This window comes from Arachis hypogaea, chromosome 17, assembly GCF_003086295.3.
Source record: "Arachis hypogaea cultivar Tifrunner chromosome 17, arahy.Tifrunner.gnm2.J5K5, whole genome shotgun sequence".
NCBI classification, from domain to species: domain Eukaryota; kingdom Viridiplantae; phylum Streptophyta; class Magnoliopsida; order Fabales; family Fabaceae; genus Arachis; species Arachis hypogaea.
The window spans coordinates 121648185-121720273 of record NC_092052.1 but is presented as its reverse complement, the minus strand read 5'-3'; the positions used below and the strand labels follow the sequence as shown (position 1 = coordinate 121720273).

Here is a 72089-nt window from a genome sequence, read left to right as displayed (position 1 = left end):
CTCTAATTCCAATTCAAATTCAAAAATCATGAGCTTTAAAGAGAAGATATCAGATGAAACAACACAAGGGGTAGCTTGAAAATGGAGCGAAAATTCATATTTGGAAAGCTGAAGTTGAGCAAGCTTTTAAGCAAGAAGAAAGATATTGGAGAGAAAAATCCCGAGTACAATGGCTGAAATTGGGGGGGGGGAGATAAAAATACGAAGTTCTTCCACTCCAAGTTTCAAGCTAGGAACAGAAGGAACAAAATTAAAGAGCTTAGAGATGAGAATGGGGGGACGGCATCGGATGCGATGGGCATTGCTGAAATCACTCAAAGGTATTTTGAAAAACTTTTCTCAACCAACATTTCTAAAGATCCTACTGAAGAGTTACAAGGAATGCCTAGGAAAATAACAGCAGTAATAAACCGAACTCTGGTGAGACCTATTCAAAAAAAGAAGTCAAACCAGCTATGTTTTTAATAACCCTTTTTCAGCCCCCAGTGAAGATGGTTTCACGGCTAAATTCTTTCAATACTTTTGGGAGGCTATCAAAGGAGATGTGTTCTGTGTAGTTAAGAGTTTTTTTTTGGTGGAGGTAAAGTACTAAAAGCTTTCAATCATACCAATATATGTCTAATTCCTAAGGTGCATGATACTAATTCTTTGAAACAGATTAGACCTATAAGTCTTAGCACTGTAGTTTATAAAATTATTTTAAAGATAATCGTCCACAGATTGCAACCAGTTATGCACAAGGTTATTAGCAACTCACAAAGTGCTTTTATAAAAGGAAGGCTCGTTAGTGACAATGTTTTGATAGTCCATGAATTTATGCACTCGGTGAAGAACAAAAGATATAGACATTATGAATTTGCTTTGAAACTTGATATGAGCAAAGCGTATGACCGGGTTGAATGGATTTTTGTCAGGGCCATGATGGAAAAACTGGAATTTTATAAAAAGTGGGTGGATTGGATTAAGGAATTGGTGACCACGGTTTCCTACTCTATTACTGTGGATGGTGCACCTCATGGTTATTTTAGACCATGTAGAGAATTGCGACAAGGCGATCCTCTTTCTCCCTATCTCTTTTTATTCTGTGCAGAGGGTCTATCCCATATGCTCCACAGAAGAGAACAGAGCCTAGAGTTTTCTGGGTTGAGACTTAATCGCAGATGTCCTAAAGTCAGCTACTTATTTTTTGCAGATGACTCAACTTTGTTCAGTAAGGCTACGGTTCAGGACTACCAGAGTTTACTCAGGGTCTTACGTAACTATGAAGAGATTAGCTGAGAAATAGTTAACATGGACAAGTCTTCAATCTTTTTTAGCAGGAACACGCCCACCCAAACCCAAGATATGTTATCTGAATTACTAGACGTTCCACACGTGGGTAACCAGAATAGATACTTGGACTTGTTGGCTATAGTGCAGAGATAAAAAAAATCTACCTTTAATTACATCAAGGATAAAGTGCTACAGAAACTGCAACATTTGAAACAGACTCTACTATCATTGAGTGGAAGAAAGGTCCTTATTAAGGCGGTGGCAACAGCAGTGCCTATTTACACTCTCAATTACTTTAAACTCCCAGAAACACTAATAGAAGATATACAAAGAGCCATCTTGCAGTTTTGGTGGGTCCAAAAAGGATCGGAAAGGAGGATGCAATGGATTGGATGGCGAATTACTTGTAGGCCCAAGAGTCAAGGGGGTCTCAATTTCAAAGATATTAAAGCTTTCAACCTTGCAATGCTAGCCAAGCAAGGCTGGAGACTACTTACAAGAACAAACTCTCTAATTTTTAGGGTATACCGAAGTAAATATTTCAAAGACTCCAATTTTCTCAGCGCAGGAGTTGGAAACAACCCTTTTGGGGGATGGAAGAGTGTAGTAGAGGGCAGAAAAGTTCTGGAAAAAGGTATCCTATGGAAGGTGGACAACAGTTCAGATATCAGAATAAGAGAAGATCCATGGGTTCGTGATTATCTGTCTATTACTCCTAATACAGAGACTAATTCAGAGCACAATCCTACAAGGGTTTCAGACCTAATTTTACCAAACAGAACATGGAACTAGATACTAATACAAGAACTATTCAGACCAGAAATTACACAGGCTATCATAAACACTGAAATCTAACAAGGTGATGATGAGGTTACCTGGCTGAAGGAGAAAAATGGATGCTATTCAGTAGCGTCTGGGTACCAACTAGCATTCCAATTCTTTCACCCCCCGGTAGAGTTCTTGCCAGAATAGTGTCGAAATAAGCAACTATGGTATGATATTTGGAGCATCAAGTGTCAACCCAAGATAAAAAATTTTCTCTGAAAAATTATGCACAAAGGCCTAACTGTCCAACAATGGTTAAGTGAAAGACTTCCATCAGTGAGTTCATTATGTCAGTGATGCAACTGGTCCCCTGAAACTGTTGCTCATTGCCTCTGGATGTGCACAGACGCTGCTGAGGCTTGGCGAATCACTAATCTACCTGTTCCAGCTTTAATTGAAGAACCATGGATTTGGTGGAGTGAGCTTGACAAAAATCTGAAGTTTGGCAGCAACTCAACGAAGAAGAAGGAGCTTGCAGCAAACGTAGTATGGCAGATTTGAAAGGTCCGGAACGAGACTCTATTCGAAAACCAGAGACACCATCCTCTTCAAATTGTTGATGCTGCTCGCCACACCATAGAAGAAGACCGACACCACCCTTGACCTCCCTTTTTCTGGAGATCCCCTTTACTTTTTAATTACTTTACCATTTGGTTTTTTTTCTTTCTATTAAATTATGGGAGTAAATAGCAATTTCTGACCATAAAAGATTTAAACGCGGACAAAACCAACTATGAAAAATTAAAACTAAAGTTATACCCATGTAAGATAAATTTTGTTAGACAAAAATGACCAATTATTAAATTTTTATTCATAATTCCATAAATACCCTAATCCTTTCTTCTTCCTTTCTCATATTCCTTCCAAAACCACCACCAAAATTTACCATCCCACCATATCTACTCCTTTACTCTCACTTCTAAAAAAAAAAATTATTCAGCTTCAGCTTCTGCAACTCCAACACATTATTCATCCTCTTCTATGCCATTTCACAACTTAACCTTTAATTTGTTCTTTTAGGATTTTATTCTATTATCCCTCAGCCCTGAGTATCAACAATGACAAAAATCACTTTTTGACAACCCCCCACCCAGATTCAAACCAAACACTACCCTATGCAGGTCACAACATTTATCTCCAAAAAATCACACCCCATTGTCTATCTTTTCCTCCTTCACCTATGCCTTCTAGAATTTCCGAAGACAAACATGGAGAAACAGAACCACCCTACCCTAAAACTTTTGTCGCCGTTGACCCTCCATTCCCAAATTTAGTGACCATGAAGAACGTCTTTGTCATCACCCTTACCTCATGCACCGTGTTTCGCCGCCCCTCCTCTCCATCGAGCGCGAGATGCGCGTCGTCTTGATCCACGCGCCCCTCTTCCTCCTTTGCAGCTCAACGCCACGCTGCTCCACCATGTCGCCATCGAGATCGGCGAGGACAAGGCCAAGTAGGAGATCCAGCAGCTCCTCGATGGTAACTTCGGCAGCGAGGCTCACCATTGAACCTTTATCTTGTGGCGGCGGATCATCCATCACCATGACGCTAGCGCCGGAGATAGATCTTCCTCCCGGACCACCATTTCAGTGACGCTCCGTTCCCTGAGGCTCCGTTTGGTTAATGTCCATGTCCATCAGAGACATGGACACGGTGGTACGTGTACACCGTTTGTTTGTTGAGACATAAAATTTTAAAAGACACGGTTACACACAGATGCACATAAAAGACATGTATTTAGTGTATCTCTTTCAAGCTGTGACACTAAGACACAATCCATGAGACACAGATTTTTCCAATTCTATCCCTAATTATTTTTTAAAATTCCAACCATTGTCCTTTATCTTTAACACTTGAGTTGTTTTAGTTTGGGGATAAAATAGACTTTTGAATTAAATACATGTGTCTTGTGTATTATCACCAAACATGTTATAAAATTTGTGTATCTTTGTGTTCATGTGTATTTGTGTCTTTGTGTCTGTGTCTCTATTTTTTTGAGACAACAACCAAACACTGCCTGATGTTCTATTGTTACTGGCTGGATCTCTGTAAGGTCCTGAACAATTGGGCGAGGAAGAATCGATTCGAACCAAATATCATGGATGAGCTGATTCGGTTGGTGAAAATTCCGATTGACAAGAAAAATGGTATCTTGGGTGAGAATTTATGAAAATACGATTCTTGTGTGATTGTGGGAACAGAGGAGTAGATCTAGTGAGATGGTGGGTTTTACGGTGGAGGTGGAGGTGGTGGTGGTGGTTACGGAAGGAAGATGAGAAAGGAAGAAGAAAGGATATGGGGTATTTATGGAATTATGAATAAAAATTTAATAATTGGTCATTTTTGTCTAACGAAATTTATCTTACATGGGTATAACTTTAGTTTTAATTTTTTATGGTTAGTTTTGTCCGCGTTTAAATCTTTTATGGTCAGAAATGGCTATTTACTCTAAATTATGGTATTATGATTTAAGTTAGATCATTCCATCTTTAATTCTTTACTCTTGCTTTGATGTTCGTTTTTTGACCACCCATTTCATTCAATGAAATTATTTTATTTTTTTAAGGAAAAAAAAACAAGTGTTCGATTGAAGTTATTAGTCATCATACATTGTTTCATAGAATACTAAGGCCCAGTTTGGGTAAATGACTTAAATAAGTTCTTTTGGAAAAAGAGCTTAAAGCATAAGGACTTTTATTAATAGTAGCTTATAAATAAGTTATTTTGTATTTGAATTTTTAGTTATAAAAGTACTTATTTTAAAGTTGTAGCGTTTGAATAAATAACTCAAAAAATACATTTTTTTTACACAAGAGAATGAATATTAAAATAAGGGATAACGATGATAAAAAATACTTTCCAATATTAAATGTTGATTTTACATAACCTAATCACTAATATTGTATATGATATGGTAGGTGAAAATAAAAAATAAATATAAAATGTGTGTCAATGTATATTTTGTTGCTGTTTTTTTATTTTTTTATACTCCTATTAGAACTCCTTTCTCCTTTATTGAGGTCAAGAACTTGCTATAATTAACTATGAAAATAATAGCAAGTTATAAAATCACATGTAAAAAAAATAAAATTAAAACTGAAATTTCATACCATAATTAAATACAAATACAAATTTAATAATAAAAATAGAGTGATAAAATAATAAAAAATACAAAAAAAAATTATATACAATAGATTATTCAGATGGAATATTGTCTGAAAATGGTAGTGGAAGATCAATACTTTCAGCAGATGAATCATTAGGTGAAAATGGTGATGGATGATCCTTACTTGGAGCTGATGGAACATTGCGTAAGAATGATGGTGGAAGGCCAATGCTTCTAGCAGACCTTACGTGAAAATGGTGGTGGAGGGAAAGTAGATTTTTTTGTTTTGAAGTTAAATTTTTTTTAAGGAAGTGGTAGAATGACTTATCGAAAAGTAAAAAAGTTATATATTTCTACTTCTTCAAAAAGTTATGAATTAACTTTTCGGGAAGTTAAAAAATTTTTTTAAAGTAGTGCCAAACATACATACTGTGACTTTTCATAATCCAAAAGTCAAAAAAAGTAGCTTCTGCTACTTCCCAAACGGGCTCTTATAAGTCCGAAACATTATTTAATGATTTTGTAGTCATTTTGTGGTATGTTAAAACAAGATAGGTTATTTTCCAACTAATTAACGTTGAAAAGAAAATATAATAGAAAATAAAAATTGATTTAACAAGAGAATATAAATAATTGAAAGAATATAAAAGAAAAGAATGAGACAAAAATAATTGTATTATTTACAATTTAAGGATAAAAAAATTAATTTATTCGAAGAAAGAATATGAAGAAATATATACGATACATATAAATAACATTATTATATTATTAAATATAAGAGAATAAATAAATAAACAGAGAACAAATACATTACTTAATATAAGTAAATAATGTGCTAGTAGATAAGAGAATGATATGTTACCATTATAAAAAGAGAACAAAATTTATTTTTAGTATATTATAGGGGTGAGAATATGGGTAGCGGGTATCCGATTACTCGTTCAAATTCGAACCAAATTAATTAAATTGGTTCTGAAATTAACGGGTAATCGGATTCAACTCGAATCAAATTAATGATTCTTTCTAGTAATTAGTTCGGATAACAGTTTTGGGGGTGCAGAATCCGAATCAATCCGTGAATCCGACCATATATTAACTAAATAAAAAACTAAAAATTTAACATATATATACCATTTAATGAAAGATTATGGAGTGAAGACTTTGAAAGATTATTCCTTCGAAGGATTATTTTTATTGCACTTTTGTATTTAGCTTTTAATGTGTTTGGTATTTAACATGTTTGGATTTTAATGTGTTTGGTGTTTAACATGTTCGGATTTTAATGTGTTTGGTATTTAACATGTTTGGATTTTAATGTTTAATATGTTTGAATTATTTCTATTAATTTTATATGTTTATTGTACTTACAGAATTTTTAAGAGAAATATTTTTTTTTATGAATGTCTATTTCATCGGGTACCCAATTATTTAAACCGAACCAATCCGTTCTTAATCGATTTGATTTGGTTCAAATACATATAAAAAAAAATAAATCCAAACCAAATCGATTCGCTTCTATTTTCATCCTAAATCCAAATTAATATGATCAGTGCTCACCCTTAGTATATTATATATAAGTAAGATTATTTGAAAAATTAAGAACAAGTTTTTTAAATCAATTTATTTTGTTACAGTAGTAAAGACCATGCAAAATACGGCCTCAAGGTTTAGTAGCACTGAGAAATTATGAAATTACCAACTAATGAGTCCAACAACAATAACTAAACTAGAATTTGATGGTGTCAGAACGTTTGGACCATTAAATAGTTTCATAACAAAACATATTTTTAAAATTTTTTAATAACTACTAAATAGTCTTTATCTAATTTTAATTACAAATTAGTCTTTTATATACTATTTAATTATAAAATTTATTTTTTATTTTATAAATTATTATTTTATCATTCATTTATCATGTTCATTAATAATTAAAAATAAAAACAATAACGAATTAGATCTTTCATTAATCGTAATAATCTTTTTGGCGATCCTAATTGATTAAAATTTTATCTTTGATCCGTTACATCCGTATAGGGTTGTGAAATGGTGTTTCTTAGAAAATCAATGGATTAGATTCACAAAACAATCAATTGAATTTTAGGTTTCCCATAATTCAATCGATTGGAATTGACACACAATCAATTGAATTTTGCAAGACATGTGAGCTTTTTCTTATACAATCGATTGTTTGTGTTACCCAATCGATTGAAGTCTTCAAAGCAATATGAGGTCTCACAATTCAATCGATTGGTTGTGTTACCCAACCAATTGACTTACGCTATTAGAATGATATATCAAAATTTAATCGATTGGTATGATAATATAATCGATTAAAGTTTTTACGTGATTAATGGTATTTTCGAATTCAATCAATTGAAATGTGTCGTGAATAAGATTTTTTCTGCATTCAATCGATTGGTATCCCTCTTTTTTTTAATATAATAACTTCATTTCTGCATAACCTCTCTTCTCTCTCTAAATCCAGAAAAATTCTCTCTTCATCTTCTCCAATCTCATCAATACCCACTCCAAACTACATACATATTATTAATCCTCATTCAAATCCCTACAAAATCTACCGAACTAATATCCCCAAAATGGCTAGAACTAAAAATTCAAAGAGAGCTAGGGTTGAGGGTGAAAGTTCTGTATCCGCCAGACTAGTTGCTTCATCCCATTACATGGCAAGATGGCTGTCATCTCCGAAGGCATTGAACAACTATGTGGAGAAGTTCAAGTCAAGGGCGATTGTTCCTCTCAGGTACATAACAGCCGATTTCATTCATGGTAGACATTATAATTTGGTCTGGAATACTTTGCAAACACAACACTTGACTGATTTTGTACAAACTAAGGATGAATATTATCCTCACTTGGTTAGGACTATTTATAGTACTTTAAATTATGTTGTTCCTGAAAGTGATGAAGAGGATGAGGAAGTAATGTCACAGCATTATAGAGTTACTTTGGAACAATTAGCTGAATAATGAAATTTAGTTTATCACGGGACAAAATTTACCAGAGGTATTGTAGCAGATGAGGAATGGGATGAATATGAAAGATTGATTGGTTTGCACAGTCTACAGTATGGGGGATCCACACATAGATGCTAGAGGTAATATAAGTTGCAGTGGTTTGGGTAATAAGCAGCGTATATTGATGTATTTATTTTCATACATGTTGATTCCAAAAAAACATAATCATGGAATCTTGTTTAATGAAGATATTCTAGTGCTTTGGGCTATGGTGATCGGAATGGAGATAAACTGGCCTTATTTTATGGTTCATCATATGTTTGAAATGAAGAGAGAAAAATCAAGTGTTGGTTTAGGATATGATTACCAATGAACCGAGATTTTCAAATGGCTTGGAATTGACTTGAGTGAAGAAAAAAGTATCGTCTTGAGTAAAGTAGCTAAGATTGATGACAACAGAAGAGATCTGGATATCCAAGAATCTCGGGTACAAGGACAATCACAAGACTCTGAGGTGCAAGCACAATCTCAAGAATCTCCACCACCACCGCCTCCTTCGCCAACAATGCGAGATTTGATAGATGAATTGTGAAGTATAAGATTATACATTGAGGGACAATTTGCTGAGATGAGACAGCGTCAAGACAGGCAAATTTGGGTAATAAAGTGGATAGATATGACTTTTGAATTTAAACCAAAGGGTAATAATAAGGTGAGCAGCCAAAATAAATCTCTAATATTTATACCCCATTTTGTGGTACTAATTTGTAATAATTAAATTGCAGCTTGAGGATCATGATATTCGCATGATAACCGCTGTGCATTTACTCAAGAGTCGAATCAACTAGAAGAAGTCACAAATTATGGCGTTGGCCAATGAATTTTGGAATATACACACAAACCATGAGATGTAAAGATAATATTAGTAATCTAGATAAATTATAATACTTTAGTTATTGAGTATTTATTTGTTAGGTTTGATGGATGTACTTTTTTAGTTATTTTTCAATGACTTCTTAAATAGATATTTTTTGCTTTGTGACTTTACAATTTTTCTCTAATTCTATGCACTATATAAATATCTTAGTTTAAAAGAACTTATATTTTTATGATGAAGTAATATCATTTTTATTTATTATTTCAACAACAATGTGATATAAATATTATGTCTTGTGAATTATATTTTATTTTATATAATTAATGTTTAAAAAAAATGATTTTTCCATTTTTTTTGTTTGTTTGCATTCTATTTATATATTTTCAAATATTCAAGATTTGAACTAGTTTGACAAAAGATCTTTCGAATAATAAAAGTTTTTTTTATCTTAAATCCTCTTATTTATATTTGTAAGGTGTTTTTTAAACTTATTAAGGTCCAAAATCAGAAGAGATTTATTTACCATAGCTATAATATTCTTGGTGTAAATGTGATTGAAATTGTCAAATACAAACTAGTAAATTAAAATATGGTATTTGTTACAGTAGTTTATGTTAAATGTTCAAACATCAAAAGTAGTTGCAGATTACAAGTTTACTAAGACAATTGGATTTAATCATCACATTCAAACAAATTTTCTCCTCAAATCCTAACATTATTAGTACGTATTCCTTGATATTTTGATTACCCGTTATAATAAAAATCAAAAGTGAAAATAGGAGAAGAATTAGAAAATTGAATGAGAGAAAAATGAGAAATATTTTATTCAACATAACAAACTTTGTATTTCTTTCATTTCCATCTAAGAAATCCACCGATCTCTTCTTCTATATTTTTGTAGCTTCATCCTCAGCTTCTTCAAGTTGAGCAGTCCTCTTCACCAATAAATAATAAAAAAAATTAAAATAAATATTATAAATTAAATGGTTAGACAAACAAAATTATTATTCTTAATGAACTCGCAAAACCACTTCCAAATATTAAATAAAACTTTGTATAATTAGTGTTTTTTTCTTTGTTCTCATCATTGACACTAATCTACATTACATAACCATCTTACTGCATTTGGTGACACTAATTAAGATTTAACCATTAAATTCCACAATCTACAAAAATTAAGAGAGAACACAAAATAATTATTTAATAACAAACTACATACTAGTACATTTTTTCATTCTAAAAGAAAATTAAAAAAAAATAAAAAACATTGAAAAACTGCTGCTATTTTTTATTTTTTTTCTAAGAAGCACAAATAAACGTATTCAATAGAAGTGTTTGAATTGCTAGACTTAGTAGTTAAATATTTAATAATTTTTTTTTCAAAGGTGAGTACCCGTGATATAATTCGTAGTTAGTTACTTCGATTTAGATATTTGATAAAATACTAATTGATTCGATTTGTTATGATGCTCAACCTATTCCATAAATTGAATTCATCTAATTGGATTTATAATGGAATATAAGCTTCATTATAGTGGGACTCACAATGACAAAATAAAAATATAAGTTATATAAATTTTTTTATTATAATAATCCAATAATACATTTTAAGTCCATATTTTTAAATATTGCTAATTAATTAATAATAAAAAATAATAAAATTTATTTACTTTTTAGTATTTCACGTGAATTACTAAAAGATAAAAAAAATATTTTTCATTATACAATTAATTTCACGAATAAAGAATCGAAATGAAAAATAGCAAAATTAGAGATTCTATTCACTGACCTCGATTTTGTAATCAAAACAGTGGATTGTTTTATGAATACTACAATGAAAACATTGATTGGATCTTTGCTCATTACTGCAACTGTGATTATCAATTAATGATGAACAAATATTAGATATTAAAGAGATGGATAAAAAATGAAAAAAATTGGATATTAAGTAGATGGATAACTAGAACAAAAACAATGAAAATTTTGATAATCAAGGAGACTGATAAACGATTCCAATTATAGGATTGAGTAATTGATGATAGATTATTCACCAATTTATAATCTTAATATTAAAGAAAAGATAAGATTAGAGTATTTAAATCAAAACAAAAACTTAAAAATTGAAGATAGAATTTTAAAGATAAGATAGATGAATAATAAAATAACAATTTATAAACACGAGCAGAAAAATTGATAACGTCGTAACATATAACGTAGTGCACAATTCAATCGATTGGATAACACAACCAATCAATTGAATTCTGAAAATCTATATTGCTTTGAATACTTAAATCGATTGAATAACACAACCAATCAATTGAATTCTGAAAATCTATATTGCTTTGAATACTTAAATCGATTGAATAACACAACCAATCAATTGAATTGTGAGACCTCATATTGATTTGAAACCTTCAATTGATTGGGTAACATGAACAATCAATTGAATTAAAAAAAAATCTACATTCTAAGCATCGTTCAATCAATTGTGTAAAAGTTACAATCGATTGATATTTAAAAAAATCATACTATTGTCCAACATTCAATCGATTGTTTTGTGAATCCAATCGATTAATTTTCTAAGAAACACGATTTCACAACCTATATGAATGTAACGGATCAAAGATAAAATTTTAATCAATTAGGATCGCCAAAAAGATTATTATGATTAATGGAAGATCTAATTCGTTATTGTTTTTGTTTTTTATTATTAATAAACATAATAGATGAATGATACAATAATAATTTATAAAATAAATAATAAATTTTATAATTAAATAATATATAAAAGATTAATTTGTAGTTAAAATTAGATAAACACTATTTAACAGTTATTAAAAATTTTTAAAAATATATTTTATAATGAGACCATTTAATAATCCAAACGTTATGAACCAGTGCCAACTAAACTGATGTATAAGCAATGAGATACAATTACAAAGTATGGGTTATTAATTAATTTGGGTCGGTCGAGTGGTCAATTTATTCGTCCGTTTGAGTAAGTGTTGGAAGTTTAAATTTCATTTTGTACATGTAAAAATTTATTGACCACCAACAGAATTTTAAATAGAACTAAATTCGCAACGAATTAATCCTCGATTTATCTAATTCGAAATAGAGAAAAACCAAAAATAACCTCTGACAATTACCTCAAAAGACAACAAGACATTTAACAAAAAAAATTCAACCCGATCTCTGACAATTATCTCAAAAGGACAACGAAATTTTTGTACCAAAAAAATAACGATTAATCTGTCCCAAAAAAAGATCAAGAACTGAATTAAGTATTTTTTTTTTGTGAAATTTGTTGTCCTTTTAAGATAATTATTAGAGTCGAATGGAGTCGCTCTTAGAAATATCGTGCAAACAAAAAGTATGGATTACCATGGGAAACTGTGCCTTGATCATTTCGCTAAATGGACCTCAAATATGTCGTTATATGTATATCAAATGAATTTGATCCACAAACGTGGTAGATTCATTTTTTGTCATCGTCCTCTGTTCGGTCATGTAATTACCATGAGCGGGCAAGATTAATTATATTTGTGGGTATTTAATTGGATTCAATTTGTTCCGATAAGATTAACAATTTGACAGTTAAAAGCAGAGTAAATTAAACTACGAATAATGATCGGAGATAGATTTATCCTTTAAATTCAGTTTGAATAAATAGTTTAATTAAAATTTTTTTAATAAAATAGTTTAAATAATAAATAATTATATTAAAAATAGTTTATAAATAAATTATTTTATATTTAAATTTTTTATTTTAAAAATATTTATTTTATAAAATATGATAAAAAAATAGTAATATTATAAAAAAATTTATCTTAAATTTTTTTATAATATCTTAAATAATTTTTTAAAAAGTTGTAATTTGATTTTAAAAATTACACCAAATATTAATACTATTATTTTTTATAAGTCAAAAGTTCAACAAAATTACTTTTAAAACTTTTTAAACGAATCCTTAATTTATTCTATCAATTTATATTTCTAATATATTATAATATATAATTAAAAATTATTATATATAAATAAAATTAATGAAAATTAAACTCACATTCTCTTTTTTTTGTAATTTAAAAATAAATTTTATTATAATTTTATTGTTTTTAATTTAATATGCACTTAATTTTATATTTTTTATTTTATTAATATGTTTATAAATATTACGTTTGATTAAAAAAAATATGAATATGGTTGGAGATAGAAATATAGATAGAATTAAGATTGAACAATTCTCAATCTGAAATAGAGTAAGCTAGGATTAAATTTTAGAAAAATTTAAACTTTCAAATATTAAGATAAAATCTAAATTCTATTCCTATTTTATGTTATTACTCGTTCACTTAAATTAAATGGTAAAAAACCCTAATAAGCCAAGGTAAGAAATGTGTAACGTAAATACGCCAAACTGAAAATCGTTTCAGCAATAAGCCAGACGTGAATTTTATGTAATTCGAACCAGAGTGGTTCGAACTACGAACCTTAGTAATTCGAACCAAGGTGGTTCGAATTATGTGGAGAGGAGCTTTGTATGTAATTCGAACCAAGCTGGTTCGAACTACTACCTACATTTTCTTCATAAATCGAACTAGGTAGGTTCGAACCTTGGGTTGACATAGTTCGAACCATGGTGGTTCGAATTATAGAGAGAGTATGGCCTTAGTAATTCGAACCGGGCTGGTTCGAATTACACAAACTATAATTCGAACCGGGCCGGTTCGAATTAGTGGGAGAGAGACCTCTATATAACCGTTCTAAGCGTGAGTTGGTCTCATTAGATGGACTACGATGGCTAGTGAGGAGAGTTTTGTTGTTCTGGTTCACCACAAAGGATCCATTAAGAGGAAAACTCGTTCCGGAGTGAAGTTCACAGATAAGGATCCTCTGTGTATTGTCGTGAATCCAACGACAAGCTATGATGATCTTGTTAGATCTGTGCTGATGAAACTTGGCCTGGAAAGTGTAAAGCGGGTTAAGAAGTTTTTCTATCGCATTCCAGTCACGATCCTGCATGATACGGTGAAGTATGATTGTCTCACGATTGGTAGTGATGAGGACCTGCAAGTCATGTTTCTTTGTCGGAGGCAGTTTTCGGAGGTGAGGACACCAGAATTGCTGGCAAAGCTGATTGATGTGGTATCCAGCTCAGGGGGTTCGAACCGGAATACCACCAATGTAGCCACGGCAGCTGGTTCCAGTTCCAGGGCTGCCGTGGCTTCTTCCTCCGTCCCAGTGTACGAGCCAGCGGTCCAACTTGTCGCCTCCCCGTCTTTTGCTGTTGATCTGAATGACGGCGTAGGCGACGAGATAGGATCCTTTGATATTCTGCCGAACGCTTTAGAGGGCGTTCCACCGGTTGGCGTCGGAGACGGAGTCTTGGGTGATGCAGATGAGGACGACGTCGAGCCGGATACGATTGAGGATGACAGCGGCGACGAGGTTGGAGCGACTGGTCATACATTGGCGGGCGGTGGTTCTAGCTCTGGCACACAGCAGTATCCACCACATTTTTTCTCGTTGGACTTGGACGCCATGAGGCATGAGGGGGTTTTAGGGCACGCTGTTGGATTCGGAGCTAGAGATGCGGAAGGGACTGCTGGTCTGACAGAGTTCCAGGTTGGTCAGCAATTCCAGGATAAAGATGAGGCCCTGTTAAGTGTGAAGAGTTACAGCATCCGGCGAGGGGTACAATACAAGGTGCTGGAGTCCGATCACCGCAAGTATGTGGGCAAGTGTTCCGAGTTTGGGAATGGGTGCACATGGTTGATTCGACTGAGTCTCCGGAAGCGCAAGGGCATTTGGGAGGTCAAACGGTACAACGGACCTCACACTTGCCTGGCCACATCCATCTCGAGCGACCACAGGAGTTTGGATTATCATGTGATTTCGGCGTTCATTATGCCAATGGTTAGGGCTGACGCATCCGTGAGCATAAAGGTGCTCCTAAACGCCACGGCAGCGCACTTTGGTTTTAGGCCGACTTACAGGAGGGTATGGATGGCAAAGCAGAAGGCTATTGCCCTCATCTACGGTGACTGGGATGAGTCATACAATGACATACCTAGGTGGGTGTTGGGTGTCTAGCTGACGATGCCTGGAAGTGTTGCGGTCCTCAGGACGAGCCCGGTTCGAGTTGGAGGACAGGTGGACGAGTCTCAAGCGTATTTCCACATACTTTTCTGGACTTTCCCCCCGTGCATCGAGGCATTCCGTCATTGCAAGCCACTAGTCAGCATTGACGGTACACATCTGTATGGGAAGTATGAGGGAACGTTGCTCATCGCGATTGCACAGGACGGGAACTCCAACATTCTACCTGTCGCATTCGCCTTAGTAGAGGGTGAGAATGCAGAGTCCTGGAGCTTCTTTCTGTCGCACCTTCGACAGCACGTGACCCCGCAGCCCAGTCTGCTGGTTATATCGGACAGGCACAACAGCATCAAGGCTGCGCTTGAGGCCCCTGACGGAGGTTGGTTACCGCCATCTGCGTACCGTGCATTCTGCATACGACACGTAGCGGCTAATTTTGCCCTTACCTTCAAGGGCAAAGACGCTAGGAGGCTTCTAGTGAATGCAGCGTATGCGAAGACCGAGGTTGAATTTGATTACTGGTTTGATATTCTGCAGTCTGAAGACCCGGCGATGTGTGACTGGGCGAACCGGATTGATTACTCCTTGTGGACTCAGCATCGTGATGAGGGTCGGAGATTCGGTCACATGACGACGAATATCTCCGAGTGTGTGAACTCAATCCTCAAGGGGGTCAGAAATCTCCCTGTAGCATCCCTGGTGAAGGCAACATATTGTAGGCTTGCAGAACTCTTTGTTCGCAAGGGGAGAGAGGCTGAGGCCCAGATGGGAACCGGACAACAATTCAGTCAGCATTTGGTGAAGTGTATTGAGGCCAACTTGAAGACGGCCAGGTGCTTCACGGTGACATTGTATGACCGGGATAACTCCGAGTTCACCGTAGCAGAGACCACTCCGACTGGTTCTTTCTCCTTGGGTACCTACAGAGTATCACTTGCCTCGCGGACCTGTGACTGCGGATACTTCCAGGCGCTTCATTTTCCGTGTCAGCACGCACTTGCATGCTGTGCCTACTCACGGGTCACCTAGACCTCTTACGTTCACAGCGTCTATCAGATTAGCTCGGTGTTCAGTGTGTATCGGATGGGATTTACTTCTTCGATCCCGGAGGGCTTCTGGCCACCTTACGACGGGCCCACGGTGATTCCGGACCCTGAGAAGAGGCGTGCGAGAGAGGGTCGTCCTAGATCCACAAGGATACGGACGAATATGGACGAGGCAGATCCAAATCGGCCAAAGAGGTGCGGCCTATGTCGCCAACCCGGACACACACGACGTTGTTGCCCACAGATTGGAGGATCGTCTCAGACAGGGCGCCATTAGTGGGCATGTTGTTAGTGTTAGTATTATTTACATTTTAGTTTTCCTGTTAGACGCAATGTTTGAGCATTTATGTAACTGTTTGATCTTTACACATTGTACTATGATTGTTGCGAGTAGTAATGAATATGTTGTCTTTCATTATGTATACTACTACAAGTTCTGTCGATGCAAATTTTAATAAGTAAAGGTAAACACTAAACTGTTTCATGATTTAATGATTATAAATAGTCAATGTCCCACAATACAAATAACAAATAACATAGGTAAACAGACTACAACATAACAAGAAAAGTACATATCACTATCATACATGATTGAACCATAGGGAACAAAATACATGAAAAGCGAATCATCTAAACAGATGCGATCCAGTACCACAGCGACGGGCTACCCGTGCCCTCTGACCTCGGCGGATAAACGGCTCCTCATCCTCGATGTCATCCCCATCCTCCTGCGGGGCAGGCTGTGCAGGTGGCGCAACATGCAGGGGTGCCGCAGCCAGCCCTGCGACAGACTCTGATGCAGCGGTGAAGGCGGATGGAGGGGTACCTCCAAGACAGAACTGGTGACCACCGGATGACGATGGAGGCTCGTTCAGATCAACATCTAACGGGGTCTGTGTGCCTGAGGTCTGACCACCACTCCGGGGAGTGACGTCCCCCTGCATGATGGCGGTGATCTCCTCTAGGAAGCGTGGACTCCTGAAGTCCCCAACAAGCGTGTCTGACCCAATAAAGTCTGACCACTGTGATCCCGGGATAACACAAGGTGTACCCCCCTGCTCAGGCTGGTCATCGGCTGGCACACCAACGAAGTAATGTCCAAGAGGGCCCGATCCTAGTCCAGCGTCACCCGTGTCAGCCCCGTCACCCATCCCTGTACCATACCACTCACCCCCATGACCGCCATCGTGTGTACTAGTACCCGCAGCTGCAGCAGCCCCTGAACCACCCCCGCCAACGTGCCCATGCTGACCCTCGTCGTCGTCCCCACGGTCAGCACGCCCCCTCGCCCTACCTCCCTGGACTCGTCGTCCGCCTCTAACGGGACCGGCGTCGTGATCATCGTCCATAGCATGATCAGGCCACCTAAACTCACGCTGGCTCTGCCGTGTCCCCACACCCATCCTCCTCTCAACCCTATGCCTGTCCGGCACGTCCTCAGGACGATCCATGTCAGGAACTTGCCCCGGACCCCGCTGTGATGCCTCAACTGGAACCGGAACTGCCCTCGGATCCCCCAGCTGCGTGTCCGGAGACAAGAACCTCTTCCCATGCTGACTCCACCACTAAAGGAACTCATGCGACGGTCCGGGGTCGGCAACAACGTCGAACCTCAGCACACTCTCCTGACGAGAGTCCCAGTAGAGATGCCACTTCTGCAAATAAGACGGGAACCACCGATCGCCACCTCTCCCGTCCTTGGACATCAGAAAGTCGATGTTCAGGGCGGGAAGCGGAGGGGGCTGTACCCCTCCAAACTGCGGAAGAACACGATCTATCTGATGCCACTCTATGACAGCAAAGTAGATCAGCGCGGTCACAGAGCGCCACAACGCCATATGCCGAGGCTCCAAAACCTCCGGATGCAGAACCTGAAGTACGTCAGGGCTACTGTACGACATCCATATAAACTGCACAACACAAGGAACCCACCCTTGTCAGGGCAACTGTTGGAACCAAATCGAAAAGCTAGCTTATAAAAGGAGACTTGCTAACTAGCATACTCACCTCCCTGTCCTGTAATCGGTCTATCCTGAGCCTCCACATCGCCACTCTAGGACCCTTCTCGCTCCCGGAAGGGTTGTAACCTGACCATCTGTAACATACACATGTGTTACATCTACTGAAATATATGTTTAGAGTATGCAATAGACTATTAATGAAATGCAGTGTTGTGTGTAAAATTGAAATAGAGAAGGCCGCTTCTAGTACCTCGAGGCCAACGGCCAGCTGAACGTCTCATATCCTGCAGGCCTAAACCGAGGAAAGCGCCAAAAGATCCAAGACTGAAGTAGCTGAAGCGAGCCCGCTAACTTGACAACATGTCTGTTTGCCACTCGGCACATGCACCGGTACAACCAAGCCAGTGCTGCAGAACCCCAGCTGTAGGTACCCAGCTCCTCCAGCCTCGCTACGTACGGAAGCCATCTGATGTGAATCCGGTTCCCGGACTTGTCCGCAAATAGCTGCGTGCCCAACAATATCATGATGTACGCACGGGCATATCGGCGCACAGTCTCCTCATCTGCATCCTCAGGGCACTCACCGAAAGTCTCCTGAAACCAGCTGCAGTTCACTGCGTACTTCTGAACCTGACTAGGAGGAGGTGTAACTCCGAGCAACTCCTGGAACCAGACCCAGGCTGGACGACCACCCTCGATGTATATATGGAACTCTGACAGGCACCCGCTCACGTAACGGTCGTCCACTGGCAAACCCAGCTGGTATGCCATGTCCTGGAGTGTGATCGTGCACTCTCCGAACGGCATATGAAACGTGTGCGTCTCGGGACGCCATCGCTCAACGAATGCACTAACAAGGGCCTCGTCTAGCCGGAACCATCGGTCGTTCAACCTTGCAAGATGGTATAGACCTGCCATCTACAAGTACGGAACGTATCTGTCATCAAGTCGCATGCCCTGCTGCCGCCGCATGCTCCTAATGCATCGCTGGGGCTGCGCATGAAATGAACCGCATAGTTAGAACCAGCTTAAAAACCAACCACAACCGTAAGCAACACGATAAATCATCAACTAACCATTCTGCTAAATAAAACCGCATAACATTACATGAAAGATAAGCAACTGGAAAATAAACCCATAGACCGCAAAACTAAACCGCTAACATAAACAAGCTTAACGAGATCCACTAACAAGAAACAACTTAACTAAACCGGTTTACATAAAACAGCTAGCGTAAAACAACTACCATCAAACAAGTCAAACAAATCACCAACATAAAAGTCCACTAACGAAAACCACCTACCCTAAACCACTCACGTAAACCGCTTGCATAAACCACTCACAAAAACCGGTAACATAAACCACCAACATAAACCACTAACAGAAACCACTAACTTAAACCACTAACTTAAACCACTAACATAAACCACTACCCTAAACCACCAACCTAAACCACTAACTTAAACCACTAACTTAAACCGCTAACTTAAACCACTAACATAAACCACCAAAATAATCCCCTCACATAAACCACCTACATAAACCACTAACATAAACCACCATCTAACCCACATGCAAAACCACTAACTCACAAATAACGCTAGAATCAAAAAAAATTCCGTACTAACCTCGTCGTTGATGACCCCGGCTATATGAGCAACTCCGTCCAAGCGATATAACCGTGCCGGATCGTCCCCCATCAGCAGAGTATTCCATTCAGGTCTTTCCCGGAGAGAATCTGGGTCGTTTTCTCTGAGATTTGGTGGGGTAGGGGGAAGGAATAATAGTTCGAATGAGGGTGATTCGAACTCCTTATATAGCCGAATCACCCCTAATTCGAACCACCTTGGTTCAATTTATGAAGGAGCAAGCCAAGGGTAATTCGAACCAGCTTGGTTCGAATTACATACATTGCACAATTGGCTATAGTTCGAACTGGGTTAGTTCGAATTACTTGGGGTAGTAGTTCGAACCACATTGGTTCGAATTACATTCAAAGTGCCTCTCCACCTAATTCGAACCACCCTGGTTCGAATTACTAAGGTTTGTAGTTCGAACCACCCTGGTTCGAATTACATAAAAATTACGTTTGGCTTATTGCTGAAACGATTTTCAGTTTGGCGTATTTGCGTTACACATTTCTTGCCTTGGCTTATTAGGGTTGTTTACCCTAAATTAAAATTTTAATTTTATTTTATATATACAATAATTTATTTAACTAACAATAAATTATTAATTAAAATTTAAATTCGCAACAGAATAATTTAAATAAATACCAATAATAATAATAATAATAATAATAATAATAATAATAATATTTTTATACCAAAATCAGTTATATTTAAATTCTATCCTAATAATTAATTTTAATAACCGATTTTATTATACATCGTTACCTCGATAAAATGGATGGAGAGATATTTGGGGAGGCAGACGTTGACATGCGATAAACTCGTGGCAAAACGTTTTCAGCGTTCCGTCGCACGCAATCCCCACGCGCCTCCCTCTCTATATCTATGAATTCATTTACCGTCTTCTTCTTCTTGGGCTTCAATTCATTCTTCTTTCTGGTAAACTAACTTCCTGATTTTCTCCTTCCTCCTTTTCCTTTTTCTTTTTTCGTCTATTTCATTTTTTTTAACTTGTTAGTACTCCATATGATTGGTGATTCTGTTACGAACTTATGATCTTAATGTTCAACAACTTGAATTTCAATCTGAAGTAGTTAAAATTCACCAACTCCTTGCTTTGATGTAGCTAACTGCTTGTAATTGTACACGTACACGTAACTACCTTTCATCATTGGAGACGGAAACAATAAAAAAGAAATAGATCTTAGTTTAGCTCCTGAAATGTTGGAAATAGATCGAAAGTTGAAACTAATTTTGATGTTCGTACAAAATGGAGCAGTATTTGGTCTCTTTCTATGTCACTATTCTATCAACTCGGGGAAATGTAAACTTTGTTTATATCTTTTGACTGTTAAACACGATGTAAATTGTGAAGTTAGTTCTTTTTATGTTAGTTACATTTAATTTGAAGTTTTGTAGATGGATACCCTCATGTTTTTTTGTTGCTATCCAGTTATAGGTTTGATCAATGGCACTTTGTTGTGGAACTGGGTTTAACCCAATTCTGGAGAGTAATTCGGCTCGAAATTTGTCGACAAGACTTATTGGACATATACCCCTGCGTTTTACTGGACAGAGCTCTTATTTGGTCAGGAGAAGGAGGCACAAGGGAATATGCTGCTCATCACTGAAGAAAGCTGCATCTGCATCTGCTATGGAGTCGCAGGAAGAAAGTGCATTATCAGTTTGCTTGGAGGAGGAGGAGCTGGATCATGTTATACGATTCAAAATGTCAGACTTCAAGATTTTGGATCGTGTTAGCATCGGCCTTGGTGGGCGGGTATGAATTATGAAAATGCCTTTATCATATTTCCTGACCAGAATGCTCTCTTTTTCCCCCACAAGCTGGTCTGATTGTTGTGAATTCTGTTGTAGGCAGATGAGGTGGTTTTCGAAGCCAAGGTGAAAGATAGCGGTAGGTAAGTTTGTTCTTTATTTCTTTCACTGAAAGGGAATATGATTAGTTTTGATGATATCTATATCCATTAATTTTCCTTTGCAGCCCTCTGTATAACACAAGAGTTGTACTTAGACAGCTTTCCAGTGCCCAAGCTCAGCGTAGAGGCAAACGAGCAATAGAGGTAGTTTATTACGGTTATGTTTCATCATATATCCGTGCATGTCTGTATGTACTTAAGTTTTCTTTTGTGGCGTCTACCAGGTATTGAAGAAGCTGGTTCGCCGAAAACTTCTGTATCATTCTTACTCCATGCATGTTCATGGGTACATCTCTTTGCCTGCAAATGGTGGTAGTAGTTCATTTATCCTAGTCCATGGGGTAGGTCCTTGTCTTTAAGATTTATTTACTAGTTTGAGTATTTCTTCACTTGTAACCCAAGAATGCAGACTGAACGTTCAGTATTTTTAATAAATTTTCGTTGCAGTATCATGGTAGTTTTTCCTTGAGGCACTGGCTCCAGCAGTCTGATTGGCTCCCAACTTTAGAGGCCACTCTTGCACTGGATGAAGAGTCTGTTAGGAAGGTGGGAGAAGACACAACTGGAGGTCCTGCTGTTTCTAGGCAATTGCGACTTATACGGATCTTGATGAGGGATCTTCTAATTGGGGTACAATTTTTTATACTCTCTTGAATGGGATGCATCTTTATTAAACAGTACTTTGTATATTCTACATAGTCATAGCAGGAATGATATTTTCCTCTATTGTTCATATAATTTAGGTAAATTACCTGCATAGCCATGGTCTTGCCCATACAGAGTTGAGGCTGGAAAATGTGCATATAAGCCCAGTGGACAGACATATCAAAGTAAGCATTGTTATTGTTACGCATCCTTTCTTCATTCATTTCTGTAGTTTTGTAGATTAGCTCTGCTGTTTGCTGATCAAAAGAATGTTAATATGTAATATACATCATATAGTCCTAGATTTTTGTTTTAGCAGCTAGTTTGTAAATTATTGTACTGCAAATCACAGGAAATAATCATATTATAACAGTTTTGGTTAACCACCTGTGCTAAAATGGAATAATAAATTGGAAACGTTGTAGAATCTGTTTTAACCTTTCTTCATGTGCTTGATTTATCTTTAGTGTTTGTTTACCAGGTAGGTATACTGGGAAATGCTGCCGACTTTTATGAGAATGGTTCAAATAACGATTCTATGGACAACATGGACCGACGGCAGATGATGATTGCATTTGACATGAGGTAGGCCTTGGGGAATTTTCATGGGCTACTGAAGGATGGTGTTCAGAGCTATATAATATTTGTATTATCTGTGTTGCATAGATGCGTGGGTTTCATAATGGCTAAAATGGTAATGAGGGAGCTTATGGATCCTTCGATCTTTGCAAAGTTCAAATTATTCCTCACAAAGGTATAGGAAGCTAAACTTTTTATTTGATTTTATATCTTAAGCTCTTGACCAATTCTAAATTGCTCAACCTTTTCTTTTCTTTTGAAATAATAATAAAAAAAACTAACGTCCTTACCTCAAACTAACATGTACAGAACTTTTTCTTTTTCTTTTTGCCCTATGTACTAAAAATTTGGAGATAGTGCATTAGTTAAACTTAGTGGTTGTTGGAAGGTTAATAAAAAATTAATAAGAAAACACTTTTTCTAGTACTGATGTACCTCTCAATTTAACATTTTGTGATATGTATCTTTTGAATTTTAGGGATATGATCCTTCATGTCTGCGAGAACTTATGTTAGAAATCCTTGGCAGAAGTTCCCCAAATGGAAATGCTGGCTTACAAGTAAATTTATGCTTCTTTAGTGATGTTCGTTTAAAGTTTTAATCTTGTTTTTTGTGTTTTCTGATGACTTCCTAATATTATTTTGATGCAGATACTTGATAGGAACTGGGGTGCTGGTTGGCACCTTTTGTCTTTATTGCTTGCAAACAAGCCTTCACAAAGGATAAGGTAATAATTTAATCAACAATTCTGCCATGTTGGACAATTTAAAATCTTTATTGAATCTGTATGACATGAACCAGAGACATACATGTCAAGACTTTCATAATAGAAAAGTGTAGGGCCATGAAGACATAAATTTCATTTTCATGGAGCTAGTAGTTTGATTTTAACCTAGTTTATAACTACCACTAATGTTGATAATGTTAACTGTGGTACAGTTGTTTGCATGCTCTAAGACACCCATTTCTTTGTGGTCCAAGATGGCGTGTAGTTCCGTCAATGGACATTATCAGATGGGGCCTAGGTTCTACTGCAATGCGTATCAGTGAGGAATACATTTATCGTCAGCCTCAGGTATTCATGCAATGAGATATGCAACTTTTTCTCCTTTTTACCCGAATAGTGAATATTTGGGTCCTTGTACAACTATAAAAGAGTTTTTATTGTTATTGGTGTTATGTCTACGGAGTCAACTTATGTGTTTCAATGTTTTTATTTTTAGCGTAGTAGACTTGCCCACTTCATTGACTTAATGGAGATGTTGAATCCTCATCCAAAGCCGAAGGTAAATTCTGTGGTTAATAACCTTTTTTTGTATATTTCTCCTCTTCAGCGTTCTTTCCTGCATTTTAATTTACCCCCCAACCCCAAAAGCAAATGATCCAATAAGTAGCCTCCACCATTTGGCATTGCCGAATGATCCAATTAATTGGAGGGTTGAAATCAGGAGAACCTAAAACTTGTCATGGATTTTGTATATATATATATATATAATAACATTATGCTAAAGGCTAACTATTCATTTGAGTAGAACTGGCTGGAGCTGCTTCCAGGCAAATGGCGTCTATTGTACTGCACTGGGAGGCATGTAGGACTGACCCTTCGCCAACCTCCTGCCCGTGTACTCGTCGGAGATGTGCATTTAACGGTGACAAGAGAATCAAAGATGAAGGCCAATCTTTCTTTTGTCTCTGACATTAGTTTCTCCGTCATGATTGGCCAGGACTGGCCGCACGACAAAGCTGGCAAAACCGGGAGATTACAGGTGAATTCTTCATTTATGCTAAGAGCTGGGAGACGGTTATATCTGAAGCAAGACCAGACAACAGAGAAGTTCTTTTTTGGCCCTTTTGGTAGTGAGGAGGCTTTAGCTCAGAAATTCACCGGCAAAAAATGGCAAAAAATAACACCATTCAAGGAGTTTCCATCAAGTCTTCCTGCAGCAAAGCTTACTTCAAGTGACGTTGATGTGACTATGAATCTTGACGATCCATTAAATAGAGACATTGATATGGCACGAAATGTGCTTCAAGAACTAAGAACACAAATCCCACCAGAAATGTTTGATTTGTCTAAGGTTGTCTGTGGAACTTATGTGGACTCCAGGATGCTTGTGCTTCGTGGGGTTAATGGATCAGCACTCCTATTTTCAAGGTCTTTTGTAGATAAGAATAATTCTAATTAGATGTTAATATAGCAGCAGATTCATCATTATGATTTATGTATATAGCTTCTTTTCAGTTTATAGAATAGTCCATTGTGATCTTCTGAAACGTATTGTCCATATATAGTTGTTTCCTCTATATGATTTGGTCTTTACATGTAGAATAATTTTAGTCAAGTTAGCTATTATTTATTATCACAGTTTTAGCCTTTTAGATAAGGAATTGTTAAAACTTAAAAAGTACTTGATGATGATAAATATGAAATAATTGAAGAATCAATTACTAGTTTACTACATTCAGAGTCCCTAGCAACCAAACCAACATAGATAAGGAAAAAAAGAGGAATTGTCATTCAATAATGTTAAAAGTACTTGATGGATTTGCTTGTTTTGTTATATAACAGAGTTAATTACTAAAATGATACTCGTATTACTGATAAAAACAAAAAGCTCATATTACTGAAACAAAAAAAGAAAGAAAGGTCAATCATATAAAACTAACCATGTCTACTTTCATCATTTGAAGTGTTTTGTCTTTTTGAAACAAAACCGGTCACCGAAACTGTACATGTGATAAGTTTCACCCAGAATAAAAAGCATTAACATATTATAGGAAGAGTTTCAAGTATTTCGAGAATATTGGTATTCCAATTGTTTTAACCGTTGATCTAAATTATAAGAATATATATAATATATATTAATTAAAATCAACGATTAAAACAACTGAAACACCGGTATTTCTGATACATTTGAAATTTTTCCCATATTATATATTTGGTAAATGTAAACCTTTTTTACTCATATTAAATATTAATAATCTTTTCCATAATATAATATGGCCGCTACAGAAATGTTTTCTCAGGTATTAATAAATAATATTATTTTGAAGCTATTTTTTAATCAAAATATCCTAACTATTAATATTAAGACCAGTCATCAAGTTTTAAATATTTGCCTTTTCCATAAATTGAACCATCGTATTGTTCTGACAAACAAGAGAAATGGTTAGATTGAAAAACGTTTGAGAGTGAGAACTGAGAAGTTGAAAGTTGAAACCCCTTTTTTTTGTGTGTCCAATAATAACATCACGTTTTATTTCATTGTTGGAGAAGGGCGAAAGACTGAAAGAGTGTGTTGGTGGTGGTTAACAAGTTCCAATTCTAATTCAACCAGCAACAGGTACATCTCTTTAAATTCATGTTTCTTGTTACTATGCTAAACCTAACCCTAAATCCATGTTACCCTTATAGATTTTTTAAGACTTTATTTTATCTTGCAATTTTATTGAACAACTAAAGATTTCCTCCATTATCATAATCACCTAATTCAAAAAATTAACTATGTGGTGATTGAAACGATTATTATGTTGTGAGATTGCTTCGAATTGCGAAATAAAATTATAGTGTTTTAAACTCTGCCAATTATCACCACCAAAATAAATAATGATGAGTAAATCTGAGATTCCGAACTTCGAAGTGTTTTACAAGGTAATTCTTCCATTGAAATTCTTAGGGAAGAGTTGCTCAGCTTAGATTATAACTTACGTAGCTTTTACCCTAACGTGGTCAGTTTTTCAATATGAACTTTTATTTTAGTTTTTGTCATTCCATGTTTCTTTTTAACAATATGACACAAGTATTTTAAAATCTTTTATAAATGCCATAAACTTCTAATGAAATTTGCAAAATCCTTCTTTTCTTTTTAATTTATCTTTCTATTTAAGAATACTGATGATTCAATCTCATACCCTTGCTAATATATACAAATTTTCTATTTGGATGAATAGGAAACCATCTGTAATATACACTGAGAAGAAAATGGTTAACATTAAATTAAATTTAAGAAGATAATAAGTATTAAGTAATATCTAGTCATATTTACAAGATGCTAGGTACTAGGAAAAAATCTGTGGCTTTTATTATAAGGACATGAGGGAAAAAAAAACACTACTAACTACTAAGAGAGGGCAAAAGAGAAAAACAACTACTTTTTTTTCCTCACTATCATTTTTCTTTTCTTATGTCTTTGATTTAATAAAATAAAAAAATTACAGCTTTTGGTGTTGAGTAATTGTGAGTTCCCCGGTGTAAGAGGGATTGGTTAGTGCTCCTTGCGGAGAAGAAACAATGCTTTCTGTCATGACATCTTCTTCATATCTTCATTTGTATAATCCTTTTTCCTAATTCATGAATTTTCGACAATTTGGAGCTTTACATAGACATGGGACCTTAAATTCATCAGGCTCGTCAGGATCAAATAAGTAGTCATATCTGCACAAAACAAACAACCAAACATCAACTTAAAACAAAATGGGATATATGGATAAATAAAAGGGCAGTTTAGTGTAGAAGCATCCTGTGTTAACGCATGGGTCTAGAAAAGGGGTCTAGAAAAGGGTGTAAAGTATGCAGCCTAGCCTAATAATTATATGTATGAATTACAGAGATAAAAATGGAATGGCGAGTTAGTTATATCGATACATACGTTAACTCGTCGCCGGTAGATACGTTTGTCTTAGCAATGAGTACGATCCGGCTCTCATCGTCACCAACGCTCATGATCCTTGCGTAGCAATTTGGCATACACTGAACCAAAGAAGGGTAAGATGAATATCCATTAATGAGGGAGATTATGTTGTATAAAAATTGATTCAAGCTTAGGTTTTCTCACAGAATGATTGATTAGCCGGGCTATATTCCCTTTATCAGTGGCATCTACCACCACTTCTTCACTTATCTTAAACAGCTGCATAAAATAAGAGATCAAGACAATTAAGAACAAATATGAATAATGAAGTTGATCAAAAATTTTTCGTAGGCAAATGAAAGAGGAAGAATTCACTCACATAGCAATCTTTCCCTTCGGCCCGATAGCGCGCCTCCCTCAAATCCGCAATGCTGCCTCGCACTTGTTCTCCACGATATTCAAGAACCTACAGGTGAACACGAAAGCATGAGTTTGTTGTTGTTGCAAATTGTTCAAGGAAAGAGAGGATGGAATATGGCAATTAAAATTTGTCAAACTTCGCATGTTTTCTTACTTTGTTTTACAATGTGAAACCAGTTAGACAAGCCAAAGATTTGTTAAGATATTGTTCAATGTATCTCAAAACCAGTTGGAGTGGCATCAAGAGATTTATGGAAATGGGGGCAAGGTCACAAAGTTGATCTTCTAGAAGGGTTCCCAAAACTTCATAGTTGTTCAAAATTATATAAAAATAAATAATACAAAAAATATATCACTTATGATTATACCATTTCTCCTTCTTGAATATTTCTGCGTGCAAAGAGGCCCCATCCATGAATGCCTGATCTACCAAAGCAAACTCGTTCGTTTTCGGTTTTCTGGAATCATATTCGTGTCCGAAAATAAGAAGTTAGAACATGGATCAGAGAGGAAATAAATAATCCACAAGAAGAAAGAGAACAGTTAGTTACCTGTAAGTGGCGAAGGCGTTCTCTAAAGGAAGAAAATGTTGGAGGTTCCTCTACTGCCTGTGAGGGAAAGGGGTGTGAAAACTGAAAAGAAAGAAAAAGAGATATCCCATCTAATTTTCAAGATAGAAGCCTTACTCTGTATGTATTTAGTTTCTGTATCGCATCTAAAGCGTGACGGCGATGTCCTCCAACCCTATGCGGAACGGTTTCCTCTGCCGCTCTCTAAGAAAAATGTGAAAATTTTAAAGATGCAAAATAAATGAAAAGAATAAAGGCAATAGTTGATAACATAACCTACACTATGAGCATAGAAGCAAAGTAATTAAAGCAAGAAGCATGTTAATCATGTTATCGTAATAGTTGGTTTTCTTATGAACTTTTTTCACCATCAACAATGATTCTCCAAGCTACCTTTATTGTTGGATTTGTCCTTTGAAAGATACGACACCTAGCGGCAGATAACGGCTCGTTCTCGGCGTTATCAATGGGAGGATGTTCTTGCTTTACTCTGTTTGAAGCGATTAACCTAGATCCGGTTTTTCTCTTAGTTTGGAGAAGGTTCTTGGTTGAAATGACCCCAAGAGGGGTTTGCATGATTAAAACAGTATCAGGATTGGGGGCCCTGCAAGAAAAAATTTGTCATCATTAAGATCAAAACTTGAAAATAATATTCAGATTAAGGTGTTAATATATATATATATGTGTGTGTGTGTGTGTGTGTGTGTGTGTGTGTGTGTGTGTGTGTGTGTGTGTGGAGGATGGTTTACCTGTGGTAAGCACAATAAGAGACCATTCTTGTTGTCTGCTTACCATTTTTCTCAGAAATATGCAACTGCAATGAAAGAGGAGATATTCAATAAAATATTGCAATGTCAAGAACAATTGATGCATGTTATATATGCATATAACTGTTGAGTAAATCTTTAATCAGTCATCAAAATATATGGTTAGTGCTACAATATGCTATTAAACAAACCAATTCAATCTTAGTGAATCCTCACCTCCATTCGGTAACCAGCCCTTGATGCACACATGGCGTGGAAATAAGTGGAACACTTACAACATTGTGTACATGAACCATGAATTTGCTTGCAAACAACACAAATCTGTAGTTGAAGTAACAATCTTATTAGACTGGACCAAGAGACATAAATATTATAACATATTGATTTTTTTTTTTCAAGCCTCAATTGTTAAAGACCAATGCCAATATGCCATAAAGTGATTTTTTCTTTGGTCCCCTATATATGTTGATTTGCAGATAGACATAACATTTTGTAAATGCAGCAGATACCTCACCTTCACAAAAGAATTTGATGGAATACTCAGAATACCCAAAGCAGGCTCCATCTTCTCATCACTGGGAAAAGAGACTTCAGGTCGAAACCAAGCACAGGTGACATGCACCCATAACGAGTCAATATCGGTTGGCTTCAAAGCACCGCCTGGGGTCCAAAATAAGAGAGCACATTGAATCACAGGCAACTATAATGTCAAAGGAATCAAACTCAATTATATGCATATGCACATATGCTAGAATCCAAGGTAAAAAGACTAAAAGGATTCAGGAAGTGGTTCTACAGCATACTCAAACAAATAAAATGTGATAAATTTATAAATATCATTGTTTCGATTTTTGTGGAAGACATACCTTTGACAGGACAAAGACAACACTCACGCTTGATGTTAGGTGTCTCACAAGCTTTACAGACCCAAGATGTGAAGTCTTGAACATTTCTTGCTCCATAGCATTCTTGATGAACAGCTATTTGGCATCTGTAAAATATATAGTGAATTTGTATATTACTGACAATGCAATAGAGCAATAACACAGCAATCACAAAAATAAGTTTCTGACAATAGATCAAGGAAGCATAACAAGGGAAGGTGCATAATTCTGAAATGCCAGAAACCAAAGCATAATCCAGCAGTGTCTTCCCACCCCTGTCTTTTAAGGGTTGGACATTGATATAAAGTAACAATTGATGTACTGAAAAACATATATTACCGGATGCAAATGATAATTTTGTTGTAGTCCCAGTCCTCAACCCATCTACAAACAGCACATCGTTCTGTCGTCCATTTAGCATAAACAGGTTCATACTTCTCTGCCAGAGAAAATAGTATGTAGCACCATCATCATTACCAGAAACTAGCTCATTATCAATATACCATTAAGTTGCACAGAAAAAGTGAGTAAAAGAGTACCTTGCAAGAAGGCAAGCAACTTCTGCTTCCTCTCTTTTAGAGAAGGCTTTTTAGGTTTGACAGAAACTTGAGCATTAGCATGGACCTCAGCCAATTGCAGCATCTGAGAAGTGAAATATCATAGCATCAGTTACTAGTTTCAAAAGAGAATGGTTAGACACTTAAACAGTAGTTTAACAAAGTAACAGAAAATAGGTAGTTATACAAACAAAAAGGAATAAAATAATAGTTATAGACATACCCACTGTTCAAGTGGTAACATGGAGCCTTTGACCCTAATACTTGTTTTCCAGTTTCTTAATTTAGAACCTGTGTGTCGTTCCCAGTCACTGAGTGCTTGTTTTTCAGTCCCACAAAAACCACACTTGCAAACAACTCTGAAGTAGAGGAAAATGTATATTAACCCAAAAGCAATAAATGAATCATTTTACATACAGAAGTAATAGCAACAGCAGATTCAAAATTAGCATCAATGAGTTTGAAATCCATTAATGAAGCTTGAGAGATAAGTTGCATTAGCTATTAGAAAATATGTGCAAAATATTAATTGACAATCAAGAAAAAGAAAAAGGCATGAATGTATTCTCACAAATAAGAAGTTATACGTAGTAATTAGCTACAGCAATTTAAAAAAAAAATTACAGCAGAGGACAGATACATATGAACAAGTGATGCTTACAAGTGAAGGCTTGAAAAATATATGCCTTCCACGCCATTGCAGAGAACGGTGACCTTATTTGGAAGCCCTCCTAGCTGCCCATTGTTTTTGTTCGATCTGAACCAAAGCCTCTATTATGGTTAGAAAAAATACAAAGTAAACATAAAAATACAAAGTAAACATAAGACATTTTTCCTCCCAATAGCAGGTTAGGGAAGAAATAAAGAACTTCTAAATTGGTAGATGTGATTGAATCCCATAGATAAATTCATGTGAACCTTGCAAGAAATCAGGGATGAAGGAGATAATAATAATAATAATAATAATAATAATAATAATAATAATAATAATAATAATAATAATAATAATAATAATAATAACAACAGCAACAACAACAAACAACATCAGAATCATAGTAGACTTACTTGACTCTTGGCTGTGGTTTTTCAGGATCAGATAACTCAAAATCAAACTTGGCTTTGCAAGTAGGGCAGTAATAATCAGTGCCCTCAAGATTCTTCGGAAAACAGAACATACCCAATCAGCAAAATTCCAATATGTCACTTTATGAGCTTTGCATGCTGAGAAACGACAATATTAAGATATCAAGTAACGGACAAACCTTGAAATGGTTTCGAGAAATCTTGCCGCATTCCGCATGCACCCACACTTTACATCCATCACAGCGAACCTAATTTAGTGGGTAATCCATAAATGGAAACAAAATATTAATACTACAAACCAATAGTTTTTGAGATGAAAAAAATGACCGATCAGGATCCAACTAGCTTACCCAACTTCCACTATCCGAATGATTCCAAACTTTCTTGCATATCCCACAATAATGATTTGATTTTGTTAACTGCAATAAATAAATAAATACGGACTTCAAAGACCACAAAATATACAATTTTTTAAACAAATACAGAACTTCAATTTCGAGAAGAAGAAATGACAAAATATACAAACCCTAGCACATGTTTTACACAGGAATTTGCCATTCAGAGCCAAATCCTTCAATTTCTTTGACAAAGGAAGGTGCAATCCACAGGCTTCACAGGGTCTTGTGTCTTTCTTATCAAATAAATCCTGCATTGGCAATTCAAATCAATGAATACTTAAAGTTTACCAAACTTCAGTAGCATTCCTCACTCCCCTACATTTTAGTGAAATATGGAGCACAAGGTTATGACTAATGATTAGTTGGTTACATAATCAAAGCAAAAGAAGCAAATTTCGGTCTACAGCCCAGAAAAGGATTAAAGACTAAAGAATGTCAATTTCTAGTTGAAAACTAAGTTAATATTATTAGTTTCTGCTCACCTGATTCAGAAAGTGATACCCTGCATACTGGTTTGAACCAGTGACCCTATGAAGGGCTCTGAGAAGAGTATCATCAAATCCGGCATTACTGGCTGCTGCATTTATATCAGCTATCAACTTCTCTGTGAAGCCCTGGTCTGCTAAGAATGCCTCCTCTATTGCCGTTTGGAAATCAGAAGAATCATAGGAACTAAGTTCAGACTGCCCCTGAAACCTGAACCAAGCAAGCATCATATCATGCCTAGTAAGCAAAGATTCTCCCACAACAGGAAAACCAAAAAAAAAAAAAAAAAATGACAACAACAACTCCGTACCTGTCTACAAAATCCATAAATGGAAAAATCATTCCATGCTTCACCCATGCATAGTCCTGCTCAAAAAACACCAACAATATTAATAGTCAACAATTTCCAGATTAACTAAAAATCTATATATAAGGTACTTCATTCATTCATAGTTCATAATTCACAATTCACACACACCCTTTGGCTTTGGTTCCCAGCATAACCAAGGAACATGACACAAGCTGCATCAGCTATACAAGAGCGGAGCACAAGCTCAGGTGCCTGAGTCATAGGATCAATCACAATGGCTGGCCAAAAAGGTTCCTTTTTCCCAGCTTTTGCCCACACTATATCACCAGCATAAAAATCTTCTGGACCATATTGCCCTTCACTCCTCTTACTCCCCATTAGCTCAACTCCTTCCACCTCCACAAACCTCCCATTTTCATCCTCAACCAAAACGCTGTCACGCCGCTTCGAACCAAAATCCTTGCAATCCCTCATTAACTCTCCAACATCACACAGTGCCGAGTACTTTCGATGCTTGTGACGTGTTTTTTCATCGTTCCTCAATTTCCTCCCATTCTTTGGTGCCTTGAAGCTTAACCTCTCATGCTTGCATTCGTATTCTTCATCATCGAAATCGCAATCACGCAAGCTGCCATGGTTATTCTTACTCTCCTTCCTCCAATTATCAATAACAGAGTCGTTGAACCTCGAAGGAAGCACCTGCACGCGCCCCCGTGAGGTTCGAACCAGTGCCGGCCGCTGAACCTCACCGCCAGCACGGTTCCTATTGACACGAAGGACACCGTTTCCAACTCCGCCACCTCCTCCTTCGTTTGTCGAATCCACCTCGCCGCTAGGGGAGCATGAGACTTCAGTGCACCACGAAGCGGAGAATCCCTTCTCCGACACACCGGCGGCGCTCAGCAGGCCGTGTAAACTCATCGGAATCACGCCGGCGGCGACGTCACCGAGGAGGTTCAGAGGGTAGTATCCGTTGCTATTGGTCTTCTTCCTCTTCTTCCGAGTTTCAGAGCACTCGTCGTTCTTCCCAACCGAGTCACTGAGTCTGCACCGTTTCAGACTCGGCATTTGGGATTTCAGGTTCCGCTTTATGATCATTCTCTTGTTCTCTTCTCTTCTCGCTGAGGGAACGATCACCGCATTCAATTGGAGTCTCGGGTGGCCTCAAAAATCGAACTTAAATAACCCCAGAAAGAGAATTTTCGGACTTGAGGCACTGCGATGAGGACGGCACGTAAACCCTAATCTCCGAATTGGTATTCGAAGGGAAAAAAACAGAGCAAGAAAGGAAGAACACGAAGCTTGGGCAACTCGAGATTCTGAGCAGTGGAATGGAAAGTGAAGATAAAAGGGTGTCAGAAAGGGAAGGAATTTAAGTTTAAGAACGTCGTTGAAGAATTTGATCGAGGAAGATCGAATGAGCAGAGAGACTGTGACAAAAGGGATCTTGTTTTCGGTAAGACCTCTCTCTCTCTTTCTCTCTCACCAACTGCCTAAGAAGACAGAGAGAAGAGAGAGAAACAGGAAAAGTTTTATTATTTTTGTGAAAGGAAGAATCCTCGGACGGATTACAATGTAATTTGTAATTTTTATGGGACTGAACAAAAGAGATTGTAACATGGGATTGGATAAGGAGGTGTTGTAAGTAATACCAAGGAAGAAGTTGTTTTTAGAGAGAGAAAGGAAGAGGTGACAGAGTAAGACTTAAGAGAGAGAAAGAGAATTCTTGAGCGTTATCTTGTTTGTTATAGAATGCAACTAGGTGGTTGCTAACTTGCGCTTTTTGCGTGTGGTGGATACCGCAATTTCTTCTTCCTTGGTCATGGCATTCTGGTTCGGCATCTTGGGCCGGGTTTCATGGGTGTCATCATTATACCAAGTTCTAAAAACTTTAATGCAAAAAGCTTCAAACTTGCAATGATATGGCGTGTTTGTGTATGAGTGAACAAAACACACACAATGACACCGCTGAAATTTGTTCCAAGAAATTTGGAGTTTATATAATGTGTGTGCGCCGTCATTTATAACTTGTCTATATATTTGAGACATTTCTCTTTTTGTTAACGTTGTTGTTGTCATGAGTTTTTGTCCTATGATTTTTTACTACTATTGTTGTGTTCACTTCATGCCTTGGATTGGAGATTGAGGATTTGAATAATGAATATTTTGGTTATGGGATTTTTTTGAGATATTTAAGGAAAGCGTTTTTTTCTTTTTTGTCCCTCATTTCTCCGGTGGGGGGTGAAGGTTTTTCAAGAGGACGACGTGCAAACAGTAACCAGCCCCAAAAAGTTTGTAACTTCAATAAAATAATTTGATTTCATTTAATGGGGAATTAAACGATGTTTTGGCCTAAGAATCTAAGATGAGGTGGAGCGTTTTTTTTTTTTTTTTCTGTAGATGAAGTGAATGAATCGGTAAACGGAGTTCTGGTGAGTCCACTCACCAATTATTTCTAAATTCAATACAAATCTATTTTATCTATGGGCTTTTATTTTATTTCCTTCTTTTAATTAAATTTATCTTTCAATTTTTCTCTTGGTGTTGTTATCTTTCACTTTTTTTAAGGGAAAAAAATCTTCCTGGTTCTGGATCATGAGTCTTGGAACATCGGGTATCAATCATGGATGACGAGAAAATGGTCTAGAATTTATTTGTTTTCTAATATGTACAAAAATAAATAATATATTCTTTTAATTTTTCAAAAATTTTATTTTATTTTATTTTTTCTTCGCCCTTTGGGTTTGGCCGTTTGGGAACGAAAGCTTCATTCTTTGCACGACCACCGTGAAGACCATGGAAGAGATTCTTCTCACCATTCGTTGTTATTAGAAAGGTAATATAATCACGTGTGTTTATCTTGCTAAATGATAACATCATTTGTTAATTTATCCCCAAAAGACTAAAATGGTTCAACATTATTCTTTTTCATAACTAAGCAAAGTTAATATGTTAAATTCTGGGAAACAAGTAAAGTAGAACTTTTGTTTTCTAAATTAAAAAGAATATATATTAAATCTAAAAGATAAACGATGTTAGGTAACTGTAACTAGGTCTACTTTGTCTCAATACCTTGGTGCAGCAAGTTTAATGTGCAATTGGATCTATAATTCAGTGATTATTTTTGTTGAATAACTTTTTGTGGAAAAATAAAAGCTCCACGTTGAATTTATTTTCTAAAATAAAGTGTAGAGACTAGAGAGTCATGTTCAGCGTAGAAGGAGCTTGTGAATGTGTTGAATGATGCAATGGGAGCAAAAAGCCATGGTTTGTGGTTTTAAATAGCAGGGAAGAGGGGTTCCGTAAAAATTCATGTACAATTGTCTTCATATGAAGTTGATAGTTAAGAGTTGTTAGATGACAATTTAATCAAATCTGTTAAATCATTCAACGATTTTTAACTATCAACTTCACATGAAATTAATTGCATATGAGTTTCTATTTGTGAATCATATAAATATGCGTAAAGCTGATTTGTCATTACCATATCAAAGCTATCAATTACCAACTAATAATTAAATTAGTTTTTTAATTTTTTTTATAAGATAATTAAGGTAGTGTTTTAATTTTTAACTTAACTAAATTAGCTAATCGGTTAATTGTGTTAATAAAAACTTGACGTGAAAAATGAATATTTGTATAGCAGAAAATGAATCAAGTTAGAAGAAAGGAAACAAGATTGAAAATGGTAGAGATGCATTCACGAAGAATAGAGAATGGTTAGGCAGAAAATGTAGAGTATGTAGAGTTTGGATAAGTAAGTGAGGAGAAAATGAATATTGGCATTGAAATGTTGAATTGCTTAATGCTTATAAAAATTTTCACGTGTTATTTATATACAACTTGCATGCAGGGACGCTAACAAGTTTTTTTATTAACTAACTTACTACCTAACTTTTGTTAAAAAAAAAAACTTACTACCTAACTGTACAAGACTTTACATGATGATTCAGAGAGTAGCTTATTCCGAAGAAGGTGGATCAGATATCTGTCGGTTCGGTAGGATGGTAAGACTGGATCTTAAGAGCGGTGGGGTGGTACTTGTAAAGGCATTCCAATATTTAGAGTAGAGTGATCATAGACACGAGATGAAAGAATACCCGAGAGTATAGCGAATTTGTTAGGATTTAGAATGGTCATAGACAGATCGGATTGCGAAGGGTCCAAGAGCACTTAAGACATCAAATTTATAACACTAACTGATTTTTAACTAACTTTTTCGGTTAGTATTTCTAATTCTATCAATAATTACTCTATAACTTTAACTTCCAAATTTCATATGCTCAAGTTACATTCCCCTTTAAATTAGAATTGTGATTGTCTAAAAGACCTAATTTAAATAAAAACTTATGTCCTGAAATGAACTAAAATCCATGAACCATTTCTTATGAATTTAACATAATAACAAAAAATATATTAAATACACCACTTTTATACATTTTCTATTTTTATTACTATTTCTTATATTAAAAGTGATTAATAAAAGATTAATTATCCCATCAAAAAAAGTATACCAAAGATGTACAAAAGAGATAGTACAAACATAATAATTCATAAAACAAAAAAGATTACAAATGTGTAGCATGTGAGCGTGTCAGAACTCACACTGTTTCCGGATTGGCGAGAGGGACATGGCATGAACATGTATAGTTAATGATCCACCTATTTACATCATATGATTTGTTACTTTTAATTAACCCCAACACACACACATCTCATCTAGTGGTGGATTCTATATGAACTCGGTGTCCCACAAATGTCATGTTCAAGTAAAATTTCTTATTAAGATTAGAGGATGCAACTAGTTTATAGAATTTTAATACAAGACAATTCTGAAATGTGAATCAGTTTTCAGTAAATTAACAATGAAATCTGAATTGTTCTATGTGATGTCCCAAGCAAATTAAATGAAAGAAAACTGAATAGATATGTAAAAAGTGAATTAGATTAGGAGAGATTAAAATACTAAGGAATTAGATTTAACTTAAGTGACCAAGGAACTGACAGTTAATTGAATTAAAATTTAATCACTTATAGTTTGTTGTGAATTAAATCTTTGCTTGATTGAAGTGAGTGGCAAGAAAATTAATCCGAAAATTTGGACATCTCTAAAACCTTAACTGTTTAATTGCACTCTGGATTTACTGTTTCATGCAATTTGAATCTCAAACCACTCATTTTAGCTTGTCTGACTAGTTTAATCATTCAATTATTGTTGCTTGATCCATTAGTCCTCGTGGAATCGATCCTCACTTACCTGAGGTATTACTTGATACGAACCCGGTGCACTTGTCGGTTAGTTTGTGGTGATTCAAAATCCGCATCATCAGCATTGCCATTAAACCGAAGTCCAAACTTTTAACGAAGAAATGAATCAATCACACAAATAACCACGGGGAATTCATTGTTTTTTGGCTTATAATTTCTCGTTTCATCATATTTTGGAACATTTGAGGCAAATGTTAATATGTTCCTCCAAACATAGGGAGAGAAGTGGAAATACAAATGAATCAAATTCTAATCAAAATATAAAGTTTCTAACAGTGTTGCAGTGTGTATATATATATATACTGTCCAAGATATCATTATAGCTTCAACTGATACTATATAACATAATTGTGATTATCTAAAGCATACGACACAATATATGTATAAGTCACACCTTGAGAAGTAAAAGTCACATGGATCAACTAGTTCATACCTTTATATCTTCCTCATTAAATGATATCCTCATGCCGTAAACTTCATTGAAATCTATTCCTGGGACATCGAGGAAAGCAGGCTTCATTGTAGCTCCATGCATCCAGTCCATTGAGCTCAAACTTCCTGAACTGACACTCTTTGGTAATGGTGGCATGTCTAGAAATTGTTTCTTTTCTTCAATTGAGTTCTCCTCTGTGTTAAGAACAGGAACTTTGATTTCCAGAATATCGGAGAACGGCAAGTCTATTGCTGCCTTTTATAAGAGATCCTTTTCACACTCATAAAACACATCACTCAGAAGCTGTTCCTTTTGAAGAACATCAATATCAGCAGATTTTAGTCCCTGTGAGAAGACATCTTCCCCACAAGATATCATTGAGATGGCTGCTGTCACAGGATCCAGGTTCATGAATGACTCTTCAAAAACAGGTTCCGGGGCTTTGAACAGATCACCCTCTGCTGTCACATACCTTTATATCTCCCTCACTAAATGATCTCCTCATGCCATAAACTTGATCGAAAGCTATTCCTGTGTTGTTTGTCATATTTTGTTGAAGGCATGACAAGAAGCCATTCAACTTGTTACCTGAACCCAACTGCACCCAACATCTTTTCTTAACCGACTTGCATTAATCAGGGCTCTCAATTCCCTGATCCGATCCCACATACCAAACTTGGCATATAGGTTTGATAGCATAACGCAGATCCCAACATTCTGAGGATCTAAGTGAAGTGCTCTTTCAGCTGCCAATTCGCCCAACTCTATGTTCCCACAATCCACACATGCACTGAGTAGAGCTCCCCACATGGAGATGCTACATTTTCCCACTCTCTCATTTAGTATTTCCCATGCCTTGTGCAACTCCCCAGCCCTGCAAAGCAAATCAACCAAACAGCTGTAATGCTCTGGACCAGGATCTAACTTGAATTCATTAGCCATAGATTCAAAATACTTGACACCCTCTTGTACTTGGCCGGTTCGACCACAAGCCGAGATCACCGTAAGAAATGCTATCCCATCTGGTTTGATTCCTTCCACCAACATTTCATTATATAAAGCAATGACTTCTTTGTAGTGTCCATTTCTGCCATACACACCAAGCATTGAAGTCCACAGCACAACATCTCTGCTTCTTTCTTTTTTCACCTCGGTTCCTGCCAACCCGAACACTTGCCATGCCTTCTTCACCATCCCACACTTGCCATACATCTCAATCAGCGCACTCTGCAGAAACACATCACTCTCTATGTCCCGTATCGTACGCAGCAAATAACTATGCAGTTGTCTACCCAATTCAATGGCGGATAAACCGGTGCATGCACGTAAAGCCGCTGAGAGTGTAAAGTGATCGTACTTCAATTTCAAGACTGGCATCTTCCTAACTAGTTCAAGCTGTTCAACCCAGAAACCAGCATGGACATAACCGGACAAAAGTGCATTGGCACAAACGGTGTTCTTGTGAGGAGTTTCATCAAACACAAGGACTGCATCTTTCAAAGTGGACAATTTAGAGTAGAGATCAATGAGAGCACTGGCCACAAACACACTAGAGGACCAACCCGATTTTGCCAGGTGAGCATGTATCTGTTTGGGAAAGTGAACATCTGCGAGTGTAGAGGAAGCATTTAAGGTGCTGCAGAAAGCGTAGGTATCCAAAGGAATGGCATTGGAGTGCATGAAGGAGAAGGTAGTGAGAGCGAGAAAGGGGAGGCCCATGCGAGAAGAATCAGAGATGATGGCATTGAAGTGTATGGGGTTGGTGGAGTTGATGCTGATGCATCTCAAGAACTTGTTCATCAGTGTTTGAAGCTTCTTATTAGCAAAAGAATGGGGGCACCCGGCGGCGTATGTGGCCATCATTCCTGTGTGAAGACGGTGGCACCGAAAGAGGATGCCCCTCCTCACCAGGTACCCATGCACTTTCTTCATGTCTAATCTTTCATGTTTATGATGACGACATTTCCGCAAAAATTGAATTACATAATCAAATATCAGGTTGGAGTTGGACATGTCAAAGTAGAATAATATGGAGTTGGAGTCAACAAACACCAGTACACCACACTATAAACCAAGGTTCTGAGAACCGGACCGATTATCAAACCGCTCTAGTCACTGATTCACTGGTTTACTAGTCCAACCGGTCCAACCGTAGTCCAACCGAAAAAACCGTTTTAGAATAAAATAATAAATAAATTATAGAACAACTCTCATCAACACAATAAAAACATTCAATAAATCATCAACACAATAAAAATTATAGAACATGTTTATTGCTATATTATAAAATTACAAAACATGTTTGTTTAATAGTTAATACATTGACAGTATTAAATGTTTTTCAAGCATCCAATCAAATGTGTTTTCAAATGATGGTAAAAATTTATAAATTGAGTTGTGTAAACCATCTTTAGAAAGATACCTAAAATAGGATCGATCCTTTGGCTTCTAAAACCTAAAACAGCCTCCATCACCAGTTCATTGTGCGGATGGTTTTCAATGTTGGAAGTTACTCCACTCCCAACTTTGAGCTGCTCCCTAATAAAGTTTCAAGTAGATAATTCAAAACATATTAATACTATGGCTCAAAACATATTAAAGCTTGAGGTGTATGCATGTATTCAGTGAAATCGAAGCAAAACTAACCGTGAGAAGAACGTTAAAACTTATTCGTGGTTTTTATAGAAAGCATTCCATCTGTTTACAAGCATCAAATATAAACAGCTCAAATTCTCATCAATAAAATATGAAAATTATGTAGATGTTTTTTCCTCTCTAAAATGAATAGTCCAATTGTTAAGTTACCCCAGTTGTCAGCATCATCGTTGGAAGAAAACCTCAGCTTGAAATTCCTCTAAGCAGCTTCCATTACCAGTATCAGAGACTACTCACAAAAACTAATATTATGAGAATCACCGAGAGTCTGAAATCAACCTATTATACATCAAACGCCAAAAGATGCACCATCAAGTTTTTAACATAGTTTTCACAAGGTTATCACAAAAATTAACATGCTTTAACAAAGATTAACAAAGTTTTCAACCAAATTTTAACAAGCTCAGCACAATGATTAACAACAAAATCAAGAAACTTTAACAAAATTTAACAACAGACAAAAAAAAAGTAAGAACCAGCAAGAACAAGCCAGTAATCAATTTATTAGTATCAATTTATCATCAATCAATAAGCCAGTAACAGGGTTAATCAGTCAAAAACAGGCCAGAACAAGCCAGAGAAGTGAGCAAAGCCAATCAACCAAGAACAAGCACTAAGCACTGACAGAGCATCCAATTAACTCAAGCACAAAGTAAAAAAAAAAAAAAAGCAACACATTACTTAATCAATAATCATCAATCAATGAAAGCACAAAAACACCAGCAGTGAGAACACTAGCAGTGTGCATTAAAAAACGACGATCACTGACCATCGAAGAACAAGCACGAAGAGGGTTTGATTTCTGAACAGACAATAAAATAAACACGAAGAACAAGCACTAGATTGGAATGGAGCGAAGTAGCGAACGCCGATAGCACGAAGACGGAAGTTCTTGAGTGCAACGGAGGCGGCAACAGCAGTCTCTCACTCTGACAGACGGCGAAAAGATTGGAATGGAGAAGGGTTTTTTTGTTGGTTGAGCTTCTGCTCTCTGAACTCGAAGGAAGGAGATTGGAATGGAAAAGGGTTTTTCTTCAATAAAATCACAAAACGTTCAATAATCAATCATCCTGTGATTTGATTTCGGAACAGAGCATTAAAAAAAATGAAGAACAGGTGAGCGTGAGCACTGACCTTCGGTCTCAGACGGCGAGCACGACGGCGAGCAGAGTCATCAGACGAAGACGAAGACGAAGACGACGGACGCTCGAGGAAGAAACAGCGTGCCTGCGACTGGTGAGTCTGAGAGCGTACAGGGGTCAGTGCGACGGACGGCGCGGCGGCAATAGAGGCACAAGGCGGTGGTGGAGGCTAGGGTTGCGGGCAGCAGTTCCTTGTTGTTGCTCTCTGAAATCTGAATTCTGAAGGAAGGGGCTTGGGGGGCACAAGGCCGGGGGTTGGCATCTCTCTCTCAGTTTTTTAACGAACGACGTCGTGTTACTTAGACCGGACGGTAACGGTTCCGATTCAACGGCCACATCCGGTTTTTAATTGAACGGTTTTAGACAATAAACCAAACCGTTAAAGCTGTCGGCTCAGAGTCGGACCGGTCCGATCGATCGATCCGGTCCGATTTTTAGAACTATGCTATAAACTAATGTTTCGAGAATCGAACCAGATGATCCGATTCGGTTGAAGTAAGAAACCATTGGAAAAAAACCGGCAAAAAATCGATTAACCAATAAATTGCTTGAATCGGACGGTTTTTTCGGTTTTCAATTTTAAAAATATAAAATAAATATATAAACCCTCTCCTTGAGTTGCTAAAATCGTATTAAGGTGCTGCTTTTTCTGTTTTTGTTTATTTTTGCTTAATTTGTTAAAATTCTGAGTTGATATTCTTATTCTAAGTTGCTGATTTTCTAAAATAATTTTGTATTTTGAGTTGGAATTATTGCTGATGTGATTCTGAATTTAGTTTGAATTTTTTGTTTAATTTTTTGTTTTTTAATTCTCTGGCTTTGGATGCTGTGAAGCTTTTGGATTCTGAGTTTTGTTGAGTACTTGATTAGTATCGAAAATACAAATTGATACGTCACCCTTATCCTCGGTTGCGCAATAAGCTCGGCACGTGAATCATAAAGCTCGCCCGGAATACTCGGTATGTGAGCAGATAAGCTCGACCTTACCCATTCGAATGAAAAGACACGTGCATCATAAAGCTCGGTCCCGTATCAGCCGTCCGAAAAGCTCGGCACGTGATTAGGACCGAAGCAGCATCACCCAACTGAAAATAAGAAACGTGCTCAGCAGGTTTATAGCACCAAAACAGAATATCATAACCAACCTACAAACTAGGACTTATCCATTAACGGGTAAAAACCAACTCCTATAAAACCTAGATGATACGCTCGGCTAGGTCTCAGGTTCTATCACTCTTATTCTCTCACTCTTATTCTCTCACTCTTTTCTCTTAACTCACTCACCGTGAATCACTACTGACTTGAGCGTCGGAGTATCTTGTGCAGGTATTCCCGCCGCGGTGTTTGACTTCCGGCCGACGTCAAGCTCTTCCTCCTCGGTGTCAACTCACTCGGAAGCGCTTAAGCTCGGCCTCCCTAGTGTTCGGACGAACCACTTGGTGCCCACCGTGGGGCCCGGAATACATCTAACCCCATTTTTCCTTCGTCTAGTCTTCTATTTTATTTTGCAGGATTCCCGATCCTCGGACATGGCTGACAAGGAAAATCCACAACTCTCACAGGATGACCTCCTGGCTCAGATCGCCGAGCTTCAGGCGGAGGTACGGAGGATAGCCGAGCTCTCAACACAAAACAATGGAGAGAACTCCAAAGGCTCGGCTCAAAGTGCGGCGGACCCTTTAAACATCGTCCCGCCAAAAGAAAAGCTCACCCTCGACAACCCTTTCTCCGAGGAGATCACGAATTACCAGATGCCAAAAAACTTTACGCTGCCCACCGCGCTGGAGCCGTACAAGGGGTTCGGCGACCCCCGAGCCCATGTGAAGAAGTTCCAATCGATGATGTTCTTCAACGGCCCGAACAATGAGCCCGTCCTCTGTCGAGCGTTTCCCACTTACCTAGATGGTGCTGCATTACTCTGGTTTTCTAAACTTTCTGCAGGTTCGATTTCCTCCTTTGAAGACCTCGCCAGATCATTCATTGATTACTTTGAAGACCTCGCCAGATCATTCATTGATTACTTCGCTGCATCAAGAATCTATGTACATGGCTCAGACTATCTCGGCACCATCAAACAGGGTCAGCACGAGAGTCTAAAAGACTACATGACCAGATTCGCTGACGCCACTATGGAGATCCAAGACTTGGACCCGGCCGTTCACCTGCACGCTCTCAAGGCTGGCCTCAGGCCTGGCAAATTTCGGGAGACCATTGCCATAACAAAACCAAAGACGCTAGAGGAATTCCGAGAAAGGGCGGCTGGGCAAATGGAGATTGAAGAACTCAGAGAAGCCCAGAAATCAGACAAACAGCCACATCGGAGAGATGAGGAAAGGACTTTCAGATCGCCAGGCAACAGGGACACCAAGAAACCTCCTAAGCCCGCGTCAAAGTACAACACATACACCAGATTCAACACCAGAAGAGAGAACATCATCAGAGAAATCCTCAACGCCAAAATCATAAAGCCACCAGCCCGAGCAGGGAACTACCAGGATCAACGATTCGTGGACAAGATAAAGCATTGTGCCTTCCACCGAAAGTTCGGTCATACTACAGATGACTGCATCGTTGCAAAGGACCTCCTGGAAAGACTAGCACGCCAAGGGCTCCTGGACAGATACATCGAGACCCGGAAGGGCAGAGGAGGAAACTCGGACAGGATAGAGCATAAGCAAGCAACGGCCGACGACAAAAAAGAGAGGACGACTCCTGATCCGCCAAGAGTAGTCATCAACCACATATCGGGAGGATTTGCAGGCGGAGGAGGAACAAGCTCGGCCAGGAAGCGAAGCTATAGAGCAATGCTGGCAATCGAAGGAACCATACAACCAAGGAAGGACAAAGAACCAGACGTCACAATATCCTTCAACCAAACAGACTTCAAATCGGCAAGCCCTAACCTCGACGACCCCGTGGTAATCTCCATCCAGGTCGGAGAGCTGTTGGTAAGAAAAACATTGTTAGATCCAGATAGTAGTGCTGACGTTTTATTTTACTCTACTTTTACAAAAATGAAATTATCAGAGAAATTGATACAACCCTCCTCTGGAGAGCTAATTGGGTTCTCCGGAGAGAGAGTCCCCATCATGGGGCACATATGGCTAAAGAACACGATGGGAGAGATCCCTATGTCAAAATCAATCGATATTCAATATCTAATAGTAAACTGTTATAGCCCTTATAATATTATACTTGGGAGACCCGCACTGAACATATTCAGGGCAGTGGTGTCCACATTACACCTGTGTGTCAAGTTTTCAGTGCAGGAAAACAAGATCGCTACGGTGTACGCCGACCATCAAGAAGCTCGGCAGTGTTACAACGCTGGTCTAAAACCAGTCCAAACAGAACAGGAAGCTCGGCCCCAGGTTCAAACAATCCACACGACGGCCAACTCAGCAACACTAGCCGATCTAGACCCAAGGGAAGACCTCGGCGAAAGACCTCGGCCAATGGACAATCTTCAACAAGTAACACTAACAGCAGACGACAAACAATGCACATATGTCGGAGAGGCATTAGAAGGGGCAGACCGAGCAAGACTCATTCACATACTGCGTCAGAACGCCGACCTTTTTGCATGGACATCAGATGACATGCCCGGAATCAACCCAGAAGTCATCTGCCACAAGCTAGCAATCGACAAAACAATCCGACCAGTTGCACAGAAGAAAAGGAACCTCGGAGAAGAGAAAAAACAAGCAGCACTCGAAGAAACCCAGAAGCTCCTCAATGCAGGTTTCATCAGAGAGATTCGCTTCACCACATGGTTGTCCAACGTGGTAATGGTAAGGAAGAGCTCAGGTAAATGGCGCATGTGCGTCGACTTTACAAACTTAAATAAAGCTTGCCCTAAAGATGCATATCCACTGCCTTGCATTGATAAATTAGTTGATAACGCCTCTGGTTTCAAAGCTTTGAGTTTTATGGATGCATACTCTGGCTATAACCAGATTCTAATGCACCCAGAAGACCAAAGCAAAACAGCTTTTATAACAGAACATGGGAATTTTTGTTACAAGGTAATGCCCTTTGGCCTAAAGAATGCAGGTGCGACATATCAAAGGCTAATGGACAAGGTGTTCCAACAACAGATAGGTCGCAACATGGAGGTCTACGTAGATGACATGGTAGCAAAAACACCTATGCAGGGGTCACACTGTGACGACCTAGTAGAAATCTTCAGACAACTCTGAACATATAACATGAGACTCAATCCAGACAAATGTGCGTTCGGAGTACAAGGAGGGAAGTTCCTGGGATTCATGTTAACATCTCGAGGCATCGAGGCCAACCCAGAAAAGTGCAAGGCCGTGTTGAACATGACAAGCCCAAAAACGGTAAAGGAAGTCCAGCAACTTGCAGGACGAATAGCTGCCCTGTCACGTTTCCTACCTGCAGTGGCAAACCGGTCTTATCACTTTTTCCAGACATTCTCTAAAGGCAGGAAGTTCAACTGGACAGACGAATGCGAAAATGCTTTTACCGAACTTAAACAACACTTAACATCACCACCAATCCTCCAAAGACCAGAGACAGGTAACCCACTGTATTTATACCTATCAGTATCTAACCATGCTATAAGCTCGGTTTTAGTAACAGAAACAGGAAGAAAGCAAAGCCCAATATACTTCATCAGTAGGGTGCTACAACCAACAGAAACAAGGTACCCAAAGATAGAACAACTGGCGCTAGCACTAATCACCACAGCAAGAAGACTGCGGCACTATTTTTAGAGCCACACAATCATAGTACGAACGGACCAACCGCTAAGGCAGATATTAACCAGACCCGAGCTCGCCGGCAGATTGATAAAGTGGTCGGTCGAGCTCTCCGAGTTCGACATCCAGTACGAATCAAGGAAAACACTGAAGTCACAGGTGCTAGCCGACTTTATATCGGTGATGACTAATGACACACGTAATACAGAGGTCAGTTGGAGCATACATGTGGATGGGGCGTCAAACAAAGAAGGCAGTGGGGCAGGGATACTACTAAAAGAAGGAGACAAGGTGGTGGCCGAGCAGTCACTACAGTTCCGCTTCAACGCAAGCAACAATCAGGCAGAATATGAGGCCCTACTTGCTGGGCTAAAGCTCGCCCTACAACTACAAATACCCCGAATAACAGCCTACTGCGACTCTTCCTTGGTGGTACATCAAATAAAGGGCGAATTTCAGGTAAAAGATCCTTTGTTAGAGAAATATTGGCTCATAACAAAGGATCTAATTTCAAAATTTAAAGAATTTGATATTATCCATGTAAACCGAGAACAAAACACCAGGGCCGATGTGTTATCTAAGTTAGCCACAACACGGCAAGCCGAAAACACATCGGCACTGTCCCAGCTAACACTTGACAAACCAAGTTTTGAGCAAGATACAATTTTGAGTATTACACAGGTCCCAGATTGGCGAACACCTTTTTTCGATTACATTAATACAGGCACCATTCCAAATGATGAGCCGAACTTGCCACTCTTCCGAAGAAGAGCAAGCTTCTATACAGTGCTCGGAAACACCCTATACAGGCGAGGACACTCACAACCATTGCTCAAGTGCATCAGCAACGAGGAAGCCGAGGAGGTTATGGCTGAAGCGCATGAAGGAGTCTGCGGCAACCATATCGGCGGCCGAGCATTAGCAGCAAAGATCTTGCGAACAGGATACTATTGGCCGACGATAAAACGGGACTGCATCACAAAAGTCAAAGCATGTGATAATTGTCAAAAGCATGCCACCCTCTCAAAGATCCCAGCCGAGGAGCTCCATACCATAGAGGTAAGCTGGCCTTTCGATAGGTGGGGATTGGATATCCTTGGACCCTTTCCGAAAGCGCCAGGCCAGGTAAAGTTCCTCTTAGTGTCAATTGATTATTTCTCTAAGTGGATAGAAGCACAACCACTAGCGCACATAACATCAGAAAAAGTGCGATCTTTTCTATGGAAAAATACCATATGCAGATTCGGTATCCCAAGAGAAATAATCTCGGATAACGGAAGACAATTTACAGACCATAAGCTCGCCACCTTTCTGACAAATTTTAACATCAAACATCACTTCAGCTCAGTAGAGCACCCGCAGACTAACGGACAAGTTGAATCAGCTAACAGAATTATCTTGCAGGGATTAAAGAAAAAGCTCGGCGAAGCTAAAGGGGAGTGGGCCGACCTCATTCCAGAAATTCTATGGAGTTACAACACCAGCATTCAATCTGCCACAGGGGAAACTCCCTTCAAATTGGTATATGGCGCAGAAGCGCTTATTCCAGTAGAGGTCAGCGTCCCAACGTTAAGGACCGAGCTCTATAATCAACCAAACAATCAACAAGCTCGGTCAGCCGAACTGGACCTCGTAGAAGAAGACAGAGACATCTCCGCCATAAAGCAGCGAGCCAGAAAACGATACCTAGAGCAAAGACACCACAAAAGAGTAGTTCACAGGTCCTTCAACAATGGAGACCTTGTACTCAGACGAACAGAAGATGCGCGGAAACCACCAGCACATGGCAAATTAGCGGCAAATTGGGAAGGTCCTTTCCGAGTTCTTCAAAACCTCGGAAAGGGGGCTTACAAATTAGAAACCCTTAGAGGAGAGCAACTTCCAGGAACATGGAACGTCTCCTCTCTAAGGGAATATCAATCATGACATAGCCTGTGTAATAGCGAATGATGGTACTCTTTTTTCCTTCCGACGGTTTTTTCCCAAAACGCAAGGGTTTTACTCGGAAAGGGTTTTAATGAGGCCGGACGCAACAAATCATTGTACCCATACAACCTAATGTACAATCAAAACAGTTCTCATTTAGACAGTTAGCATACATTTTAGTTAGTAAACGCACCATCCGAACATTATCCTCGGAACACTAACATCATAAGCCGAGCATATTCCTCGGAAAACTCCCATCATAAGAATAAGTCAAAGTGTTTCCAATTAACAAACTAACCCGAGCTTCATACTCGGAAAACAACACGCGCATACCGAGCATACTGCTCGGGAGATGTACAAACAAACATTATCATCAAACAAATCTTAAAGCGCTTCCATTCAAAAAGATAAATACTACATTAGAACAGCTATTCACATTTCTGACAAGTTCACTTAAGCAAAGAACGGCTTAGGCCATCTTCAATACATACACACGACTGTTTCCAACACATAGTCATAAATTCATTCAAAATATCAACCTCTTTTCATAATTAAGCCGAGCTATATGCTCGGAAAACAAAAGTATCACTACCGATAACAATATTCGGAATTACCCAGAAAAGCAAAAAAGTTCTAAAAGAGCCACAATACTACATACGAAGCTCACAAATTTTAACTAAGAGCCTACTCGACTTTGTCACCAATGCTGGATCCTTCACCTTCATCAGCAACAACAGGTTCGTCCTCCACAAGCTGCCCACCCACAACCACCTTCGTCGCATCAAGCTTATCCACATCCGACTCAGGAAACAGCACCCGCACTTGAGAAACAGCACATTCAAACCCTTGTGCAAAGGCCTTGTAGACTTCGGTCTGCAACTCCTTAACCCTTGACCCCAAGCGGTCATTCTCAACCTTAAAAGTCCTTACCTCCTCCGTAGAAGTAAGCCGAAGGCGCTTCTCCTCAGACAGCTCAGAAGACAGCTTAGAGATGGTCCTCTCTTTCTCCTCCAAAGCCATAGAGAGCTTGCCAACATCCAAAGCAGACTTATTCTCTTTTTCAAGAGCAAGCTCTTCAGCACGGCCAACAGCCACGATGCGCGCACCAATCACCTAAGACATATTATAACATCGTCACAGCAATAACAGCATCATAACAGCAACGTATAAATAAGTCACAAACACCTACCTGAAGAAAACGACTAACTCCTACATGCCTGATGTCTTCAATCATCTTCATATCGTCCGGAAAGCAGCAAAGTTCATCCGCCATAACAGAAAAGGGATACAACTTACCCCATAAAGACCGACTATGTACGTCCTCTGAATACCCATGCAGTTTCTTCTGAGACTCATAAGCAGACTCCACTCGCTGAAGCTCCATAGAAGACTCTCCGTCCTTCAGGAAAGCCTCAGCAATCTTCTCTTTTGCAAGACCCCTCTTTCGTTTAGACTTAAGGGCAGGCTCCGGCTGAATCACAAGACCTTTATCAGCATTGGTAGCCGAACTCTCCTTTTCGGCTTTCCTCCGCTGACTGAAGAATGACTTCAGACCAGCAGTGGTAATCGTAGGCGCCTTGTCACCTGCACAGAGGGCCAACAGAATAAGAACAAACAAGGACAAAACGAACAAACAAAGCAAAAACAACTAATTTACCTAGATATCTCAGAACCGCCTCTCTATCAAGATCCCATTTTAACAACTCGGACACAGATAGTAACCCCTTTGGGCCCAACTCCTCAAACAGAAACTCCATCACAAGTTGATCATCAACCGACCTATCATCCACGTCTAAGGCTTGCACAGGTTCGGAACACCAATATAAAGGGAACTTCTCAACAAGAAACTCATTTAGATAGAACGGAAACTCCTCGGGTACACTTCTCACTTTAACATACATGGTTTTAAAATCCTTAAAAGAAGACTTGTAGAGACCGAAGATAGCACGACGGGGGTAACTACTAAGATTAACCCAAAGACCTCGATTAACCCCCTTAGCCTGAAACAAAGAGAAGAACAACCGAAGAGAGGGCGGCTGCTCAAGGAATTCCATCAAAATCTCAAACGCCCTGACAAACCCCCATGAATTAGGGTGAAGCTGGCTCGGGGCACAATTCAACCAGTATAAAACACCACATTGAAACTCGGTGAAGGGAAGTCTAACTTCTAGTTCAGTAAGCAAGCAACTATACATATAGAAAAAAGCCCAGTCATTACGACAATGGAAGACGCGGTCATCAGAATCACAAGGCAGTATCTCTATCTTAATCTTACTACCACTCCTAACCCAAACATTAGAACCCAGCACTTCAACAGACTCCTTATCACTAAACTGAGAAACGTAACCCCTAACCTTAGTATCAACCCAACTATATGGATCACCCCCAACAAACTCAAACTTCTCTTCTTCCATGGAAAGACCAAAAACCAAAATGAATAAGGGAGAAGGAGGAAGAACGCAAATCAGCACTCACCTTTTTTGCTCATTCTCTCCAAATCGCTGAAATCACCAACACAGAAAAAGAAACAAAGAGAAACCAAGGTAGACAAGTTTATTGCAAGGGAAGCGGTTACACATGAAACGTTACCATTTAATCAAACCATCAAAAAATCCATGATCAGCACTCTACAAATCAGACGGTCAGGGGTTCCTTGGAACGCGCAGCACAATCAAATCAATCATTCATTAGGGCGCGAAAACAGAGTAAGCATTAAATGCTACAAAAACGTTTCAATACCAACACATCCAACTAAGACGAGCTTGGGGGCTACGAAGACCATATGCAAGACAAAGTCAGCAACCGAGGATTCAGCACTCCTGGTCTGAGAAGCTCGCCTTAGCCATGTCTGCACCAAGGCAAGCTTGGGGGCTATGATACGTCACCCTTATCCTCGGTTGCGCAATAAGCTCGGCACGTGAATCATAAAGCTCGCCCGGAATACTCGGTACGTGAGCAGATAAGCTCGACCTTACCCATTCGAATGAAAAGACACGTGCATCATAAAGCTCGGTCCCGTATCAGCCGTCCGAAAAGCTCGGCACGTGATCAGGACCGAAGCAGCATCACCCAACTGAAAATAAGAAACGTGCTCAGCAGGTTTATAGCACCAAAACAGAATATCATAACCAACCTACAAACTAGGACTTATCCATTAACAGGTAAAAACCAACTCCTATAAAACCTAGATGATACGCTCGGCTAGGTCTCAGGTTCTATCACTCTTATTCTCTCACTCTTATTCTCTCACTCTTTTCTCTTAACTCACTCACCATGAATCACTACTGACTTGAGCGTCGGAGTATCTTGTGCAGGTATTCCCGCCGCGGTGTTTGACTTCCGGCCGACGTCAAGCTCTTCCTCCTCGGTGTCAACTCACTCGGAAGCGCTTAAGCTCGGCCTCCCTAGTGTTCGGACAAACCACAAATATAATAGAATAAGATTTGGTTTAAGAAAAGAGTGAAAGAAGAGCAGGTAGAAGTAATAGCAGCTATAATGAAATGTAATAGAAGTACTTCTTAGTTCTTAATGAAATGCGGCATACATAAATTGTCACAATAACAATTCTGAAACCAAGAGAATTTTCTAGTGGTCGTGTCAAACTCAGACAATATAAATTTGTATGTGATCGGAGGTATAAACTTCGTGTACGGTGTACCACACATGCATTCAATCTAGTCCAATTAATATGTTGAAAAACTGGAACCTATTTTCATGACCACAAATGTGGATATTGACGGACCTTTTCAATTCACAATTCAATTTGAACAAGAATAGATTCATTTTAGCAAACATAATGAAGAAATGATATTTGAAGATGCAAGAGAAATAAGTTTTCACATATTTGATAACTTTGAATACATGAGTACAGCACTAGCCTACACATGGAAGTTAAGTTCCTTTACAAGATTCGGTGTCTCAAAGGCTTTACGCAAACCAACTCCATACATATCAACAACCTATGGAAGACAAGAGAAATGGGTTATTATACGTCGATCAAATATGCACTTGCCTATATGCAAACTTGTTAAGTGAGGTATGTCACGCCTAGTATCTTGTCATTTTTTCCCTCCAAGGTAAATAAATAGTATAACTAGAAGTTTAGGTGGATAGAGGAAATACATAGAAAAAAGTGGATAAAATATTCAATACAGATAGAACACAATAACCAAAACTAGAGCAGCCCTCCACAAGATATATGCAATACAACAATAGGTTATTCTATAATCACAGTCTCAAATAAAAAATTTATATAGTCAATCACATTTCAAATAGATAAGGGAGCAAAAGACAAATCAAGCAAGAGCTAAAAGATATAACATAATACTTACAAGTATAGGTATTCTTCTATCATGGAAAGCACAATCTGATATAATGAAAATATCACCAACACTAGCTCCTTTGCTTGAAAGCAACTAGGATGAAACGATTTCAAAAAATATATTATGCATATACAAATGATTATATATCTTCATCAGAATACGAAATGTTTTCAGCTACATGCTTTATCATCTTATAATGAAAGAGGACGAGATAATAGAAGCTCGGCATAATAGCCTCTCCTTTTATTTAAACAAGACGAACAGCACCAAAAAGGCACATCCAACAAGGAAGCGAACACACACAGACTAAAGAGTGAACTCCTTTTATTTTATCGTTATTATTGAATCCTTTTCTGACTTGAGCGTTGGAGATTCTTTTGCAGGTGTTCCGTGTTCCACCTGCGGTGCTCGGAGCTTGGCCAACCAATAACTCAACCTGGGAGTAGTTGTATAACAGCATTCCACGTCGTTAAAGCTCGAACCGTCCATAGATCGGATAGTTCATCTCGGACGGAACAGTTGGCTCCTACCGTGGGGCCCAGTATAGAAACCTCACTGAATTTAACTCTCTTTTAGTTTTACACTTTCTTTTTGCAATGCTACTAACCTTCAGGTATGACTGATAGCAGAGCCCAACAGCCCACGCAAGCCGAGCTTCTAGCTCTTGCCAAACTTCAAGCTGAAGTTCGAAGGATAACCGAACTATCATCCAAAAGCCAAAACGGAAAGCATGGCGATGGAGACCTCAAGAGCTCAAACCTGAGCAATACACAATCATGGGATGCAGAACCCCAGGAGATAACCCCTCCAAAGGAAAAACTCACTTTATCCAATCCTTTTTCAGAGGATATAATAAATTTACAGATGCCAAAGAACTTTGTGCTACCTACCACACTCAAGACTTATGAAGGGTTTGGAGACCCTTGTGTTCACATTAAAAAATTCCAGTCGATGTTTTTTAACAGTGCTTCTGACCCTATGCTTTGTCGATCTTTTCCAACTTTCTTAGATGGTGCTGCCTTACTTTGGTTTTCAAAGATACATGCAGGTTCGATCTCTTGTTTTGAAGAGTTGGCAAGATCCTTCATAGATTACTTTGCTGCTTCAAGGATATATGTACATGGCTTAGACTACCTTAGCACCATCATGCAAGGACAACGGAAAAGTCTCAAGGATTACATGACGAGATTCACCAAGGCAACCATGGAGATTCCTGATCTAAGCCCGGATGTTCACTTACATGCAATCAAAAGCGGCCTCTGGCCTGGCAAGTTTCAGGAGACAATTACAGTCATGAAACCGAAGACATTGGCCGAATTCTGGGAAAAGGCTACCGGGCAAATGAAAATTGAAGAGCTCCGAGAAGCTCGGAGGACAGACAAACAGTAGCCTAGGCTGGAGGAAGAAAGAGCCTCTAGACCACCAAGTAACAAAGACCAGAAAAAACCATTTAAGCTTACCCACAAATTTGACAACTATACCCAATTCAACACAAAGAAGGAGGACAATATAAAGGAGATCCTTCACGCCAAGATTACCAAGCCTCTAAGAAGAGCTGGTAATTACCAGGATTAGAGGTTTGTAGAGAAAATAAAGCATTGCGCTTTTCATCAGAAATTTGGTCACACAACAGATGAGTGCATAGTGGCAAAAGACTTACTTGAATGGTTAGCCCAACAAGGACTCCTAGACAAATGTGTAGATGAACGCCAGCACAGGAGAAGCAGCAAAACCCGAGAAGTGGTTAACCAAATGCCAGAAGAAAATGATAAAAGAAAGTGGATGAGCTCAAACTCGCCACGGGGAGTCTTCAACTTTAACTCAGGAGGCTACGCCAGTGGGGGGACCACAAGTTCGGCCCAAAAATGAAGTTACAGAGCAATGCTGACAATAGAAGGAATGAACCTTTTGACAAAAAAGGATATAGTTACAAAGGCAATTACTTTCACGCCTTCAAATTTCAGATTATCAAGTCCAAACCTTGACAACCCCGTGGTCATCTCAGTTCAGGTTAGCGACCTGTTGGTAAGAAAGGTCTTTCTAGACTCAGGTAGTAGTGCTAATGTTTTATTTTATTCAACTTTCCAAAAATAAACTTATCTGATAAAGCCATACAGCCCTCTTCCGGGGACCTGGTTGGGTTCTCAGGAGAAAAGGTACCGGTAATGGGACACACTTGGTTGAAGACTGTTTTGGGGGAGTACCCTCAATAAAAAATAGTTGACATTCAATACTTCATAGTAAACTGCATAAGCCCATATAACATCATTTTAGGCATACTGACTTTGAATTCTTTTGGTACAATTGTATCCACTTTACACTTTTGTGTTAATTTTCATGTGCAGGATAACTTAGTAGCTACAATACACGCGAATCATAAAGAAGCATGTCAATGCTATAATGCTAGCCTAAAGTAAAAAGCGGTAAATAAGATAGCTCCAACTCAAGTACAGGCTGTTTATAACTCAGAAGACCTACCCCTGCTTAATGAGCTCGACCTGCGGGAGGATTTTTGAGAAAGACCTCAGCCTATGGACGAACTTAAAAAGGTAATATTTAATGAAAATCCTAACAAATTTACATATATCGGAAGTGCACTTTCAGGTGAAGAGAAAGCTCGGCTTATAACCGTCTTAAAACACAACGCCGACCTATTTGCGTGGAGCCCGACAGACATGCCAGGGATTGACCCTCGCATTATGTGCCACAAGTTAGCTGTGGACCCATTAGTTATACCCATAGCCCAAAAGAAGCGCAACCTCGAAACAGAAAAAAGAGAATCATCTTTGGAAGAGACCAAGAAACTGTTAACAGCAGGATTCATCAAAGAAGTAAGATTTACAACCTGGTTGTCTTACGTCGTAATAGTAAGGAAGAACACAAGTAAATGGCGCATGTGCATCGATTTTACGAATCTTAATAAAGGATGTCCTAAAGATATATACCCATTACCTTGCATTGACATGCTAGTAGATAATGCATCCGGTTATTTTTTAGTTGAGTTTCATGGATGCATACTCTGGCTATAACCAGATCCTAATGCATTCTGAGGACCAACACAAGACTGCATTCATTACGGAATTTGGAAATTTTTGTTTCACGGTAATGCCATTCGATCTTAAGAATGCAGATGTGATGTACCAGCGCTTGATGGACAAAATTTTTAGTCACCAAATCGGAAGAAATATGGAAGTTTATGTAGATGATATGGTGGCTAAAAGCCTAAAACCCCCCAAGGAGGCTCACATTACGTTGATTTGATCGAGGTTTTCCACCAAATCCGAACTTACAATATGAGGTTAAACCCTGAAAAATGCACTTTTGGAATACAAGGAGGAAAATTTCTCGGATTCAAGTTAACTTCCCAAAGAATTGAAGTAAACCCCGAGAAGTGCTCTGCCATCTTAAACATGACCACCCCAACAACTGTGAAAGAGGTCCAGAGATTGACAGGAAGAATAGTAGTCCTGTCACGATTCTTGCCAATGATAGCATATAAATCTTATCACTTTTTTCAAGTCATCTCAAAAAATAAGCAATTCAAATGGACAGATGATTGTGATAGGTCCTTTATGGAATTAAAAATAATATTGTCATCACCCCCAATACTCCAGAATCTAGAAGTCGGTAAGCTATTAAATTTATATTTATCTGTTTCTAACTATGCTATAAGCTCGGCTCTTGTCTTTGAAACAGATAAAGCACAAAGCCCAATTTACTTCGTCAACAAAGTCTTACAACCAACTGAACAGAGGTATTCAAATATAGAACAACTAGCCTTAGCTTTAGTCACTACAGCTAGAAGGCTCAGACACTACTTTCAAAGCCATACTATCATAGTCCACACAGATCAACCACTCCGGCAGATCTTAACCAGACCAGAGGTGGTGGGGAGATTAATTAAATGGTCTATTGAACTATCCGAGTTCAACATACAGTATCAATCAAGACCTACTTTGAAGTCACGGATCCTGGCCGACTTCGTTGCCGAACTCACAAATCTAGGTAATCTGACCGAGGTACACGCTTGAAGATTATATGTAGATGGAGCATCCAATAATGAAGAAAGTAGGGTCAGAATCCTATTAGAAGATGGAAACATAATAATAGAGCAGTCATTACAATTCTCCTTCGTGGCAAGCAATAATCAAGTAAAATATGAAGCCCTAATTGCTGGATTAAAGCTCGCCATTAAACTATAAATACCATGGATCGTGGTACACTGTGATTCATTGCTAGTAGTATAACAGGTAAACGGATCGTTCCAGGTAAAAGACCCCCTGTTGGAACAATATTGGCTCATGGTAAGGAACTTTATTTCAAAATTTGATAATTTCAAAATCATTCATATACCTTGGAAAAATAACCAACGAGGTCGACATACTGTCTAAGTTAGCAACGACCCGAAAGGGTAATATACCTAATCTATCACAATTAATGCTAGAACAACCTAGCGTAAACCTAACATGTGTATTAAGTGTGTCACAGGAAGAAGATTGGAGATCTCCTATCATAGATTATATTTGCCATGGAATAATACCAACTAACGAAATAAATCCAAAGCTCTTCCGAAGACAAGCAAGCTTTTACACACTAATCGGAGCCGAGCTATACATAAGAGGATTTTCGCAACCATTTCTTAGATGCATTGGCAAAGACGAAGCAATGACAACAATAGACGAAGCTCATGATAGAGCATGTGGTAACCACATAGGAAGAAGAAGTCTGGCGGCAAAACTACTTAGAGCAGGGTATTATTGGCCAACCATAATATGAGATTGCATAACTAAAGTACAAAAATGTGATAACTGTTAGAGACATGCAACAATAATACATAACCCTGCAGAGGTGTTGCATAGTGTCGAGGTAAGTTTGACATTTTTCAGATGGGGAATGGATATCTTAGGACCATTCCCAAAAGTGTCAGGACAAGTAAAATTTCTTTTAGTATCAATATATTACTTTTCTAAATGGATTGAAGCACAACCACTAGCACAAATCATAGCAGATAAGGTACAATCTTTCTTTTGGAAAAACATCATCTGCATATATGGCATTCCTGGTGAGGTCGTTATTGATAATGGAAGGCAATTCACTGATGCTGAATTTGCTTCTTTTTTATAGAACTTCCATATCAAACATCATTTTAGTTTAGTAGAGCATTCCCAAACAAATGGCAAGGTAGAGGCAGCCAACCGAGTTGTCTTACAAGCTTTTGAAAAAAAGCTCGGTGATGCAAAAGGACAATGGGCGGACCTGGTACCAGAGGTGCTGTGGGGTTACAACACCACCATGCACTCAGCCACAGGGAAAACCCCATTCAAATTAGTATATGGCGCGGATGCAATGATTCCGGTAGAGATTGCCAATCCAACACTAAGAGCCGAGCTCCATACAAATACTTCCAATGACCAAGTACGGATAGCCGAACTTGACATGGTAGAAGAATACAGGGACGAGGCATCTTTGAAACAAAAGGCACTACATCAATTGATACAAAGAAGATATAATAAGAAGGTGATCCCTAGGACCTTTCAGGAGGGGGACCTCGTTTTATGAAAGACATAAGAGGCTCGGCGAAACCATGGACATGGCAAGTTGGCAGCTACATGGGATGGACCCTACCGAGTTGTTAAGACACTCAGAATGGGGGCTTATATGCTGCAAACACTAAAGGGAGACCCAGTTTTCGGAACGTGGAACGTCTCATCCTTAAGATTGTACACAACTTAGTCATAAAAAGGCGTATGATGGTACTCTTTTTTCTACTCATAAGCTTTTTTCCTACACTGGGTTTTTGCTCAGAAAAGGTTTTAACAAGGTCGGACGCCTAATTCAAAACTTGTATGTTTTTGCCACAACAGATGAATACAAATTGCTATAATACTTTTATGGGTAAATTATAGGGTACATATGTGAAGATAAAGATATGCTCTTTGGTTCGTTGCAAAGGTGATGCGTGGATATCTGCTGGTAGTTAGGGGAGCAACTCGCTGACTTTACTGAACGGCTTGCAGAGGCCGCAGGGCTGGTTTAAGTTGGTCGACATTGTAGCTAAGCTGATGGGGGGATGGTGATTCCGGGTCAGCAGAAAAATTCCGTTGAATGAATATGATGAATGGACTTGCCTTTTTTAGGCCCCGTATCTAGAAATACTGTGAGTGGGTCATGGGTTAGGTTGACTCTCTTAGAGATTTTGGTACTAGGGGACTGTAACCCCAAAAAAAAAAGGAAATAGAATGATAAATTCAAGACTTCCATGTCAACGTGGCCGTTTTTTTATGGTAGTGAAAATGTTAATAATTTGTAAGCATTCTATTAAGGTTTTAATTATTCTGTTGGTCTCTATGGTGTTGCAAAATTTTTAATTAGGTTCGTATACTTTTTTTCTTTTTAATTGGGGACCTGCACCAAATTTTTTTTTAAATAGGTCCTTCTTAGCTGTAATTATCTTAATTTTTTAGGGACTCAAGTTAAAAAAAAATTGGTGCAAGGACCCAAATAAAAAGAAAATTATGTAGAGACCCAGTTAAAAAAAAATTGGTGCAAGGACTCAATTAAAAAAAAGTACAGGGACTTAATTATGAATTTTGCGAAACTATAAGAACCAATAGAGAAATTAAACCTTCTTTTAAAGAATGCAATCAAAATATGGAAATAGTGAATAAGATATAGCAGTGTACATTCTGAATATTTTTAGGGTTTAATTAATCTGTTGAGCCATGTAGTTTGGAAAGATTTTTAGTTAGGACCCTATACTTTTTTTTTCTTTGAATTGGTCCCTTGCTCCCTACATCCATTTTTTTTCAATAAGAGTAGTTGGCTTAATTGTATTGGCATCTAATTAAAACAAAAGAAATTGGTACAGGGACTCAATGAGAAGGAAAAGAAAGTATAGGTACCCGAATTAAAAAATAAATTGGTGCAAGGACTCAATTAAAAGGAAAAAAAGTATAGGGACCTAATTCAAAATTTTGCAAAACAATAGGAACCAACAAAGTAATTAAACCTCTTTTTAAGTATATAAGTTGGTTTAGGTAAATACCGAATCGGGACCGAAAAGATTTTGCAACTGATAAAATAACACCATACTGTTTTAATTGACAAAGTAGTCATTATATGACTTTAAAACTTGAAAAGCATATGCCTAGACTTGCCAGAGCACGTTTCCGATGAGAAGAATGCTAAGATGCCCACCCAAAAATGTTAGATGAAATTTGTAATTAATTCATTATCCAGAATGTAAGCCCCATGGGTGTACATGGTCAGGCCCGACCCGAAGACCCGGCCCGGTCTCGTACACTTTAGGAGTTAATTTGGTGTGATTTCATCGAGTCTAGGGTCGGATAAGGGTCTCAAAAATAGACCCAGTCATTGTTTCGGGTCGAGTTGGGGCCATAACTCGGGTCGTCCGAACTCGGCCCGATGTCCCGGTCATCATACACAATTAATATTTTGTGTTATTAGTGATGGATGATGGTTATTTTTATTTGGAATTTAAGTATTGTAAACTTTAATATTTTGTGTTATTAGTCATTATAAGACTATAAGTTAATGTTCTATGTTTAAAATGCATAAGACTTTAGACTAATGGCATAATACTGTGTTATTTGTATTGATTTAAAAATTTGGAGCTATTAGACAATATTAGTATTGATTATGGTTATGCTTTAATTTTAGAGAAGGGTTGGTTCTTGTTATATTTTTCTAAGTGAATTTTACCATGTCAAATAATAGTTGGAATCTTAGAAATTTGGATATTTTCACATGCTTCCTTACAAGAAGGTATCAAGGTAATGTAATGTTAACGGCCCGGTTTTCAACCGGTATAATCGTGGCTCGAAAGTGTATAGGTTTCATCGGGTCTAGGGCCGGGTTCGAGTCTAACAAATAGATCCAGCATATATTTTGGGCCAGGTCTGGGTCACATCAAACCCGATTTCACCCGGCCCATGAACACCCCTAGTAAGCCCCAAATCCCACGAATCCCACTCCGTTCCTCCTGTGAATGCTAATCCCCCTTCCCCAATGCACTCTGTAACCATTTGAAAGCACTTTCCCCAAAAAAATAGTAGAGCTAAAGCTTCTCAGTCTGACACAGCCAATGCCACCGATACCGCATGGTCGCCATCTCGTATTAAGTTCGGTTGCGTCTACCAAATGCTCTATCGTCCGTCATTTTCAGCAGGTCCGCATCGTTCGTGTGCCCTAAACAATTTCGCCTTCCCTAAACTGCCACTTTCTGTCTGCCCTGCACCTTTACTGTTGTCTTCGGAATGTCACGCTGTAGGTACGTGCTTCGCGGTTGCTCCCTTCCCTCAAAGTGGTCAAGCATAAGGACATGCACACATAACAGCAGCTGCTCACTTATCATTTTTGTCCCTTCTGATCACGGCCCCACCACGAGTCGTTGCTCGTAGCTGCTCGCTACTCGTCGCCAGTCGCTGCCCTACACCCTCTGTCAGTGTTCTTTGTTGGTTCTGATGTGTCGTGTCTTGTTTGTCTCTTATTGTTGTGGGGTGGTATTTTATTTTAATTTATTGTCTTGTGATTATTGTATGTGAATCTATTTGTAATTTTCTGGGCATTGTTGTTATTAATCTGTTTTAATTGTAAAGTAATCTCATAATTTGGAACAATTCAGGGTTGAAAAAGCGAAAGTGTGATGGGAAGGGAGGATCTTTTGCCGGATCAGGGTGCAGGAGGATTTACTGGGATAGAGCAACTCATGAGTGAGAGAGTGCGTTGGATGAGTTGGCAGTTTAGGGTTTAAAGGGGGAATGCAGATGATTAAGGTTCCAGGTTGGATGGGTTGATTAGGTAATTAAATCTTCCACCTTGAACTTTCCGGTGGCCATGTTAGCATTGTCGTTGTCGGAATTGTGGTGCGACGAGCTCAGGGATACATTTGTCAAATTTTAAAATCATTTTACGGACTATGTGGTTAAATGCAAACTTCAGGAACTACTATATCAGCGCCAAAATCTTTCATAAACCGATTTAGTTTTTACCTCTAAACTGGTATAACAAAGATAGAGTGGTCGGTCATGTTTATATAATTTCAAGCCCCTATTTTGTTTTTTTAAAATTCAGTTGGCGGAAATGAACATTGTTACATGATATCTGTATTAAGTTGAGGTCTAGACACCTTCAAAAAATGTCAAGTTGTAGTTATATGCATATAGGATATAGGGTTTTGATATACTCATATTGAAGTGTCCGTTACTATTGTTTTTATTTATTATACGAGGGTAGAAAAATAATTTGTAAGGAATTTAGCTAAATAAGAAAATGTATATATAAGCAGGGACGGACATAGAGGGGGGCGAGCAGTGGCTTTGGCCCCTCTCCCAAAATTTAGAGAAACTATATTTATATATGAGATATGTGCTTAAAAGAATTAAAAAATAGTATGTAATTTAGTAGTTTCATAGTTTCATATGTATTATTTTTTATTATATGATAAATTTATGTCTTAATTGTTTAATTCACTAATATTTTTCACTTAACGAATTTAATATCATACCCTCAAGTCTTTATACATTTTAAATTAGTTTTTATATAATAATCTCTATATTTATTAAAAAAATCATTTGTTTTTTTTATATTAACATATTTAACATTTATATTATTATATTAATAATGATTTACGTAGTTATATTTCGGTAATCACATCATGTATTTTAGATATTCTTTTTTTTTTGTAAAAAATACTCATTTTTTTTGTAAATTTATGTCCTCAATAGCAAAAATTTTATAAAAATATCTTATATCTTGTATTTTATAAGGGTACTGTGTCTTTCAAATCATTAATAACTTATAATTTATTTTCAAATATATTGAAAATTTTGAAAGAATTAAATTTAATTAATAAAATGTGTGATAATTTGTAATTAAATACGCTATAAATTATTGGTATTTTATACTTTCCTAACGTCTTATTCATATTGTTATAATTCTTTTTATGTAACTATATATCATATTAATAATAAAATAATGGGAAAAAACTTATAATTATATATATAGATAAATTTTTGGAAAAGCTAACTCTAATAACTTTATACGAATTAGTTTTGTGGAATGAAAAAAAATTTAAAATTCACCCCGTCAATATTAAAAATTTTTGGATCCGTACCTGTATATAAGGGGAGTTTTCTGATGGCATTAGTTTTCGTGACTAAGGACGATATGACTTTAACCCATAAGTAAAATACTAGGACATGATTTTAAAATTAAGTCTGATCCAAAAATAATTGTCTGGCTCTTAAAAACTTCATGTGAGGATTTTTATCAAAATTATTCGTCATGGTTATTTTAACAATGATACGAACGGGTATTTTGAATAACATTTATAATTATTAATTCGTTAATATGTTTATGCCCAAAAAATAATTCGTTATAATTATTTTTAGGATTATTCAGACAGGATTGAATTTTTTATAGTTACCTTTGTTAGTTTTTTAATTTTAATTAATAATTTTAAATAATTTCTAGAAATAACACCAAAAATATATTATTTGGTTACTTTAATTATTATTTCATGGGAAAGTAACCCTTTATTACCAGCAGCATGCATGGAACGGTATCGTCCCACGTATCAACCCCTGTAGTTGGGTTCCAGACTTTACGTAATGTATTTTTGTGTCCGAGAAGATACATACGCCGCAATTGTGTAGCGTCATATATGTCATGTCCGTTGTGAACAAAAAATTTAGCCAACATGGAAAAAATTGTTGGAGACTCCTCTGGTTTTTTCGCAGGTGTGGCATCTTTTACGCAAGCATCATGAATCGGTTTCTAACACTGAAAATGTTGTTCATAGTTAGGGAAGTTATATACAAGGGTGGACCGAAAGAAGGGTAGGTGACTGCTGCAACGGCTAGAATTTTGCTTCGAATTTTCGTGCATGGCCAACTATACTTCGGAAAGTGATACACACATGCAACAGAAAGATAGTTATGGTGATCTTCTTTGTGTATGCCGAACTAAGGTTTATTACGGCAATTTACTAACAAGTAGATGTGGCGAAAAAAATTGGTAGCAGTCTTCATGATATTTTAGTTGTAAGGGTTGCCGAGGGAAAATAAATGTGATGCCATTAAGGTTTTCCCGTCAATCAGGTTGATTATTTCGTGACGTGAATCGCAGATACGTGGTGACACTAGCTGGGTCGAGAGGTTGAATGTATGACAATGGGAGAAAATACAATCATGCATAAGTAAGTGATAGAAGGTTTTACAGGTTAGTGAGTAATATTAGACGGGGAATAAGACTTAAAAGCATGCATGTAAGTGATAATAGTCAACGTTAAAAGACATGGATAGAATTACACGTTGTGAAACTCATGTTAGAAATAAAATGAAAGCGGTACAAAATTCTTAAGACAGCAGCTATTGTCGACCATAAATGAGAAAAAACAGTTCCCTTGCCTTGCATGGACTGACGCTAGATACATTGGTAGAGCGGCAATCTTGCAAGGCACCACGACCTTCCTAAATGTGAAATTTACTGCGGCGTTGGGCAGTTTCGAACATCCACGTGGACATAGTCTTAGTAGGTTGTTATATTTTTTACCAATTTCACCCAATCCCATAAGTGGACTCGGTTATGAAGATAGAGGAGGGGAAAATAGCTTCTGCAACGCGAGGGGGGTTTGGTTCTTGCCATCCCGGGTTTCATATGTGGGCTTGGCATTATGGTGGTAGGTATCGGTAATGTGATGTAGAGGGTTGTCACGCTGTTTGTGTTTGCAAGGAAGTTGGTGTTAGGATGGGAGTATTTATAGGCAATGATGAGAGGTTCCCATGGTTGTGGATTGGTCAATGTTGACCATTGCAGTGCAAAGCCGAGTTGGACGGCCCAAGGAAGAAAGAAGTTGAACCGGAACTGGTTCGATTACCTCAGCTAACCGTGTTAAGAAAAAACCGGTCTAATATAACCTGTGAGTGAAAGTGAGGTATATGAATATTAATATTCATTATTAAAAATAATACTACTAAAATCTCTTATAAAATTAGTTGTCCTTGTAAAGTGAATAAATACGTATGCATTAAATTGTATTAAACCTGTTAAGGACAACAACAGATGAAAATAGAGTACCAGTGAAAATACTATCCACGTATATTAGACCAGGCTAAATCGGTTGACAGAATTTCGAGAAAAGATTTTTTTGGTGATTAAATTGTAAGTAACATATAAAACTCTGAGACTTTGGTTAAAAATTCACTTCATAAGACAATACATGTATATTTCATACATAAAGAATGCGACGTAAGATAACATAGGTTAGTACTCTTTTTTGGAACTCTCACTAGATTCTTAACATATTGAAAATTTATATTATTATGTTAACAATGAGTTAGGTATTTATATTTTGGTAATCACATGATGTACTTTAGATATTCTTTTCTTGTAAAATATTTTTATTTTTCTCCTAAATTAAGGTTGATAAAAAAAGTGTGAGGATAGCTTATATCTTGTATTCTATATGGATATTGTGTCTTTTAAATAATTCATAATGTATAATTTATTTTCAGCTTTTTTAACATATTTGAAAAAATTAATTTCAATTAATAATTAAGATTTGTTGATCCATCCCTAGTTGTGGGTTTGGTTAACCGGCTTCATGACCGACCCGGCGTATATGGTCTGGTTTGTTAACGGCTTGGGTTTAGACAACCATGTTCTCGGTACAGGAACGTTGTTGGACACTTCCGTGTCTGTAGGCTGCAACGTCGTTTCACTAAAGGCACCCCTGGCGCAAAATCCATTATCTCTACCCATTCCACCGACTAGGATGAGACATTTGGAGTGACAATACTAGCGTCAGTCTGAGACATTTCTCGAGAAACGCCTTGCGGTAAAAAGACCAAACTGACCATCGAGTTATTGGTACGGCCGTGGTTGCATGAAAGAGGTTACACATAGTTGCTAGGGTTGCCATGTGATGCCAACATTTGGGGTAATTCGGTCAAAGTTCACTACTTGTCTTCAACAAACATGGCCAGGCGTGCGAGCTGTTACAAGAAAGCCTCACTTCTTCTTGCACTCTACTCCACTTGGTAATAGGCAGTCATGTGAAGGAATCCAGATACTTCATGTGCAGTTCTTGCTGAGTGCAACTGTTTATTCGCATGCGGGAATCCTCTGCAGCAATGAGACAATATGTGCCAGGTGAGGGGAGTCTCGCCCCCGTGACGAATGACTGAGGCGCAACACGTTCACCCTACTGGCGCAGCAACTCTTCCCACACTAGTCACTTTTCCTTTATTCCCATGTGAGTAACTGCCTATTCACATTGGGTGTAAGAGTTACATTGCTTTTTTTTATGAGCCATGATTTATTTCAACTGTTTGTTGATCGTGTCATTTCATTTGAAAGTTATGCCCAATTTATTTTCCTGGGCTAGTGCCTATTTTTCAATGCCAACTACTTCACTGGCACCTCGGGGAGAGAGAGGGAATTAATTGATGTGGGGGGAGGGGAGTTATCCTTGTGGGTGGTAATCAATCTTGTTTAATTGGTTTCGATTAGAAGCGGTAACTGGTTTGAAAATGTTGTAGCAAAAAAATTGAACCAACTATGTGGGGATTACTTTGTTGATTAAGGCCACCGTATCCAGTTGATTACGGTAGGCCAAAGCTCGAGTAACAGGGGCATGAAACCTTTCATGGATGTCCAGGATTGAAAACTGGTATGTTTTTTCCCAGTTACTTAGGTGATCTATTTTTTTTATAATGTACCCGTGTACTCTCAGGGTTTTAGGTGGTGTGGAATACGGCTGAGCCCAGTTGACCTTAGGCCCAACCTAGGGAATAAAGAAAATGGGTGACAGTTTTTTTTCCTCGCTTCATTTACAAGGGTTAACGATTTTGATAAGGCATTTTGGGTTCCCAGGAGTCCCCGAAAATAGTCCATACTAGGCCCAACGTTATTTGGGGGGTTTAATTGTGAAGGGTCTACGGCCTTTCGGTAGGGGGCGAAGAAAAAGGGTTCTCCTGTTAGGAAAAAAAAGCCCGATCTTTGCAACCTTAATGGGTGGACTAAAAAGGCCCCCAGTGGTCCTTGGGATCTTCTGCACGTGCCTAGCCCATTAGGGAACCAAACGTTGCTGACCCTGTTCTCATTGTTCGGGTTGCGTTTTCTTTGTTTATGGTTCGGTGGCATCTTTAGGTTTTACACAGCACCATTAACGCCTCTTCTTCCCCCAACCCCAGCCGACAATGCATGGTTGGAACCCGCCATTTATCGATAAGCACATGGGTCGAATGGTAGCTCTATTCCTACTCCACCGTAGAGCCACCCGAGGACGTAGGCACACATCACCTCCTGGTGACTTCGCAGACGTCACTGATTCAATGATGTCCCTTTTCACCCGATCCGGGGACCCCCAGGATCCAAGACGACGCGGTCTGATGGCGTTATCTGACCTAGTCGTCGGGTCCGGCCTTGCCGGCGTTCAACCGCGGTTAGGGTTACTAACAGGGAGATGGCAAAAGTGTGTGTAGTTTTCGGTCTGCGCAGGCACATCATCTTTAGGTAAATAGTTGCATGGGTTATTAACAGATTGCCATTTTCGGTACTTCAGTTTAAAGCAGTTGTTAATTTTCTTGTTTCCTTGTTGCCTCTATTTGGCATGAAGCCGATAAACCCCGTTTTCCATTATAATGTTCCTCGTTCCGGTTGGTCTTTCCTAATGGTTGACTAAATATATGACAAAGTCAACGGTGTGCTGAATACTTCACTGAGTCATCATATGTTTACTAGCAATAATTTCCGTTGAAGAACCCGTTTTTACTTTTATCGTGTAGTATCCTGATTGATGGTGGTTATAATGCATGCTGATATGTGAGTTGGGTTTCGATGCAGCCCATGCAGGTGTTCCCGTCAGCTTTCGTTTGATGATAGGGCATGTGACAGAACAGCGACGGGCATAATATATCCTTGCCTCACCCACCACAGTCCAGTTCGAAATGCTCTGTGTCGTGTGCTAGGAAAAAGTTTCGAGCGAGCCCCAACAGGTAAGTCTGCGCCCGTTTCATTTGTCATTTCTATAGGCGTTGATACAGCAGTGGTGCACGACCTGGTACGACATCGGCCTGATAAATATGTCTGTTGCGAAAATGTTCCCGCAGGGTTCCCCTGCAGGGCTATGATGACCCTCTCATGTCGGCTGCAAGCTGTGGCTCTTCCTGTCGAGCACCAACTCATGTAAGCACCCTAACTCATAAGTTCTTCTCATTCGTTGTTTTCGTTTAGGTCTGACATTACATGATGTTTGCACATGTCGCAGGAATGCACACCCATAGCTATGAGCGTGGTTAGCAGTGTCTCGGGCATTAAATACGACATAAGAGGTTGTCCGATGTAATTGTGCGACACGAAGCGGTTGTTACGGAGATCAGGGACGCAATTAACCTGCTCACTGGGTATACGACGCATCTTTCCTTTGCTTCGCCTTCCTCCAGGCGATGTGGGACATGCAAATGCTACCGAACTAACACATTGATCAAGCGACCGAGAGGTAGTAGCCAAGCCAAGAAGACCATCCACACGGGCCGGCATGGGAAACCTGTGATGGCACCCGAGCCAGCAACAGTTCCCGCGGTCGACACTGCCTTCACAGTTGACCACATCCCCTTTAGCACCAATTGACGGAAAAAAAATTTATGAGAAAAACTTTCACAAGCGGGAAGGTGCCCTCGGCAAAGTATATCTCAGAAGTGGTATATATTCACCCAGGTTTTTATCATCTTCCTCCAATATGTTCGTTTAACTGGATACATGTTGCAGGTCGATTTTAGCTCGAACAACGGCACGGCCAAAACACGAATGCCAGAAATCGTCAACGCCGGGATGGAGGCAAAGGGCCGCTCAGCCAGGCAAATGTTTGACGTGCTCCAGTCTGAGTGTGGTGGAGTCGTCCAGTTAGGCAGACTACCTACTAGGAAAGTCGACGGGGTTCCCAAGGTGACTAAATACATATGGTTGAATCAGATTTGTGATATGGTTTGTCGAATATATTTTTTTGTCCCACGTTTCACTATATAATACATTTTGTCCCTCGTAGTCCATGAACCTGGTCTTCCGTCTGACCGACAAGATGAACTTGTCTGTAGTGGAGTCAACGGTCGCAGCTTACATTTTCAACCAGGATCTTCCAGAGAGGTAACCATTCCGCTGAAACTATGGATTTTCTTTCCATCCCCTATGATTTACCTCTAACATGCCGACGCTGAGCTTAACGCGACGCAGCTGATGATGGGCCCAAAAAATAATAGGAGCTGCTGAAAAAATATCTGTGCTAAAATAAATGGTCTTACGTGGTGTTAATTATGCTAAAAATATCATGCGGATATTAAGATAATAAAGATTTAGCGAACATTAGCATTTCTAAAATTTTTGACATGCTTAAAATTGGAACCTAAATAACTTCACTTAAATACTTATGTTATCACTAATCATAAATTTTGTTTTGAGTTAATTTATTTACTCGTTTTTAAGTTTTACATTAAGTGAGCCTTGATTGAATAAATATAGTCGCAATTTATATTCAGGAACAAATTTTTTTAAACATAAATCCCGGATCAAAATTCTGTAAATGTTTTGGGAGGCAAAGCGAACACCTACATGGAGAAAGTATATATATTTATATAGACATATTATTATTTACTTAATTTTAGCGGGGGCAAGAAGCCCTCGTCGCATGCACCTGGGTCCATCCCTAATCGCAACACTACTTGGTGGTCATTATTACTGACTATGGTACATGCAGTGAGATCTTAATCGACGTAGGGGATTGTTTGGCAAGCAGATGAGCCCTCTTGACGCTTGCCCCAAAATGTGAGGTTGTGGATGACGTGAGTCCGCGCAAAATTCTGCCATTTTAACTCATCTAACTTCTTTCGTAATTCAACCCATATGCAATGTGTTTTTAACATGGTTTCTATGTCCCTAATTGCCTGCAGATGCTGAATGCTGTGGTGCGCATGCTGACAGCTACCTCAGACCGCAACTGTTGGTTCCTGCCGACAATTGTCATGGTAATTATAACAACAACGAAACACATTCAGTTACACTGTAAATCCCAATTTTGTGGGCAATTTTAGATTAATTCGTCAAATCAGGTTGAATAGGCGAATGAACCTCCATATCTTAACATAAACCGAATGTAGGCTTTACTTTCCTTTAGTTTGCTGTCTATCTGTCTGTCGGAGCCCGGAATTTATTCAAAGATAATTCTGTTATCCCACTTTGAAAATACTTTCACCGGATTCTTGTTTCCAACTTGCAACAAGCCGCATTCGGTGGTCGGTACCTTACCTTGGCAAATATGACATCGATACGCAACACCTACATGCGTAGCAAGGTGGACCTGGCCACCCGGGTATATTCTCCCCAACCTGCTTTTTCTTTTTTAACTTATATACTATATACCTATGTTACTGGTCTCTATACTTATGTTGGGTTCGTTGTGTTAGCAGGTTTATCAGCCCATGTGGTGTGACCAACACTGATACCTGATAATAATCGACGTTCCGCGGAAGAAGTTGATCTACCTAGACTCACTTTGAGATCCACGTGAGGCGGATGCAAGGAAAACGGCGATGTTGCGGGTGGTACGCCATCACTTGCTATCCACTACTCCATACCGTTACTAATACGGGAAAGACTTAGTACCTGTGAACTGTGAAACATGCTTTAGTTTTGTAAGCACTTTACCTGGAGGGTCTCACGCTCAGGAAGTCATGGCTATTGGGGCAGGGGGCGCTGCACCCAAGGTTCTCAACGTTCGAGCTTGAGGAGCCAGAACTGCCGCAACAACAAGGCGACTCGTAATATCCTAGTTTCCATTATCTTGCATACATTCCTTAGTTGTATAACTTCACTTGTGAACTCTTCTGAACTTGTATATGTCCACCAAATCCTAAGCAGCTGACTTATGTTTGCCTAAACAGCATGGATTGTGGCATTTGGGTCACCCAGTGGATGATTCGAGATCACCTGTGGCGACATTACGGGGTTCAGGTATAGTCCGTCATATGACTCTATTCCACCGGTGTACTATACGAATGACATTCTAGTAATTAGGAACCGGGACGTTGTTAACCGTGATTTTTAACTTGGATTTTGTTTCAGCATGTCAATGCCGCTACTCGGATGCGCTTAGCAGTGGATTTGGTTATGAAGTCTCACAACGATCTAGCGCAGGCTGTTATATCCAAAGCGATCGGGCACTGGGAAAGGAAACTTGCTTAGATTTTGGGTGTTAATGGGCAGGGTATTTGGACTAGTAAATATTTTGTGTAGGTTCCCTCCAGCATGTTACTTTTTTGGTGCGCCGAGGGACTGACTCGGAACATGCACGTCATGCACACCACGCCAGGGCTGCAGAATCCAACAAGTGTGAAATTTAGCTTCCTGCCTATTTTGATAATGTAATTTTTGTAAAGTTTAATGTCCCTCACTGTTGGGTCTTGTACCATTTTGAATGTACAAGGAAATCACAGGAGTTACTAAATGTGAAAGTCTCCAATCCTGCTCATGTATGAGGATATAAAT

The 72089-nt window shown here is 38.4% G+C and overlaps 5 protein-coding genes, 1 long non-coding RNA gene and 1 pseudogene across 13 annotated transcripts; 3 read left to right on the top strand and 4 right to left on the bottom strand.

The window, feature by feature from the left end:
* Positions 1-17765: 17765 nt before the first annotated feature.
* On the bottom strand, positions 17766-18932 carry LOC112763774 (protein MAIN-LIKE 1-like). Its single transcript, XM_025809361.1, has 3 exons — positions 18412-18932; positions 18208-18295; positions 17766-18110 (listed from the first exon to the last, which is right to left on the bottom strand). Exons 1-3 carry the CDS (start codon positions 18930-18932, stop codon positions 17766-17768), a joined length of 954 nt encoding a protein of 317 aa, XP_025665146.1.
* A 1597-nt stretch (positions 18933-20529) lies between these two features.
* On the top strand, positions 20530-25257 carry LOC112764758 (probable plastid-lipid-associated protein 14, chloroplastic). The gene is made up of 14 exons (XM_025810526.3): positions 20530-20731; positions 21246-21572; positions 21668-21711; positions 21795-21873; positions 21954-22070; positions 22177-22359; positions 22473-22559; positions 22856-22959; positions 23041-23128; positions 23432-23512; positions 23604-23680; positions 23893-24028; positions 24177-24239; positions 24486-25257. Exons 2-14 carry the CDS (start codon positions 21261-21263, stop codon positions 25137-25139), a joined length of 2025 nt encoding a protein of 674 aa, XP_025666311.1. The 5' UTR covers positions 20530-20731; positions 21246-21260; the 3' UTR covers positions 25140-25257.
* Positions 25258-26003: 746 nt separating this feature from the next.
* LOC140181052 (uncharacterized) lies at positions 26004-28369 on the top strand. Its single transcript, XR_011875642.1, has 2 exons — positions 26004-26297; positions 27936-28369. It is a non-coding gene; the product is annotated as an uncharacterized lncRNA (long non-coding RNA).
* On the bottom strand, positions 26926-35028 carry LOC112764529 (histone-lysine N-methyltransferase ATX4). Its single transcript, XM_025810186.3, has 23 exons — positions 33227-35028; positions 33059-33114; positions 32745-32958; positions 32391-32510; positions 32215-32283; positions 32044-32112; positions 31847-31938; positions 31443-31538; positions 31005-31140; positions 30764-30866; positions 30564-30663; positions 30207-30331; positions 29855-30000; positions 29557-29661; positions 29323-29387; positions 28967-29177; positions 28691-28777; positions 28556-28612; positions 28373-28462; positions 27964-28050; positions 27789-27863; positions 27603-27703; positions 26926-27388 (listed from the first exon to the last, which is right to left on the bottom strand). The coding sequence occupies exons 1-23, from the start codon at positions 34154-34156 to the stop codon at positions 27298-27300; spliced, it is 3225 nt and encodes a 1074-aa protein (XP_025665971.1). The 5' UTR covers positions 34157-35028; the 3' UTR covers positions 26926-27297.
* A 3479-nt stretch (positions 35029-38507) lies between these two features.
* LOC140180726 (uncharacterized) lies at positions 38508-39233 on the bottom strand (annotated as a pseudogene).
* Positions 38508-42829, bottom strand: LOC112764292 (putative pentatricopeptide repeat-containing protein At1g03510). 8 transcript variants are annotated; one of them, XM_025809853.2, is made up of 6 exons: positions 42549-42807; positions 42184-42446; positions 41565-41693; positions 41406-41456; positions 41182-41297; positions 38508-40890 (listed from the first exon to the last, which is right to left on the bottom strand). In XM_025809853.2, the coding sequence occupies exon 6, from the start codon at positions 40770-40772 to the stop codon at positions 39336-39338; it is 1437 nt and encodes a 478-aa protein (XP_025665638.1). In that variant the 5' UTR covers positions 40773-40890; positions 41182-41297; positions 41406-41456; positions 41565-41693; positions 42184-42446; positions 42549-42807; the 3' UTR covers positions 38508-39335. The 8 variants fall into 8 exon arrangements, 7 of the variants coding, with proteins under 7 accessions (XP_025665638.1, XP_072079587.1, XP_025665639.1 ...); XM_072223486.1 differs by having other exon boundaries at positions 38508-40882; positions 42549-42806; XM_025809854.2 differs by having other exon boundaries at positions 41565-41643; positions 42549-42806.
* A 1256-nt stretch (positions 42830-44085) lies between these two features.
* LOC140180725 (uncharacterized) lies at positions 44086-46755 on the top strand. Its single transcript, XM_072222008.1, has 2 exons — positions 44086-46347; positions 46513-46755. Exons 1-2 carry the CDS (start codon positions 44086-44088, stop codon positions 46753-46755), a joined length of 2505 nt encoding a protein of 834 aa, XP_072078109.1.
* Positions 46756-72089: the final 25334 nt, after the last annotated feature.

Coding starts and splice junctions, on each gene's coding strand:
- LOC112764529 (XM_025810186.3), bottom strand. CDS start 34,156: ATGATCATAAAGCGGAACCTGAAATCCCAAATGCCGAGTCTGAAACGG. Junction 30,664..30,763: donor GTTGCTTGCCTTCTTGCAAG/GTACTCTTTTAC, acceptor TTTCTCTGGCAG/AGAAGTATGAACCTGTTTAT. Junction 29,662..29,854: donor CATCAAATTCTTTTGTGAAG/GTGAGGTATCTG, acceptor CTTCAACTACAG/ATTTGTGTTGTTTGCAAGCA.
- LOC112764292 (XM_025809855.3), bottom strand. CDS start 40,772: ATGTCCAACTCCAACCTGATATTTGATTATGTAATTCAATTTTTGCGG.
- LOC112763774 (XM_025809361.1), bottom strand. CDS start 18,932: ATGGCATACCAGCTGGGTTTGCCAGTGGACGACCGTTACGTGAGCGGG. Junction 18,296..18,411: donor AGCTGGCCGTTGGCCTCGAG/GTACTAGAAGCG, acceptor TGTATGTTACAG/ATGGTCAGGTTACAACCCTT. Junction 18,111..18,207: donor ACCGATTACAGGACAGGGAG/GTGAGTATGCTA, acceptor TGTGTTGTGCAG/TTTATATGGATGTCGTACAG.
- LOC140180725 (XM_072222008.1), top strand. CDS start 44,086: ATGGCTGACAAGGAAAATCCACAACTCTCACAGGATGACCTCCTGGCT. Junction 46,348..46,512: donor GGTTGTCCAACGTGGTAATG/GTAAGGAAGAGC, acceptor GGCTATAACCAG/ATTCTAATGCACCCAGAAGA.
- LOC112764758 (XM_025810526.3), top strand. CDS start 21,261: ATGGCACTTTGTTGTGGAACTGGGTTTAACCCAATTCTGGAGAGTAAT. Junction 22,360..22,472: donor TGAGGGATCTTCTAATTGGG/GTACAATTTTTT, acceptor CATATAATTTAG/GTAAATTACCTGCATAGCCA. Junction 22,560..22,855: donor CAGTGGACAGACATATCAAA/GTAAGCATTGTT, acceptor TTTGTTTACCAG/GTAGGTATACTGGGAAATGC.